Below are 72,089 nucleotides of genomic sequence, written 5' to 3' on the forward strand. Positions count from 1 at the left end.
AGAATGGAGGTGTCACTGTAGTTAGCAATGATAACATCGAGCTTATACCAACTCGTACTGTCAAGGGATGGAAAGTATGCATGGACTATCACAAGCTTAAAAAAGCAACTAGAAAGGACCATTTTCCCTTGATGTTTATCGATCAAATGTCAGATATATTAGCTGGGAAGGCCTTCTACTATTTCTTGGTCAGGGTATAACTAGATTGCCATAGCTCTCAGTGACTAAGAGAATACCACTTTCACATGTCCATAAGGATCTTTCGCATTTAGAAGAATGCCATTTGGGTTGTGTAATGCCCCAACAACATTTCAGCGTTGCATGATGGTGATATTCTTGGACATGGTGGAAAACTTTCTGGAAGTTTTCATGGATGATTTATCAGTGTTTGGCAGTACCTTCGAGAGCTGCTTGAAGAACATAGAATTGGTTCTTTGTCGGTGTGAAGAAACTAATCTTTTTTTAAATTGGGAAAAATGCCACTTCATAGTTTATGAATGCATTGTTTTTGGGACATAAAATATCATAGCAAGGGATTGGGGTAGACAAAGCCAAATTTGAGGTGATTAAAAAATTGCTGCCTCCCACCATTATAAAGGGTATCAGGAGTTTCTTAGGTCATGCGGGGATTTAGGGAAGATTTATTAAGGATTTCTTGAAGATATCCAATCGCTGTCTGCTTTGTTATAACATAATAGACCCTTCAATTTTGATGAACCTTGCTTGCGAGCATTTGAAAAATTGAAGAAGTAATTGCTGATAGCACCGATTGTAATACCACCAGAGTAGACACTACCATTTGAACTTATGTGTAATGCCGGCGAATTTGCTGTAGGTGCAGTGTTGGAGTAAAGGAAAAATAAATTATTTCATTCTATTACACAACCAGGACCCTTACAGACGTGCAATTCAATTACCACCACTGAATAAGAGTTATTGGTTGTGGTATTCGTGTTTGATAAATTCAGATATTATTTAGTTGGTACCAAGGTCACAATTTATATAGACCATTCTGCTATCAGGTATTGGGTGACCAAGAAAGATGCCAAGCCAAGGTTGATCCGGTGGATACTTTTGCTGTAGGAATTTATTCTAGAAATTAAAGATAGAAAAGGGACTAAGAATCAAATGGATGATCACTTGTCGAGATTAGAAGCTGGACTTGAAGGTGGCAATATTCAAATCATTAAGGAAGACTTCCTGGACGAGCAATTCTTAGTTTCCATGGCATTACTTTGGTATGCTGATATCGTGAACTTCTTAGTGGGTGGGTTGATGCCTCCTGATCTCAATAGCCAAAGAAGAAGGAAATTTCCTCACGATACCAGAAACTATTATTAGGATGAGTCTTTCTTATTCAAACATTGTGCTGATCAAATAATTAGGAGATGTGTCCCTGATAACAAAATTCAAAGCATTTTGCAACATTATCATTCAGCTCCTTTTGAAGGACATTTTGGAGGCATGAGAACTGTTGCCAAAGTTCTCCAATCCAAATTTTATTGGCCGAGCATGTTCAAGGATGTTCATGACTTTTACTACGCATGTGACCGTTGTCAAAGGAGGGGCAACCTCTCTAGGAGGCATGAAATGCCACTGCAAAATATCCTAGAGGTTGAGTTGTTTGATGTGTGGAGACTAGAATTTATGGGTCCATTTCCACCATCCTAGAGAAATTTATACGTACGTGTGGCAGTTGACTATGTATCAATGTGGGTTGAAGTTGTAGCTCTCCCTACTAATGATACCAAATCGGTGGTGAAGTTCTTGCACAAAAATATCTTCACAAGATTTGGTACACCTTGCACACTTACCAGTGATGAAGGCTCTAATTTTGATTACAAATTCATTGCTAATGTCTTGCATAGGTATGCAGTGAAACATAAGATTGCCACGTAATATCATCCCCAAACAAATGGACACGTTGAAGTCTCTAATAGAGAAATTAAGCAATTTTTATAGAAAGTGGTGAACCCACCTCGGATGGATTGGTCATCAAGAATGGATAAAGCTTGGTTGGATTATTGTACTCCATTCAAAACACCACTGGGGATGCCACCTTTTAAGCTGGTTTGTGGGAAGCCTTGCCATCTACCTGTTGAGCTGGAACATAAAGCATTTTAGGCTATTAAGAAGTTGAATATGGATTGGATCACTGTTAGACATAAACAATTATTAGAGTTGAATGAAATAGATGAATTCTGAGCTCAGGCATACGAGATCACTCAACTATATAAAGAAAAGGCCAAGCACTGGCAGGAAAAAAGGATTATGCCATGACAATTTGAACCCGAACAGCAGGGTTGTTATTCAAGTCTAGGCTCAAATTTTTCCGGGCAAATTAAAATCTCATTGGCCAGGACCTTTTGAAGTAGTCCACGTATATCCTCATGCAGTTATGGATGTTAAAGATGTTAATACTGGGCTCACATTTAAAATCAATGGGAAACGCTTGGAGCATTACTAGGGTGCTCTTATGACTCAAGATAAACAGTCCAATGATCTCTGAGATGTTTAACTTCAGCGTCTCGATGATTTTTTTTGTTTTTAGTTTTGCTGATTTTTAATTTCTCTTAGCTATTTAATTTGCTTGGTTTAATAAATTTTATTTTGTATTGCAGGTATTTACGTTTTTTTATGGTAATAGAGGGTTCAGGCCCTATATTGCTCTTTAGCCCATCGGCAGTTGTTTCCCAAATATTTGGCCTTGCAAATATTTTTCCCTTTTCCCTCCAATGTCAATCACACCACAATCATGCCATCATTCCCGCTCATCCACTTGCCTACGTCACCCTATTACTTTACCACCGTGTTATTTTTCTTTTACCCTAATCGTTTCATCTTTTTTTACAGTTAACCTAAGTTTTCTTTTTCTCCAAACTTATTTATATTTCTTTTACTCCAGCAAGTTTTCACTTTTTTCGTCTACCATTTGCTCTACCTTCTCCTAATGGCCAGACATTTTACTCTGCAACCATTTGCTCCGCCACTACGCACATTTTTCAACCAAGCAGCAGAATATCGGTACAAACACAATATCTCCAAGTGTTCTTTTTGCTTGGAAAAAGGCTTGTTTTTTCAAGACGACCCCTTTATGAGATATGATGAGTCTATTTGTTTTTGTGGTAAAACATGGATGGAAGATTTTTTGTTTGCATTCAGAGGATGTTTTAACAAAGGTGGTTTGTGAGTTCTATGCTCATCTTACTTCTCCCAACAATGCTTTTATTTATGTCCGAGCAGCATCAGTGCTCTTTGATGAATATTCTATCAATGCTTAGAATGGCGTATTTGATGTTCAAGATGAACACACTTAATCACTACGAATGGTCTGAAACATGTTCTTCAAGTCCTATGTGGGACAGGTACTAAGTGGACAGTGTTGAGACAGGAATATTACACCATAGAGAGGGCCTCTTTGAAACCCAAAAATAGGGTTTGGTAACACTTCCTTAAAACACGTCTAATTTTTTCCAGTCATAACTCCATGATGTCTAAGGAGCGAACGTTGCTGCTCCATTCCATCATAAAAGGAAAGAAGATAAATGTGGTAAAAATCATATTCAAAGAAGTTCACCGGTGCGTCTAGAAGAATGTGGGAACCTTAATTTTCCCTCTCTCATCACTGTGCTGTGATAGCATGTGGATGTCTTTGTCCAGGCCAAAAAAGATGTTACTCCAAACAAAAGGGTCATTACAAAGAAAATTGTTTCGAAGTTTTTAGGGGAGGATTTGCCACGACATCCATCTCCTGGTTCTGCTTCTACCTCCTCTACCCTAACTTGTACCGCAACAACCCCCTTCACCTTTAATAGTTTCTTTGAGCAGCAAGTGCTCACTTCATTCGAGAAGTTACAAAGGCGAGTCACTCTATTTGGGACCCAGCAACTGAGGATTGCTACAACTTGGTACGGGCACAGGAAAAAATGGCCATCTTTTAGGCCTATGTGGAAAGGAGAGACGCAACGATAAAGAGGTCCCTGCAAAAGAATTTCACCAGGCCTATGCCTGCGTTTCCTAGCTTCCCTAAGGAATTTCACTTAGATGTAGACAAAGAAGAAGGTGAAGTAGAAGCCGATGAGAAAAACCCACATCTACACACCCTGTCACTAAAAGACAAGAAGCACAGGAACTTGCGGAGGATGACAAGACTGAATTAGTTGGTATTGGATATGACAATGATGGAGACGAAGAAGTTAACCCACCTTTTGCACCACCTACGGATGGCACTACAATTGTCCCACCTCTATAAACTGAACAAATGAAAGAGATAGATCATAAGATCAACAAGATTATTGATGACCACACCAAATCTTATGATGCAGAGGATGATGTGCTAATCCTTTCATTGAAATGGAAGCCACGCTACAGGCATGTTGCTCGGAAATCCACTCGCTCCAATTAAAGTAAAAAAAATCACTCCAAGCATTCAATTTTTAATGCCATTTGATTCTCTTTTCCTTCCGTCATGCATTCATTATTTTTGTCATATCATTTTCTGTATATATTTATGTTTTTCCATTATTGTTTCTTCTCTGTTCATGCATTGAGGACAATGCATCCCTTAGGTTTGGGGGTGTGTTGTGTATATAGGATGCATTAGATATTTAGTTAAGTATGTTCATTTTATTATTTTTTTCAATTTTTTGTTCATTTTACCATAATATACATAAATGCTAAAGATTTCTAGACTGTAATGAGTATATTTTTGCTTATGATGTTCGATGAAGAGCTTAATTCTTCACTAAACCTAGAAAATTATGATAGTGAATTAGGTGAGTTTAGCTTATGATAATTGCTTGAAAATTGAACCCTAAAAGTAGAATGTCCTACTTCCAATTACAATTAGCCTATAGTAAGTTTCTTTAATAAACTTAGAGATTCTTGAAGCTAAGTTGAGTTGAATGACAATGCTTGATGTTGAATGACATGGAAAAACTAAAAAAAAAGTAAAGTAAAGAAATGCCATGAAACACTCCAATGCTTGAAAATGTCGAATAGGTCAGCAATACTTTGTTTGCTCCATTGTGATATTAATTAGAAAAGCAAGTTTAAGTAAGAGTGTGTTAAAAAAAGAGAAGAAAGTAGTTTAAGGGCACTCCACTATAGTAACAGGTTGAGTAGCTAATGAGGTAGTTGTTTGCTCCATCTATATTCTAAGTCAAAAGTCTTAGCTTCATGAGTGAGTTCCATTCAAATTGTGACATGATAGAACACTTGGCAATTTAGTGTATGCTCCACTAAGATTGTCAAGTAAAGAAACCATGTGACAAGATGAATCCCTTAGTAAAAATATATGTAATTGAGTTTATGCAAGGCCAGATTTAAAAAGGAAACTCAATTTAGATGAAAGATAAACTAAGTACATTAGGAGGTACTAGCTATAGTCGAAATTGCATGAGTAATTAGAATTTTTATTTTTAGGGCAATATTTTCTTCGCTACTTTTGCTAAACAAGCTTATGGAACTTGAGAAAATTTTTAGAAATAGACGATTGTTGAGAAATAAAGTACAATATATGCTCTACATGGTTAGACATTACTAAGGTAATTATGTTGTTGTGACAATTCATGAATTCATGCATATTTTTCTTGAGGACAAGCAATAACTCAAGTTTAGGGGTGTGATAACTCTTGAAAAGAGTTATATTTGAAACCTCTAGACTTGGTTAATTGAACTTGGTTAATTGTTTGTAGTTAAGTAGATGTATTTGTATTTTAGGATATTATATTAGTAGTTTTAGAACATTGCATCATAAAGCTTGGTTTGTGCCTAAATGTTATTATGTTACTTTTACTTGTGGGTGGAAAGGATTTGTTTGTGATTAAATGGCAGGTGTAGAATGAGGAAAAGAAATGAAGGAGTGAAGTTTTGTCAAGGGAAAAGGTTGGATGTATTGTCAACATCAATGCCATGGTAGTTCTAGGAAGACACAAGCCAGCACTCAATTTGTGCTACTCTCATCCAGCTGTACTTATACCAGAAAGATCTACCTGAAAAAGAGGGAGGAAAAATTGTGTTATGAGAGGGGGATCCACCCTATAAAAAGTGAGGAAGATTCGAAAAATAGGAGAGAAAAAACAAGCCTTTCTCAAAGAAAAGGTATTGAGGCAGAAATAAAGGATAGCAGTAGTAGCTGAAAAGCAAAGCAAAACGTGAGGAAGAGGATGAAGGCAATCAACTAGGTATTTGCGAAACATTGCAACGCCGCAATTGAAGACTAGATCAACGAAACTATACTTCTTAAAGTTCTTCCTTAATTTCTTTCACATTGCTTCTTTATGCGATTAAATGTTTAAGATGTTGAATGGTATTTCGAATTTGGATTTGATTAATCAACTCATAAGATAAATATCATTGGGCTGGGTTTACTAGATGATATTCTAATTTTACATTAATGTTGAAGCTTTGATCTGATCTGTTTCACTATTTCGTTCAATTTGTTCTTTTTGAATTGCATGCATGCAGAATCTAGACGTAGATGAATGTTTAGTATGCTTGTAAACTTAATCTAATTCTGAAAAGGTTAGGTTATTTCGACTGAAATTGAATTATACAAGTGGTTGTTCGACAAAATACCCATATTAGTTTCTAGACATAGAGTAGTGCGTGTACAGAACGAAGAGAAATCAGTGCCGGGAACCACATTTGAGGCCTATAGACATATATCGCTTTAGGTGGAGTAGCCTAAGGTCGTGCTCTCAAAAGAAGCAAACTATCTTAGATCCGTTCTGAGAAGTAAAATGGTTAAGAGTTTGCTGAGGCATTTTTGGTTTACAAGGGTAGATTCCTTGTAATCTTAACCTTCCCATTCAATTGATTTGACCCTCTCATTCTTGCCCTGATATCTTTGCAATAGTATATTTTTTAGGTTTTTTTCTTTACATTTTGCATACATCAACATCATTTTAATTATTATTACATTTTTTTCACTATTTTGCCACAACATAATTCATACACTTTATAACAGTAACGTAACCAAATTTTGCATGATCTTACTTATGATTATATTACCTGATTCGATGTGTATACTTGCATATTTTGCACACTATATTCACACGCGACAGCGATGTTGATTACATTGATGATTATGTTTAAAAAATGAGAAATACATGGGTGTGTGCTTGAAATGGTACAGTGAAGATGAAGTTAAATGATTTGGATATATAATGTGGCCCGTATGAACCTCATGAATACTTAGTATACAAATGACATGTCATTAGGGGATTATTATAGTTTCGGGTGTTGATCTTGGATGTCCTAACAATGGCTGAGGTCCTGCATTTGTTGCAGATTCTCCACAGCTCACGTGAGCAAACCCATTTCACAGCTCGTGGGAACATTTTTCCTGAGTATCTGATGTTAGTTCATTTGGTTCAGTGGGTGGTAAAGGCTTAAATGAATATATAAATATGAAATTTTATATTATCTTGACATGTGAAATGGAAAATGTTGGTATGAACACTTGAAATGGAAGAGTTATGCTTATTGGATTTGTGATGAATGAGATGTGTACTTAATATGTTTACTTATAAATGTTCCATGAAATGTTGGGATTATATGAATTATTTTTATCTCACTAACCTTATGAGATTTGTGGTGTATAGGAAAGAAATTTACTTATGAGAAAATTAATAAATCTATGCATGAATGGTTTGAATAAATACTTTTTCGGTAAGTTTAAGTCATACGAGCTTACTAAGCATTGATTTCTTACATTTGTTGCATTTAATTCTTTGTTGATCACTGGAAGTCAAGGTCGGTTGGAAATTCAAGATGGAGCACATACACTATCCATTCTTCAAATCGGTAGAAGTCTTGATCATTTTGAAGTTGGTTATAAATGGCATGTACTAGGAGCGTTTAAGTTCTTTGTTTATGATGTTGTGTATAACCTTAGTTAAGAAAGATTTGTGGTTTTGTATATATTTGGTATTTTGGTTCTTTTATGTCTTTATAAGTGCTTTTGTTCATTTGGTTTATTATTCATGGAAGTGGTTTGAGATATGGTAATATGTGTGTGAATGGAATGAATGAATTAGTATGTTTGACATGTTTATAAGGTAATAGCTTGTGATCATTAAAGGGGAATTTACTTTGGTGTTTTTGGCACTTAAGTTGAATGTTTTGGTATGTTTTTGGCATGTTTGAATGTGTTTTAAAGGTGTGAAATTGATTGAAATTGGTTTGGTATGGTACATAAGAAATGAGTAAAGATTTGGCTTGTTTTAGAAGTCATTTTAAGTACACACGGCCTGGGACACGGGTTGTCACACTGCTGTGTGCCACACACGGTCACTCCATATGGCCATATGGCCTATTTAATTTTCATGCAAGTTTGTCTCACACGGTTACAAGTTGTTACAGGCCTAGCGCAAGGCTGTGTGACCCTATTTTTGAATTGTACACGGTTTAAGAACACGAGCTTATGGAGTAGCCACATGGCCATGCTTAGAGCCACACGGGTTGGTCTCCTTCACACGGTCATGTGACTCTAGGCCGTGTGATCCCTGTTTACACTTTTTACTCAAAATTTCATAGAAGTTTCAAATTTGTCCAGAATTTATCTCGTTTGTTTTAAATGTTTCGTAGGCTCGATTTAAGGTCTATTTTCATATTTATGCTATGAATGTTAATTGATTATGAACATTTGATATTTAAATTTAAATTTGAATAGTAGAAGTCTGTTATCAATTTTTTTATTTGTCGTAATACTCTGTAACCCTAATTCGATAACAGAGACGGGTTAGGGGTGTTACAAGACTCGTTTTCACCATAGGTAATATATTGTGAGAGATCATCTTAGAATCTAACTTGGGATGATCCTTCGTCATACCTACAAGAAGATGAGTATAAGTAAAAAGAAAAAAGGCAATATTAAATATGAGATTAGAATCTAATCTCGGGTGATCATGTGACGCACCTCCAACAACACAAGTACGTGGAGTGTTATATTTTTTTATTGCTTAGAATCCCATCTTGTTTTTCAAAGATGTCATGATTTTCCATGAACATCTACTATCATGCATTGTGCACTTAGGGTCAAATTTCCTCGATCAGAATTTCATGAAATGGAAGTTGACCCCATGCTTTATGTTGAATCTCTTCACTGCACTATCAAAAGCATCTTTTAAGGAATACTCCATGCCAACTTGTAAATTGCTAACATTTAACGAAGACATTGCATGGCCCATCTTCTATGAGGGAGTTATGGAAATTCCAACCCACTTTTAGCATCGAGGTTGACATTATGCATGTGGGTTAGAGTTGCATATGCCCTGAAATGCAGATGGGTTCCTCTAGCATTGTCCAGACCTTCACTGTCAGAACCACTATCTTTGGTTCAGTAGGAACTGAATCTGGTCATGAAAATAATGCAATTTCTGAACCATCCGACTTGGACTCCCAAATTGGATTGTTATCATATTCAAATTCCTCTTTATTCTCAACTCCCTATTCGTTATCAACCCCAGTTGCATGTCTAGGGTCTGATGTCCCTTTGATGGTGCAGGTTGTAGGGAGTAAATCATCCATTCTTGTATACCTTATGTTAAAACCAAAATCACTTATGGATTGCACACCAGTGTAACTTGATGGCATACCCGTATAAGTGTTTCTGGTATAGAACATGAGTGTTTGAAAGTTAAAATCAAAACCACTCACAGAATGTCATGTCAGTTGTCAAAGTTTGGGTTACCAAAAAATACTGAATGACGGATGAACTATGTGCAAAAGTTGAAATCAAGGACTGAAACCAAGGAATGTCTTACCATTGATGATTCTGGAATATCGGAATGGGAGCTTTGTAACAATGTTGTGAACCCACTGTATAATCATGTAGTTTAACTTCCTGCTTCTTGTTTCATTCTGACATTAACTGGAACTTTTGTTAAACTCGGACCACCTTCATCGATGTCAACAAAGTGGACATATAAATCTAGTATAGCTAATCTACTAGAGCAATGCGAATTGAGCATCGCCTCAACCTCCATGTTCAAATATATCATATGTAACGAGGTTCAGTGATGTTAGATATCTATATTCCAAACTCGAAACTTTTCTCTGGCTTGAACTCGCCATTTTCCTCCTAATTCTTGATTGAAGATCCTACAATTTTATGCTCCAATTGAAAGTCAGTTCCATCAATTGGTTTCATGCAAAAATGACCTCAATATCAGTGAGACAAAATTCACCGTTATATTAAATAATGAATTTAACTCGTCGATTCATCTTCAACCAAATAACCTATTTTACATGTTTAAAATGAAAACATTATATAGAAAAAAAAGAGTACTAATTATCCAACAACAACAACAACGAAACTTACGTTATCTAATTTAGTGTGTTGGGACAATTTTTGAAAATCAAATCTTTAACATAAACAATCTTCTGGTGTCGTAAATCTCCTTATGAAAGCAATCTGCTCGAAATTTCAGCATGGAAGTTCTCTAATTGAATGGTGGCTCATTTTATAAAAAATACTACCCCCAGATATAATACATAACTTGTTACTTTTATCACTTGGGGAGGAAAGGTGTGGTTCTGTATGAATACATGTGTAGGAAGAGCAAGAAGATGAAGAGGGAAACTAAAGGAAGTGAAACATTGCCATGGCAATTTGCAAGATTGATTGCTGACAGAATTGCCATGGCAATTCTGGGAAAATGACGTAGCACTCTATCCACATCACTCTCAACTAGCTGGACGTGTACCCGAAAGACCAACCTGAAAAGATGAATGAAAAATGTGTGTTGACGTGGGATGGATCTACCCAATAAAAGAATGAGAGAGAAGAATAAAAAGAGATGAGAATTTTTGTAAGAAAAGGACTAGTGACAACAATCCTATCTCTGCACAGAGAAAAACTCTATTAGAGAATTTCAGAGAAAAAAAAGGGTAGTAGCTATAGAGAGCAGAATACAAACGTGAAGAAGGGGAAGAGACCTCTATCCTGGATTCACAAACGATTGGAAGATAAAAGAGAAGCTAGAGTGTGGTGAGAAATCCTACAGTTCTGCCTTTAGTTTCCTAATTTCTATGATTCAAACTTCTTTAAAATGTTGATGAATGATTTAGTTTCAGAGTTTACTTTTCCACCCATGAACTAAATCTTTTTTGCATTGGAGTTATTTGGATGTATGTGTATCATTTTTAATGTTCATGATTTGAATTTGCCTATATCACTGTTTCATTCGATTTATGCTTATACATGCAAGCTCTAGACATAATTTATTGTATGCTGTACTCATAGATGTATTTTTAATTCTGAAAAGGTTAAATATACTGGATTTAGAATCGCGTGATGCAAGCAAATATTCGACAGAATACTCATAGCACTCTAGACATAGATGTTGCGAACTATGCAGAATAGATTGTTCATTGCAATTATTAATCCAGAGTTCTGTAGACATAGAGTAACTCAGATTTCCAGCTTAAATCTAGCTATTGAAAGAGGCAAGTTAAAGTAGTTATTCTTAGAGCTGTTGATTAAACAATATTTTGCCATAACATTATTTTGATGTGAGCATTTCACTTGAATAATTCCAGCCTTGTTCATTCAACAAAAAATTACTTTTGCTTTTCTCTATTATTTGCCACTACATTTTATTTGCCATATCAATTTTATGTTTTTAGCATTAAAATTACATTCATTCATTATACCAAATTCTTATTCAGTTTAAAAGTATTTCCTGCTATTTAGTATAGTTAATAGGGTTATAATAACTTAATTAATTTCTTACCAAAATTCCAATCCTTGTGGAGACGATACTTACTTATCACTTTATTACTTGAATAATGTGTACACTTGCACAATTGCATTAGTATTTTACACACAATATGTATAAGGTCACAGGTTCAAGTTTCATGCTACCGGAATAGGATGCTTTATAAATCTCATACATAAGTTTGAGACCATAATCGTAGGGGAAAACTAAGGGGCTTTCTAGTATAATCAGCTTATTCTTATTCCCCATCTCTAGCAAAGTAGTATCCTTAACCTCCCTGTTCAAAACCTGTGACGGAGTTGGGGGCAAGTAGACTTTCATGGGGAGGAGTGACTATTCTGGTGGAGAAAAGCTTAAGGTCCTTTCAGCGCAAAAAAGATTCTTGTGGTTAAAGAATTCTTTAATAACTACAACTGTTGTCAACTCGACTCGAGTACCTTCTGTCCACTGCCATAGTCACTTGAAAGCCCTTTTGTTTTTCCTTATGATTATGGTCTCAGACTTATGTATCGGGTTTATAAAGCATCCTCTTCATTTATCATAAAACTTGAACTCGTGATTGCATAACCACTGTCAACTAGGCTTCCCAGTTATACTCCAACTCGTGACCCCATAACCACCGTCAACTAATACCTTTACTTATACTTCAATAAGTGACTATATAAACACCGTGAACTCAGAGCCTGAATATCAGTGTGATGGGCTTCTAAGGTAATGGTTCCATCTCGACACGAAAAATGAAATGTGTGGGTCTTCGAGCGTTGTTGCATCACCGTCAAGTTAAATATACCTTTAAGGTATCATCGTGTCTACCCCAAACACAAACGCAGTCGTGTCTTTCTCCCTAAATTTCCAGCCTTAAACTCTAAAAACCCTAAACCCTTAAAAAAAGGCAGAGGAGAGAGAAACTAAAAGCACGTCCAACAGACACATTTTCATTTGAGATGATAGGAAAACGCGTCCTGCTAGATGCGTTTTCAACTGATTTGGCAAATAAGTGTGTCCTACAGGGCGTGCATTTAGCCAACTCAGCAGAAAACATGTTCAGCAAGATATGTTTTCTCTTTCTCTCTTCAAAATTGACCTATTTCTCTAAATATCTGAAAAACTAACTCATTTCTTTTTTTTTTTTAAATTTAACATTCTCATCAATTTTAGTCAAAAGAATTTGGTAGACTCAATTCCCTAAAATTCTATCTAGAATTGATTTTTTCAATGGTTACTTATTTAACATCAATCGATCTATTGTGACTGAATTATATAAAAAAAAGAGAGAGTATTAATTATCCAATACTAATAATAACGAAACTTATGCGATCTAATTTAGCGTGTTGGGACAACTTTAGAAATTCAAGTATTTAATATAAACAATCTTATGATGTTACAAATCTCCTTATAAAAACAATTTGCTTGAAATTTTAGTTTGGAAGTTCTCCAATACAAGGGTGGTTCATTTTATAGCAAATATTGTAACAGCCCGAATTTGGGGCTAGTCGGAATAGTGATTTCGGGACCACAAATTGGACGAGGAAAAAAATTTATTTTCATTATATTTTCATGGTCTACGATTTCAAAAAATGATTTTGTGAAAATTTCGTTCTAAAATTTTGACGTTTGGGCACTCAATTTAGTCAAAAGGGCTAAATTGTAAAAAGTGCAAAAGTTGAGTTTTATATGTTAGAGGTGTCCAATTGTTATGAAATTATAAATTGGAGGTCTTTATATGGTAATTAGACCATTGGTTAAGTTGGTGGACAAAAATGAGTATGGTTAGGCATGTTTCCAAAGTTTTTCATTAAGGGAATTTTGGTTATTTAGTTATTAAAATGAATTAAAAACAAAATTAAAAGCCATTTTTTGTCCATCTTCAACCCCTAGGGCGAAAATTGCATGGAGAAACCATGGCTAAGGTTTTTCAAGCTTCCAATCTCAATCGTAAGTCTGTTCTATACATGTTCTTAACGATTTTTACGTTTTTGAAATCCTCGTAACAAGATTTACCTATTTTTACCATTGTTTTGAACTAGGGTTTGTGTTTAAAAATTTACCCATGAATGATATGCATGTATTTTGATGTTTTATGGAAGAATATGAATGTTTGGAGTGTGATAAACGATTTGTACTAAGTAATTTTCGATGAAAATGCCTAAAAGGATTAATTTGTAAAAGTTATAAAATATGTCACAAGTGTGTGAATAAGTGAGTATTGTGGACTGCAATAGTTATGAAAATGGTTCAGCTAGGCCTAAAATGCAAGGAAATTGAATAAAAATTATTTTACGAGGCTAGGGGCAAAATCATAATTTTTTGAAACTTTAGGGGCAAAAACATAATTTTGCCAAAGTATGATTTTTGGACTGGAATGAATAGTGTGAAGGTTATATAAGTTAAATGTATTGTTATAAATCAAGAAAAACGAGAAATTGAAATTGATCAATAAAAAGTAAGTGAGAAAAAGTGAAAAATTCCCGAATGAACCTTTGGAATAAAAAGGGATACGAATGAAGTGACAGAAATGATCACATGTGTGGCACGGATTGTGTGTAGGCCACTATGTAAAAGTGAAAGTGATGGTCACGTGTGTAGTACTATGTGCAGACTACTACGTGTACCGAAATGATAGGTCGCAAGTGTAGTACTATGTGCAGGCTACTACGTGTATCGGATGGTAATGGTCACATGTGTAGTACTATGTGCAGGCTACTATGTGAACCGAACATCATTGATTAGTAAGGTGGTTGCTATGTGCTGATTCCACCGGACATCATTGATTAATAAGGTGGTTACTATGTGCTGAATCCACCGAGTATCTGTTATTATTCTGAAATGTTCATCAGGAAATTGACCAAGTGTAATTGAATAATGAATATAGGTGTGGAATTGAATTGAATATCGACTTAGAAATGGAAAAGTGAATTTTGAATTGAATTGTGATTGAAAGTGAAAAAGTGAAATTATGAAAGAGTATATTTAGCAATAAAACAATTTAGATAGCAACAGTTGTGTGACTTTGAAAAATCACCAAAAATGGTGGAGATTGAATTAAAGGCTGAATAATATATGAAATTGAAGCTGAATGAGTCTACCTTCATATAAAAGAAACAAAGCAAGCAAAAGAGTTATATATTTTTATATATTTGAATTTTAGTTAGATAGAGTCAGAATGAGTTCTAATCCCTATTCGACTTTAGAAAATTGTCAAAATTGTACAAAAATAGTTATGAGATAAAATTTATATGTTTAGAATCCTTAATTAATATATTTTCAAGAGAAACAAATAGAAACAATATCCAAATTCTGTACAATGAGATAATTAATTTTTAATGAAGAGAGGTTAGAACTATTGAGCAGTGAGATAGGGGAAGTTTTAAAGAATAAACTGTACTATTTGGATAAAAAATTTCTTGAAATTTTATGGTAAGAAGATATGTGAATCTAGTTTCATTGAAAATTTACAGACCATAATTTTGAGTTCTGTAGCTCTGGGTAAAAATAATTTAGTGACTCTGACTCGAATAGACAGCTTTGAATATACATGTGAGTGAATAGTGAAATTATAGTTAATGTTGTTTAAGTGTGTTATACACATTAAGGATATGGAGTGGAGAGGAGGAGGAGGAGGAAAATTAGAAGAACATATGAATGATTTGTGTGTAATTGGCCATATGCTCGATTATAATCGATAAACGATTGAAAAGAAATGATGTTTATAATTGTGCATTATTAGTTATAGTTAAAGTTCATGTGAGAAAATAAAGTTTCATAGTATGTGTATGTGGTATACTTGGTATATGATTTGGTATGTAGCAATGTCAGAAATGGTTTATGAATTAACTCATGTTGATAAGTTTGATACATAAATAATTGTAGTGCTTATCCATGCTTATAATGCTTATACTATATGTTTATTTGGCTCGCATGTTTGGTGTGTATGCTTAGGCTTTGGCCAAGTTGTGGTTGGATTACGCCACATTAAATTTATAATATTATGCATTGAGATGGTAAATTTTTAGATGGAAATATGCTTGTGATCATAAAAGGGTGGTAAGGAAATGAAATACTAGGTTCATGCTTGAAGAGTAAAATGATGCAAAAAGGGGACGTTAAGTTAAACGATAAATATGTATTAGTATTGAACTTCATGAAATTGAATTGTACGTGAATTAAATGGAAATTGCAAATGATATGATGTGAATTAAATGAATTATTGTGGTATTGAAATGTATATTGGATTGAGAAAATGAATTGAATCGTGAACATGAGAATCGTGAATTAAATGAAATGGAAATGAAATATTGAATTGCATGAGTATGTATTGGGTCTCAGAAGCCTTATTTGTTACAAATATAGTATTTTGAAGTTATAACGTGAAGATTTATAAAAGCATGTTAAAAATTTGAAGAGTTTAAATTTAAACGAAATTTTATAACTTGGTTTAACATGTTTATAAGTGTATGTGTTCTAGTAATGCCTCGTACCCTAGTCCGGCATCGAATACGGGTAAGGGGTGTTACAATGTAACATCGCCAGATTCGGTCATAACATTTAGACCGGATTTGGGGTGTTACAAATACTACCCCCGGATATCAAACATAACTTCAATATGTTGGAAAATATTAGACGTGACAAGTTTGAGTGTTTTCTTTAAAACATGTGCCTTACTAGAAGCATTTTTAAAAACATTTTGGGCTTCTCATTCTGAAAATTATCTTGGGATTCCCAGGGTGTCTGAAAACTATCCCGGGTTTTAGAAATTTTTCATGGGTGTATTTGCCCCCTCCCATTTTCAACCCAAGCCCTAACCTGTGAAAAAATTCCAAAACTCGAGATAGTTTTCAAACACCTCAGCAATCTTAGGATAATTTTAAATTTCAACTAGTACATTGTTTGTTTTTTTCCTATTCTTTCCCTCTCGGTTGCTTATATAAATGGGGTTTTGCTCCCCCTACTCCATCAACTCTCTCAGCCTTCATCCCTAAACCATAAAAAAAATCTCCTAAATTTTTTTTTGGTTGAGTATTGAAATTTTTGGATGAAAATATTAATTTATGTTTGAGGGAGACAATGTGATAGTTTTAAGGTGTGTTTTAGTTCACGAAGATGCGGTGGTGCTTGGGGACCCCCATATTTCATCTGTAGTGTGGGGATCAAACCATCACCTTAGAAGCCCATCACATTGCAATTTGACCTCCAGTTCACGTGGTTATATGGTCATGGGATGAAGTATAAGTAGGGGTCCTAGTTGATGGTGGTTATGCAGTCATGTGTTGGAGTATAAATTTGGAGCCTAGCTGACAGTGGTATACATTCACGATTTCAAGTTTCATGCTACCAGAATAGGATGCTTTATAAACCCTATACTTAAGTTTGAGAACATAATCATAAAGGAAAACTAATTGGCTTTCTAGTATAATCAGGTTATTCTTTTTCTCCATTTCCAAAAAAGTAGTATCCTTAACCTCCCTGTTCGAAACCTGCGACGGAGTTGGGGGCAAGTGGACTTACATGAGGTGGAATGACTATTTCGGTGGGGAAACGGTACAGGTGCTTTTAGAGAAAAAGTGGTTGCTGTGATTAGAGAATTCTAATAACTACAACTGCTGTCAGCTCGACTCGAGTTTTATCTTCTCTCCACCACCACAGTCATTCCCCCTTGACAATTCTCTTTCATCCAACTCTGTCACAGGTTTTGGACAATTAGGTTTAGGATTCTACTTTTCACGAAAATGGCGAAAAAGAATAAGTTGATTATACTAGAAAGCCCATTAGTTTTTACCTATGATTATGGTTTCAAACTTAAGTATCGAGTTTATAAACCATCCTCTTTGGGTATCATAAAACTTGAACTCATGACCGCATAACCACTATCAACTGAGCTTCCTAGTTATACTCCAACCTGTGATTGCATAAGCACCATCAACTAGGAACCCCACTTATACTTCAACCCTTGATCGTATAAGCACCGTTAATTCTAAGCATGAGTTGCAATGCTATGGCCTTCTGTAACAGCCTATACTTGACTCGGTCACTGAGCCCAAATACTAGGATGCTAAACCATCGTCTCACATTGATTGTGTCATAATTATCAGAACTAAAATACATGTAATTTTGTTTTACTTTAATTACTCTAGCATTTATGAGAATATCAAGTCATGCAAACTTAGTTTAGCACTTAATCATGCTAACATACGACAAACAAGCATAAAATGGACATACATCGAGCATGGGGACCACTTAGCCAATTTTCCCAAAAATGTTACGTATGTGTTGATACTACCCCTAAGGTATCAATATTTTCTTTAAGTGGTATTGATACCACCGGAAAAGTTGATACCAAACTATCATTTTGTTTCTCACCAAATTTCAAAGTATTATGTTTCTCACCAAATTTCAAAGTGTCGAAAACTATTGATACCTTTCACAAGGTATCAATAAACTTACCCCGAGTATCGATTCTCATACCGAGGTATCGATACCAATTCTCTGTTCTGTCTTCCTACACTTTCAAAAAATACAGAGGTACCATTTTTAAAGCCCTAATATCGATACCTCTGCTCCAGGTTAAAAAAAATTCAACATATGTATGCATTGAAACCATTCAATTTAACCCCTAAACATCATGCTTCATTCATCTAGTCAAATAAGCATCAAAATTTCTAAAATAGTAGTCAAATACCATGTTCAAGTCCACATGCTGCTAAACAAAAACAACAAGCAAATAGCCCAAAAATGACTTAACAAAAATGAGATAAAGTCTACCACATTGCGTTAAAGTCCCATATAAAACTTAAACCAAGTACACCTACTATAGCAACTAAAACAATGGCTTGGATCGCTTCCTCGAAGGCCACACTGCTTACATTGGGAATGCAACTACTCTGCAAAGGTAAAATAGAGTGGGTGAGCTTAACAAGCTCAGTGAATGCTCAGAACAACCACTATGAAATCAAGCCACTATGCAATGAAGAAAAAAGTCATAACATATTTTTAGCATCGTTACATCGATGTCATATTTCACACGTTTAACCAATTTTCATGCAATCCTCTATTTATTATTTTCACTATTATTCAAGACCATAAAATATAATACATGTAAAACATATTTAAGGATAGTTTGGCTCTTGAGGCTATAAAACATGAAGTGGACTCTATCAACACTCATTGGATACACAGATCTCTAACACACCACACAGTCTCGTAAAGTCGAACATATCCCATAAATGAAACTTATAGCTATACTCTCCAACACGCCAAAAATACATATCCTGATGAATAAAGGTTAGCTCACATGCCTTTATCTCTCCAAAAACTATCACGGGTCTCAACGTGCCAAACATCACAACACATATATAGTGAGTACTCACAATCCTATGGCATGCCAACTATATCCAACAGAGTCATAAGATCACAAGGCCAAAATACGCACACAATCATTATATATTACTTACCGATTATCCACATATATTCACTGTATAATCACATCATTATCATATTATATGTAAGAACCCTAACCCGCATCGCCAGAATAGGGTTACGGAGCATTACCTTAAACACATATGTCAAATCATTCATTTCCAACATTTCATAATCATTGCAAAAATCCAATCTAACACACCCTAATTCGAGCCCCCGAGGCCTTAGAAACACTTTAGAAATGATTTAGGACTAAATCTGAAACATTTAAAACTTCATGGAAAATGATGGAAAAATTCACATTGTAGGGGTCACACGACCATGTGGCCAGGCCGTGTGGACATTCGAAGTAGGGACACACAGCCATGTCCCAGCCTGTGTGACTCTCTAACTTCGGTCACACGGCCAAGCCAGACGCTTGTGTGCTAGGTCGTGTAACCTTCGAAATGGTCACCTTAAAAACCTACAGGGGAGACACGGCCGTGTCGCAAGGCCGTTTGTCACACACGGCTAAGACACACGCTCGTGTCTTAGGCTGTGTGGACAAGAAATAGGCCATTTTTGAACCATACATGCGTACACATGCAAGCCATTTTCACCTATTTCAAGCATCAAAACATAACCAAAACATGCATTTTAAGACCAATTCAATAGGTCATTTATCCATACAACCAATATGCCAAAAGGCACCTCAAACATAAATCATCAAGTCAACCTAAACATGTGCACATTTACCAGTTATCAACTAATTTGTTTCCATGCCAAAACATATAACAATTGATACATATAAACCATACCATATTAGATTCATGCCATATCAAAATAACCTTACCCTTTTGACCATTCCTCACATGCATCATAACCACTGAAATAACACAAACCAACCATTTCCAAATGGTATCAAACAACCGACATTTATATACCATATTTACATCATGCACATCTAGTTCAATACCTTCCAAAGAAAACCATATTCCATCCATATATATTTAGCTTAATTCCATACCAAGTTATACCATAATTGACAACAAGTCAAATTTACACTAAAAAAAATGGGTCATAATTCAACAAATTATACTTGACTAAGTTCCATATCAAAGAGTGCCCTAAATTCTCATTTTGAAAACATGCCAACAGTTACCACCTTGGCCATAAAAACCATGCATCAATTTGATCATATAAACACCAACCATTAAGCATCAAAATGCCAAAAGCACATCAACCATCAAGGCATCAAAATAACATAAATTTCAAAAATTCAAAGCAACATAACATGCCAATATCATTAACTAAACATTAGATATAGTCTACCTATACATGGCATTATAACCATGACCAAAGCATCAAAATCTACCGATAAAATCAATGGATAGTGTGATGGATCTCTGACTAGTTTCCAACTCGATCAAGCTTCTGATAATCTTTAAAGTAAGAGAAAGATAACCACATAAGCATGAATGCTTAGTAAGCACGTATAAACTTTAAACATAGCATTCTATTTAAATAACAAACATTATAAGCTAAGTATAAACCTATATCAATGTCTCAATATTTATCGAACCATAATCATCAACTGACTATGGAATAAGTCTATCAACACCATATATACTTATCATTCCTAACATAGTAGGATTTCATAAGACTTAACCCCTTCCGTTTATTTACTTTCTATTGCATTTACTTACTTTAGCTTAAATAACAACATCAATTCATTAATTAGCATATTTGTTCACGAACTAGGTATATTCATCCATAACATACGTAAACTTGTCACATACAAGTACATCTTTCAACTCATCATTCCCTTTTATTTCATCATATTTCATTTCAACTATGAACTTACCATTTTCATTACCTTTCCATACTTGTACCCTTTGCATAATACAAGACATAAGCATAACATCAACCATGACTACGAGCTAGTGCATTTAACATAGCTCTTTTGGAATCTACTACATGATAAATCATTTCATAAGAAATCACATACTTTAATTTATACCACCTTTTCATGTACATAAGCATATTACCAATTGGAAACTTACCGTCTCAATGTATTTCATTAAAACTAAGCATGATATAATCCAATCATAAGCTTGGCACAAGCCTAAGCACACCAACAACACATGTAAGTTCATTTAAACATAATTCATGTGAATTTAACATGATTAACCTTTATACATGAGCATGATTCAGTTGGATTTATCATCCATCATAACATAACACTCTTTTCATGTAGCTCACAATTTCAATTTATTTCATACATACATGTCTTGGTTCATATTGAACACATACCTTTCCTTCAATTTTTCATGCCCATTGAACCGTTTAGAATATCATTGGATACAAGGGATAGCTCACACGAAGTATGCTAAACATATAACCATAGTGTGTCCTTTACTTTACATATATGGTCACACAATCTTGAAAAGAGTATGCTCATATGAGCTGTGAAATGGGTCTGCTCACATGAGCTGTTGGTCAGAATGTAGCTACACAATGCTGCTCCACAAGCTATTGAGTATCCGCAACAAATGCTGAAACTCAGCCATTGGTAGGACATTCAAGACCAACACCCAAAACATGTAAACCTCAATGACATGTCATTTGTATCTTACGAATTCCTAATATTCAAACGGGGCTTGATAGTCGTCTTACGTTGTTGGATTTCCATCGTTTCATGACATGATAAATTGCATAATATCATATATATATATATATATTGATTTAAGCACAATATAATCACATATTAACATTCAATTTAATCAACATCATGCAAAATTTAGTTCATATGAACTTACCTGGCTAAATTGCAGAAATGTCAAAGTATAGGGGCATTTTTGTAATTTTTTATTCTCTTCGATTTTCTACCCGGTCTTGATCTAAATTAATAATTTCATTTAATTTATTAATTTAGATATTAAAAATGTATTTTATACAATTTAGTCTTTTGACATTTTTACAAAATTTCCCTAATATTTTACTTTTATTCAATTTAGTCCTTGAGCCTAAAACATGCTAATTAACCATTTTTAATGCCAATTCACATCAGCTGAATATTCATAGCCTCCATTTCAGCCCATTTTTACAACAATTTCACATAAAATCCTTGTAGTTTTGTTATTTCAATAATTTAGTCCCTAATTGGAAAATTCATTAAAATTACTTAACAAAATACATTTAAACAACAAATAATATTTCAAATTCATCATTGAACAAATAAAATCACATATATTCATCAATGGAAACATTCTATATCTTTAACAGTTTCAAAATCGAAGGTACGGGCTAGCTGCACCTAGTTGCAACGATCTCAAAAACATAAAAATTGTTAGAAATAAACTCAAATTTAGCTTACATGCAAAATGGGACTTTGATCGAATGCTTAAGCTATCATCCATGGCTTCCATGTTTCTTCGATTTCAGCAAACACTAAGGAAAAGGATGATAGCTTAATTGTTTTGTTTTTATTTTAATTTAATTACGAAGTTACCATTTTGTCCATTTAAAAATCATCCAAATTTAATGCTTTTAGTTGCCCAAAATCGTGCACTAAATCCTTAAATGGTCTAATTATCATTTAAGTCCCTTTTCCTTTATTCAATAAACCATTTAATCACTCAAATCAAATAGTGATCAAATTTTACATCTGTTATGATTTAGTCCTTTTAATTAATTAACTATTGAAACGTTAAAATTTCTTAACAAAACTTTAATACCACCTTAATGACACTTTTTAAATATTTATAAAAATATTTATGGCTCGGTTTATAGAAACGAGGTCCCGATACCTCATTTTCTAAAACCACTTGACTTTAGGGTGTTACCACTTGAACTTAATTAATCCTTCAAATAGCATAAATTACCATATCAAAAACCTTTTTAGAATCACATTCAACTCATAAATATTAAATAATAATATTTTCAAACTTACTTGTCAGATTTGTGGACCTAAAACCACTATTTTTCGATACCACTAAAAAACGGGCTGTTACATTGTACACATTGTCACATGGCATGAATGTCATACCCCCATGTTTACTGTCACAACAGTCATCACAACATATTCATATTACATCACTCCCTAGTTCTCTTTATCACAATTCACAAGCACATTTATCACATATTTAGCATAGGTAAGAGACACTTACACTCAGAATTTAGAGAAGGAGTTTAGGCTACCTCTAAATTCCCAAATAACACAATGAATTGCTTACGTACAGCTATTCCAAAACACTCACCAAAAATCAACTCCCGTTGAAAACCGAAAGCTTAAGCAAGTTTTTCTTTGCCTTTATCTCTACTCGTTGAAGGTCCTATTGACTCCTACGCTTCAACAAGACAAACCACACAAATATACAATCCACAATTAGCTAATAACTCACCTTAAACAGTCACAAACATAAGCCATAAGCTACACACTCTCTTAACCGAAACCTTTAGCATGACAAACTTAAAATTCAAATAACTCGGTCTACACTTAATTTTTTCATACGAAACGAGTTTCATTCATCTACATATTCATCTATGACTAATTCCAAACCTTTAAACTACACAAAACTACACATTTCAAGGTATCAAAAATTTTCGACAAGTTTTGGCCATTTTAACAGAAATTCATTAAAACATGATAAACTCTTAACAAAAATTAAAAGTAACTTTAGAAACCTTCTAATTATGTTAAAATAAGTTGGAAAACACTTTAAAACTAATTTTTAACCTAGAAACCCGAAATTCACCCTTAACAACCAACTTTTTGGCTTTTATCTAAAACATGCATTTTAATGGCTAGAAATTCGATTTAAAAGTCTAGATAACATTTAAAACTAATAGGAAGATGATTAGTTACCTTGAGTGGAAGAAAATCAAACTTTGGCGAAATTTCAAAAAATCCACTCTTGAAGAAGATAATGAAATTAATGAAGTTTTTGGGTTTTTTCTTGGTTTTAATGGAGTTTCATAGCTTGAATGTTGGTGGAAATCAATAGGGATTAGGATTTATAATAAAAAAATCAATGGTGAGAGCAAGGGAAGGCATAACCAAAAGGAATGAGCTACTATCATGAAACAAAGGTATAGAATGGGGGTTTTTAAGTTCAATTTAAAATTTTGGGCAAATTGCTTCATAAAAATTCTTAGCATTGACTAGTTTACAAGTAAGTCCTATTTTCAAAATTAAAAATATTTAAAACTCATTTTCAGAAATTGACTTAATTCCCTAATAGCCACTGTCGTAAACAATATTGAATACCAACCTTATGAAATTTCGAGCACATATAGGCTAAAATTCCAAAAATACCCTCAAAACTTCTAAGCCCTATTTTGGTGTGTTACAGCTTCTAAGGTAATGGTTCCATCTCGACACGACAGATGAAATGCGTGGGCCTCTAAGCACTATAGCATCATTGTTAACTCAAATATACCTTTAAGCTATCACAATGTTTACCTCAAACACAAATGCAATTGTGTCTTTCTCTAAAATTTCAAACCTTAAACTCTAGAAAAACCCTTAACCCTTAAAAAAAGGTCGAGGAGAGAGAAACTTAAACAGTGTCCAATAGGACACGTTTTCATCTGACATGGTAGAAAAATGCATCTAGTAGGATGCGTTTTCAGCTGAGCTGGCAAATAAGTGTTTCCTACAGGGCGTGCTTTCAGCCACCTCAATAGAAAATGCGTTCAGTAGGACGCGTTTTCTCTTTTTCTCTTAAAAATTAAGTTATTTCTCTAAATATTTAAAAAATTGACTCATTTCCCTAATTTTTTTAAAATTTGACATTTTCATCAAATTTGGTGAGAAATATTTGGTAGAGACTCTTCCCTAAAAATCGATCTAGAATTGATTTTCTCAGTGCTCACTTGTCTCACATCAATTGATCTATTTTGACTGAATTAAAAATGGAAAAAGATAAAATCAATCTAATGTAAACCGATTTAGCCACATCCACCGCCCACTTTCATTTTGATCTAAAGCATTACATAATGATTTATCTATTTATTACTTAAATCAATAAAGTAAAATGTTTGAAATTGAAATTGATGCTAGTGACTGTCTACAAAATGCAACATTGAGTCGGCCTAAATTGTTGTCTCGAGAAATGAAAACTAATTTAGTAATTAAACAAAAACATGTACTAGATTGAAATTTTTTTTTTATAATATTTGTATTGCTGGGTAAAAAAATCACATGTCTCATTACATCATAAGTCATTCAAAATAGGAAGGAGAAAAAATCGGTTTTCCTTATTACACGGAAAAAATATCTGTAATATTTCTCTGCAAAATTTGGAAAAGAAAAAAAATCATCCAAACAGAAGACGTATTGAAACGCTTCCTATCCATATTGTGCCTATGAATTTTTTCTTACTGATTTGATGAACTTAAATGATGACAGAGGATGCCCCTCATAAACTCAGAGGTTGCCTCATTGTATCATTGCCATCTAAATATTGTTTAAACGCATCTCTTATGTCCTTAAAACCATCGCAATTCCTTTCGAAGAACACCATCAGCTTCTTTTTATGGGGATCGCATTTGCAGGTTGGAAAGTGTAGGATTTAGGGTTATCATCAACAATCACAACTTGTTTGAGGTCTCTCCCGATCTTCAACAAGTCCTTAATAAATCTTCCTCGACCTAATTGCTTGCATGAATCTCTGTATAAACGATGAGATATCAAGCCCTTGGGGTCTAGAATATCGAGCAGTAATGAGGCGTACGGCTCAAGCCCTGCGATGACAACTACCACCTCGTATTTCTTACTGATTGCTTCCAAGAATTTATCCACCCTGGGTATTTTCCATACGTAGAAGTTCATCCTTAAACCATAAATGCTTGGTTTAATCATGGAATCATATGTTTCCGGAGGTGGGTCTGGACTTGAATGCACTAGGGTCTCGTCCAAATCGAGAACGATAGTTCACGTTTTGTCTGAAGCTAACGGAGGAAGCAACCAGGTCCAATTGTTTTCTCTCAGTGCAAGAATGTTAGGTAGATCAACATCATCCTTGATTTCAAGTTGAGGTCTAGGGCTCAAATTGGTTTGGCATCTGCCAGCCTTTTTCCCTATGGAGGATAACAAAGCCTTTCCCTCAGTGTTTTGCACCCTCCAATTTGGAGAAAAACTCAGTGAGGCGACGGTGGCATTTTTTAATGGACTTTTTTATGGAAGAAATTACAGAAAAATATTTTCTTTTCAATATAGATGATCTCTTACGCTGATGGTCATTGTTGCGAGGAAGTAATTGGCGGTGGTGCTGGTAATCGTAATTACTATCACACATATGGACTCTTTTTGCATCTTCTTTTCCATCTTCAATGTCATTTCTTGGCTTCGGGTATCGATTTGATGGTGATCGCTAACAATTATTGTGCAGAGAATTACCAAGAGAAAAAACATACAAAAAACGAATAAATCCCAAAATAAATTAGTGATGTTGGAATGTAAGAGTCGAGATTGGAGGGGGAGGAGACAGTTTTTGAAGCAATGTTCTGTACAACAATGGTCCACTTAGGTCGGAAGTTGAAGCTGGATTTCCAAATCTTTCACCATATTTTCAAAATAAGCTTATTTTTGGGTTCCAAATATTTTCCAACAATCAATATTAAACTATTCTTAAACCTTTCAACGGTTTTGTTGGATAAGGTTGTCACCGTACTAAAAGTTAAATAATGCATGACAGCAAAGGATTAGTTTTCTATCCCTTGATATAAGAAGTAACTTAAGCCAAACATTAAGAGGCTTGAACCTGTAATTATTATTTAAGAAAATAATCTCGCACTTCCTAGTTTTCTGCAATGGGAAATTTCAGATTTCATAGAATATTGAAGGGCTCAACGTTGGCTTAACACCATGTAAGTTGTGCTAATTATGGTTGGGTGGCAACAAGCGTGAACAATCTACTCTCTGCGTCCCATTTTGGTTAACAATTTCAAAATGTTGTGATTTTATTAAGAATAACAATTAAAGCCATATTATCAAAATGATCCCCTTCTTTATTCGTAGTCATCCATCTTCAAACCTTCATTAACATTATCACAACAATCATTCAACTTACCAATTGGAGACATTGAATACCAACTAGTTTAGCCAATTATAGACCCTCTCTCTAAGGGTGAGCGTCCGGTTGAATCGAGTGAAAAATTTCGAGTTGACGAATTCTATTTTATCATCTTAACTCGATTCGAAAATTTTTTCAAATCCAGTCGAGTCAAATTGAGTGAAATTGTTCAAGTTAAAAATAAAAAATTAAACATATCAAATTAAAATCTTATTATAGTACAACAAATTCCATATTAGAGTACATAAATTTGAAACCATATATATTTGAAAACTTTTTCAAAGAAAAATAATAAAAAGTACTTTAGCATGATAAACTTGAATCATTAATTAACTTATTAATGTCCTCGAAACTATTATTCTAGAAAGTTTTCATTTTTAAATTTAATTATTTTTTGAAATTTTATATTTTTAAAAATATATAAATTTTGATTTTATAATTATTTTGAATTTTAGAAAATTACTTTAAAAGTTTGATTAAAATATGAAAAGTGAGTTATTATTGATTTATTGGCCTAATAATAAACTGGAATACAATTGGTATGGTGAAAATCACTTGAGGATTAAATTGGAAAATTTTAAAAGTAGAGATTAAATTTTAAAATATTAATAATGACACTAAGGTAAAATATGTGTTTAATTGATAATTTTGATTAATTATTAATAAAATAAAACTTAAAATGACCATAAAAATTAATGAATAAGTGAAAATAATGAATCACCATATTTTAGAATCATTAAATGGAAATGGATACGTATGTATGATCTAGAATCAATGATCACAAATTTATAATCTGCTGCAACATGGAAATGGAAATATGATAACGGCTATGCGAGTAAAGAATTTGACTATATGAATTGAACTAATATGATCCCTTTTAGGAAATGTCATCATATATGAAATTATGAATGTAACACCCTAAAATTTGTGATTTACTATACACTATTATACCAAGGTATTTAATAGAGTTTTGATTTGAGAAATTTATATTTTGATGAATTATATAAATTTTAAATGATTGAGAAGCCTTTAGAAGATAATTTTAGTTAATTGGACTATTATTGACCCAATCGAGTAAAAATACAATTTAGGGGTAAAATGGTAATTTTACCATTTAGGTGTATTTTAGGGTTTTTACAAAATATTATAAAAAATAAAATTTACTAAAATATTACACCTTTTTTATTTACCAAAATATTACAACTTTTTTTATTTACCAAAATATTACAACTTTTTTTTTATTTACCAAAATATATCAAAAAAAACCAAAAAACAAAAAAAAACCTGCAAAAAAAATTAGACCGATGTGACAATTTACTAGTCACGCCAATGGTATTGGCGGCACCAAAGGTGCCAAAACCATTGGCGGCACCAATGGTGCCAATGCCATTGGCGGCACCACTAAATATTATAAATCGACCTCTACTCGGTGAAGAGAAAAATCAAAGAAAAAAAGAAGAGTTGGTGGCGAGAAAATAAGAGAAAAGAGAGAAAAATAGGTATTTTTTAAAATAATTGATTATATTATTGTTATTATTTTGTATATTTTGTAATATTTTTTGTTGTAGTTTAGTTATTAAGATTAATAAAACTCAAAATAAAAGTATTAGTTATTATTATTATTATTATTATTATTGTTGTTGTTGTTGTTGTTGTTGTTGTTGTTGTTGTTGTTAGTATGAAGATGTTATTAATGTATTAAGATGTAACTTAGTAATATTATTGTTAGCGAGAAAACTAGTATTATTATTATGGTTACTTATTATTTTTATTTCTGAAAATAAACTAGTTAGTGAAAAATTAGTATTATTATTATAGTTAGTTTTTTTTAGTAAAATTAATAATTTTAGTGCGTATTATTTTGAGTATAAAATTATTAATATTATTCGTAGTATAAAATTAATAATTTTAGTGTGTATTATTTTGTGTATTATTTTGAGTATAAATTTTTTTAAGTAATTGATTCTGTTCGAGATTTTTATGAGATTTTTTTCTGATTAAATATTGAGATGGATGCTAAGTTTCTTGTATGCGTTTATTTCGATGGAGTCATATTGACAACAAGTGTTGGATGTGTATTTGAATGTTGGCAACAAATAGCAATGAGATTTAATAGAAATATATCGTTCGATGAAATGAAGGCAAGGATTAATGCAAAAATCCATAGACGTTGTGGGAGAAGGATATCAAAAATTTTCTACAAGTTTCCAGTTTCGACAAACCCGGTCAAATTCGTCAAAATGGAACTTGTAGACGACGAAGACGTGGAGACAATGGTCGATCTGTACTGTGGGAATAGGAGTGAGAAGAATGCACCGATTCACTTATTTGCTGAGTTAGTCGGTATGGAGCAAAACGCATCTGATGAAGAAGACGGGGCTGAAGAACCGCGGATGGTGGCTCCAATATCATACGTTGATAGTGAATCAACTATGGGTGGGATCGGTATCGACCTGAATTTTACACCCGATGTTGACATGGTTGGTGGTGAAGAAGAATGTGCCGGCGATCATTGGGATGAAGAGGTCGATAGTGACGCTGATCCCGATTTAGACGATGTACCTAATGATATTGACGCTGAAGATGTCAACAACGATGAAGGCATTAACGCTTGTTCGGTCGGGGAGCGGATGCGGCGTATTGTGGTACACAATAATCTTGGGCCACACATGAAGCTCATAGATCCTGACGCAGCGTATGTATCTGAGTTTCCGGAGTACCCTAAAATATATCATGCTCACGGGCTGGCCGTAACATCTGACGATGGTGAGTTATTCATAGGCCAGAGATTCAGTTGTAAAGAAGATTGCGTATATGCCATTAAACGGTACAGCATGAAGATATCGGTGGATTATAAAGTCTCCGTGTCTACTCCGACAACATATGTTGGGGAGTGTTGGAAGGCAGCGGAAGGCTGCAATTGGCGGGTACGAGCTGCATTCATTAGAAGTTCTCAGATGTGGGAGATACGAAAATTTGTTGGTCCTCATACATGCACATCAACACGTATGACAGAAGATTATGGAAAACTTGATTCGAAAACTATTTGTACGTGTATCATGCCAACGGTGAAGGATATGCCGACCATTAGAGTTTCGGTACTCATTGCGGAAATGCAAGCACGATTCCAGTATCGAGTCTCATATCGGAAGGCATGGGTAGCTAAACAGATGGCGATGGAGCAACTGTATGGGGATTACGATTCGTCGTATAACGAGATTCAAGGTTGGATAGCTGCTATGTGGGAGTTAAATGCAGGGGCGTGATTGAGTTGCAGACCAGTCCATCTTACGGCCCGAATGAGCAGTTAGAGCCGGCAAAAAAGATTTTCCATCGGATGTTTTGGATGTTCGATCCATGTGTGCGGGCATTTCACCACTGCAAGCCACTTGTGCAGGTGGATGGGACCTGGCTATATGGAAAATATACGAATATTGCTTATTGCGATTCTTGAAGACGATATGTAAACGTGCTCTCAATAGCATTTGCTATCGTAGATAAAGAGAACATGGAGTCTTGGGAATTCTTCCTGACAAATCTGCGGAGGTATGTTATTAGGAACGATAACATTTGCATCATCTCCGATAGAGGGAAGGGTTTAATTGCAGCTATTAGGCGTTCCGGTGTGCCGTGGAGATCCGTTTACTGCATTCGTTACATTGCGTCAAACTTCCATAAAGATTATAAGAATGCAGACTGGAAGAGACAAGTCATGGCAATGGGTAAATGATAACCTTATTTTTTCAATATAAGCTGTAATGTTTGATTTTATCCACTCGTCAGCACTTATTTTTCGTTAATACGTATGCAGCGTACGAGTTAGAGCCACATATTTTCCGGCAAAGAATGACCCGACTTGAGACTGACATGGAGGGGCAGACAAACACATCTTTTCGACAATGGTTGCGCACAATGGAGCCGTGGCAATGGGCTCAAAGTGCTGACGAGGGCTTTCGTTATGGCCACATGACCGCAAACTTAGTCAAGGGGATCAATGCAGTCTTGTTGAAAACACGTCATCTTCCGATTGCATCGGTATTTTCTGCTACTTTCTACAGGTTGGCCTCTTTGATGCCAAGAATGGGTCAGCAGCAAGTCGACCAGATTCAGGCGGGACATGTGTTTGTTGAACATGTGAGGGAGCAATGGTCGTAAACCGTCGGTTGGCGAGGTCAATGAATGTGGAAATATATTCACAACGACTGGAAACGTTTTGAGTTACTGAGAACATCGGTCGTCGACCTAGGTCCGACGGAGTTGATCTCCGGAACAGACGGTGCGAGTGCAGGAAGTTCGAAACACTTCATTACCCTTGTGCGCATGTCGTGGCAGCGTGTGCTAAAGTCAACCTTGCTGCTGAACAATATGTCGATGATGTGTACACGCTGGAGCGCACATTCCGTGTCTGGGAGAATGAGTTCCCCGTCCTGCCGGACCTATCTACGTGGGAGGTGCCGCCGATCACTATCGAGCTTCTCCCAGACAGAGGGCTACGGAGGAATCCAAAGGGTCGTCCGTAGTCAAGCAGAATCCGTAATGAGATGGACATTAGGGAGAAATCTGAACGGAAAGCGCTGTGGAATATGTAGGTTAAGTGGTCATAGCCGGAATAAATGCCCTAACCGAAACTTTCATGTTGGACAGTCGTCGGGATCGGGGGGAAATCGGGACCGGTAATTTTAATAATAATAATTTTTCTTATTCGGCTTATGCTTACGCTTAAATTGTATCCATATTGTTTCCAGATTAATTTATAATATACCATGTGAGCGTTGTCGAATTATTAAGATTATAATGAAAAAATAGAGGCATTCATAATTCGATTCAGCTTTAATATAATGAAAAAATTGAATAATTGATATCTATAGATCAAATTCAGAACATCCGAGATATCTAAAATACAAATAATACGAGTTATAGAAAAGTGCATTAAACCCCTACATTTGATGGTTCGATGGTGTTGTCCGGGGGGTATACCTACGCGGAGGTCGACGCTCACGGCCTGGGCGACGACCAACATCCTCATCGTCCGCAGGTGGGGGCGTGGAAAACATAGAGGGAATGTCCTGTCCCTCGTTCGCCGCCGATGAACTTGAACCATCATGAGTCCCATAATGCGCCGGATACGTGTCAGACGGGCCGGGCATGCCGTACTGCGGCCGGGGGGAGCTAAACAGTTCAAAATCATACGCATATTCGCCCTCTGCATAGCTCGGATAATATTCACCGCCCAACAAATCCGGATGATAGCCATGTGATTCCTTATTTGATTCTGATTGTCCGGGCTCTACCTGTTGTGTAGGACAAAATGCCGTCGGATCCGGATCCATCGAGCTGTCTGCTTCTGATCCCCCAACTTGATGAACGTACGGGGGATTATCATCAATTGCGCTCCAAGTAAATACGGCTTCCCGCGACTATGGTACCATTCTGTATACTGTCGAGATGGCTGCAGGTCGGTAGCCATAACCATCTGAGGAATTCGACTCAATCAATCGTACCATAGTGCGACGTATTTCCGGTGATATATTCCCCAGTCCAATTGAACCCTTCCTCTCTTTGTCAAGCCGTGATCTTCCCCCAACTGGCACGGCGGATCCGGGATAGGTTGGATGCAGCCGAACTGCCGAAGCACCCGATCGCCGTGATACCACTCGACGATGTTGAAATTTATAATTGGTGTGTTTGTGCACCATTTGTGGGAATCAACGAGTGCGGACGGGGGTACAACATTTGCAATTTTCAGCCTCCGATACGGCATCCATATAAACTGCATGAGTAATAACATTGTAACGAGTTAGACCGATAACATGTGAGTAACATATAGAAATACCATGTATGTCATGAATATTAGAATAGAAACTTGCCCCTTCCCGGGCATGCTGTTCAATCCTCATGCGGTATATGGGGACATCACTTGACTTCCCGATTCCTGGACGGGTCGTCCACCTACCAAAAATAGTATAGGATTTAGGGTTGGTAACATTACTCAGTATATTATGACTACAAATAATGACAATTTTTATTTTATCACCTGAGTGGCAGTGGATATAGATAGGGTTGGTGACTAACACGTGCCAAAAATGGCATCCGATAAAGGGCCCATGACTGCAGCAGTATGAGGCATCCGCCGATGTCCTTAACTTGCGGCGCTGTCGCCCGACAAAGCTCCTTGTACAACGTTGCTAGAACGGCCGAACCCCAACTATACGACCTAGCTGTGGACAAATCAGCAAGCAGAGGCAAGTACGACAAATGGACACTGTCGCCGTTTGCATCAGGCATGAGTAGTGCCCCTATCATATGCATGATGTACGCTCGAGCAGCGCACATCAACTCACCTTCACTGGCGGTCGCTGATAGTCGACAAATTTTGGATCTTAGCCATGTAAATTTTATGCCGGAGAAATATTTATCACCGTCCTCTGGTGACTCTCCTAGGAGTTGATAGCAAACTGCAGCCTGATCGGTTAATGAAGATAGTCCGGTAACGAGACTCTCGCCAACTGGGAGCCCAAACTGCACTGCAACATCCTCCAACGTCACCGTGTACTCCCCGCACGGAAAATGGAAAGTATGGGTCTCCGGACGCCACCGCTCCACTAGCGCGGATAATAAATCAAATCGCAAGTTGGACGACCGGATCAATGCTACTTATTCAAATCCGGCTAGCTCCAGGTACGATATAAATCGTGCATCCGGAGCTATCTTTAAAACACTGACGCGGCCCCTTAATACTCGGTAAGATTCCTGATAGTGTTGAATAACAGAAAAAATATTACGATTGCATAATTTATTTCTATATACTGTGTATATCCTTTTTAAATAAATAGAACTCCTGATTAACAATTAATAAATCATACCGCGTTATTAGCCGCATCAGATATATGTTCATTGTTTCCAATCAATCGAGCCATTGCGATGCCTGCAAGTTGAAAAAAAAGTTAGTAAAAAAATCTAACTTCGGCCATTTATTCGTTTTTTTTTGCGCATTTTATTCTTTTAAAAATATCATAATTCCTAATTTTAAATTTTTACATTGTTTCAGTGCATAATGTTTGAAATTTATTAATCGAGTGTGTTATTTAAATTAATTTGCTGTAAAAAATTAACCCTTACCCCCCCCTTTGCTCAGTATAATTTTCTCAATTTTATTACTTTAAATAATAAAATATTATTCTTCTATTTTATTGTTTTAAATTATTTTAGTACATTTTCTTTGAAATATTTTGTATTAATTGTTTCGAATTTTAAAAAAGTTAATGTCTGATCTTACTTACGCCATTTGTTCGTATTTTTTCTCCGCATTTTATTACTTTAAAAATATCATTAACTTAGTCTTTTATAATTTTACATTATTTGATTGCATAATATTTGAAATTTATTAATAAATAAGGAAGGATTAAAAGTAATTACCCACATATTGGTACTACCTTTTATTCCCTCCATAACCATTTTCCCTCTATTCTTTTGGTAAATAAAATAAAACTTTATAATATTTTCGTAAATTTTTTGTAATATTTTGGTAAATAACCCGAAATAAACCCTTTCCCCCCCTTTGGTCGTATTATTATTTTTCGATTTTTATTACTTTCAATAAAACTATATTCTTTTTGTATTTTATTATTTTATATTATTTCACTACAATTTTTTCCAATTATTTGTATAAATTATTTCTGAATTTTTAAAACTAATACAGTCTTACTTGACCATTTATTCGTATTTTTATCCATATTATTATTTAAAAAAATCGTAATTTTACATTATTTCAATTTATTATGTTTTACATTTATTACATGTACATTTTTCGCATTTTTTCCGCATTTTATTATTTTCGATAAATATACAATTCTCGTTTTTCTTTTCGTATTTTATGTTTTCTTAAACATACTTCTTTGTCATTTTCTTTTAATGCTATTTTCCTAAAATTTTAATTTCAAATTCATAAGTAAATTTCATAAAAAATTCCTAATCAACATACAATGTACTTTAACTTTTTTTTCCATTCTAAATATATTTCATAAAATATATATGCTAAATAAAATAATAAAATAACTATAATGTACATTACGTAAATTTTAAACACACAAATATTACAAAAAATTCAAATTTATAAATAAAATTACCTTTTTTCCTTTTTTTCTTTCTTCCTCTTCTTCTTTTTTTTTCTCTTCTCCTTTCCCTTTCTTTCCTTCTTTCTTTCTTTTTTCTTCTCTTCTCCTTTTCTTCTTCTTTCTTTCCTTTTTTCTCTTCTCCTTTCCTTTTCTTTCTTTCCTCTCCTTTCTTTCTTTCCCTCCTTCTGCCCCCACCACCGACCCCCCCATAAAACCCATTGGTGTCGCCAATGGTATTGGCACCATTGGTGCCGCCAATGGTTTTGGCACCTTTGGTGCCGCCAATACCATTGGCGTCACCAGTAAGTTGTCACATCGGTCTGATTTTTTTTGCAGGTTTTTTTTTTTGTTTTTTTATATATTTTGGTAAATAAAAAAGTTTATATATTTTAGTAAAAAATTGTAATATTTTGGTAAATAAAAAAAGTTGTAATATTTTGGTAAATTTTATTTTTTATAATATTTTGTAAAAACCCGTATTTTAGACATTTAGAACTCATAAGAAATTAAATATTAGAATGTTTATGAAATTTTGGTGATGAAATAACATGGAGCTTTTTAATTACATTTTAAATGGTAAAAAAACATTTTTGTCACATGGAAAATCTCTTAAAATATTTATCTTTGTTATAAACTAAAAGAGATGGAAAGAATAAAGAACAAAGAAAATATGAAAGCAATAGAGGATGTACTTTATTGATCAAAAGGGTGATTACAATGCTTTATTAGAGTCTTTATTTATAGACATAAGAAGTATAAAAGAAGTTGAGATCTAATTTTAATAACTATCGAATTTAAAGTATACCAAAATTTTATCTTGATCATGATGGACATCCACTTAATAAAATATTCATAACAATCTTTAATTTATATTGATTTCTAATTGACTTATTCTTATTAAATTGAATATGTTGATTTATATTATTGTTCAAATGTTCATAAAAGTGTGGGTTCAAACATGTTTGTAAAAGTTCAAACATGCCAATAGGGGACTTTTGTTACTAGTACTCTAGTACTTCTGTTATTAGTACTTTGGTACTTATGTTACTGGCACTACGGTGCAATACTACTTTGGTCTTTAGGCACTAGCGCATAGATGCTTATATTATTCGATGTGTTGGATGGCAAGTCCTTAGTACCACCTCTATATTTTCTAGGCATACTAAGGGATGATCTTGTATTGATTTTGATTCTACTAAACCAAAGTATGGATTATTGAAGATCCTAAAATCGATCTGATTTTGTCTTTGCATGTGTAAATTCTTTAGACTGCCTACTGCTATTATATATATATGCTCTTTATGAAACTAGACTATTCTCTATTTTCTGAATCGTTAAGAAGTTGCAATTAACACTGGTTCTATATGATTTAAAAAATCTTGTTACGAAGTCTTAATCACAATTTTAAAGGTAAGTATATTAATTAATTTCATATTATCTTACTAAGCTTTATTAATAAAATATTGTGTATAATATTTGCAGGAAATATAGGTTTGGGGAGAAGATGTCAACATATGGAACCATGAGATTAAATGCACCAAGGCTAAAGTTTATCTAAGATTAAATGCACTAAGGCTAAACTTTGTAATTTGGACACATTTAGAATTCCAACCTGAACACTTCCCAATGTTTCGATTATATATTAAGCTCTAAAGACTCCATTTTTGGTGCACCTTAAATCGTCAAAAAAAGGAATTTGAATCTCTATGCAAATATTAAAATAAAAATGCCAAATTGCACCAAGAAGAAATAAAAATATAAATAGAAAGCTACGAGTTTTGTGTGTTTTGACGGTTCTTATGTATTTTCGTATTTGGACTGTGTATCTTAAAATAGAAAGTTTTCAGTTATCCTTCTTGACCGTTCCCAATTGGAGTCGTTACCTTAGACAAAATAGGCCATCAAGTGGCATAAGAAAAGATTTCAAAAGATGAGATAAAAGAAAAGATGGGAAATAAGTGGGTTTAACAATTATTATTGTCAACGTGCTATGAATTATCACTTTGCTCATCTTAAACCTTTATAAATTGCCTTTAGTTTTCAGCATAAAAGATATCTTAAAGTAGAAGCCAAAATCAAAATCATTTTTTTATTTTTTGTTTTGTATTCTTCATTTTATTTTCCTCACTATCCTTGCAAAAATATTAAGTTATTTATAGTTAATATGTCTTTTTATCTTTGAGGTGAAAGGGTGAAACTCTTAACAAATACGAAGGTAAATTTTATACACTTCATTTGAGCTAAAATAAATTATACCCCACTTGTTATAATCATACTTGTAAAATGGGAGTCTTGATTTATTATAGACAATAGATGACACAATAAATGTTTGGATAATTACCCTTGAATTTTTGTAGACATTTGGATAATTACCCTTGAACTTTTGTAGACATTAATTTATAAATTTTAAAGTTGTAAAGGGATTATAATGCCATATGTTATATTTTTGGACTGAACTTAAACAATTAACTATTATATGGCACTATCCTTTGTTATGAATTCATATTTGCCACTTTTTTATGGACATATCTTTGCTTATGCACCCATTTGCTTAATTATTGGACTTAAATCGTTGGAGTATTTGACTGGAATCTCCATTTTGTGAGAATTCTAATTGAGTAAGAAAATTGAGTATTAAAATTTAAACTTAGTATGGCACCAAGAGTGGATCCTCTAACCTCAGCATTATTCGAGGAATAGTTAAAGATGGATTAACATAAAAGTTTCCATAAGCTCGTGTAAGACCCAAAATTGACTGTATATCATATCATATGCATATTTTTCTTGTATTTAAATGTATAATGACATAAATTGAACATATATTCAATCGTTGTTGCTTTAAAAATGAGTATGACATTCAGTAACTCAAACTCGACAATTGGGACAGGTAAGGGGTGTTACATATGTTGTCAAGTAAATTGGTTGCTAGGGAATATTGACTGAAAGATTAGGGGATTCTTAAATGCTTTTACTTTCCTTGTATTATGTTTTCTTTTTATGGTTTCTCTTTTGTTTTCCTTGTTGAAAACTATGTTTAATCATTACTAACATTGGTTATAGGTGGACGAGTGACCAATTCAAATATGACTATTGGTCAAGTTTGGCCAATGGAGATTCAAAAACCAATAGGAGCTAACTAGCTCATACATGAGTCAATGCCAACCCCACCTAGTCAGCCAACCAATACGCAAACTAGAAGACTTAGGGTGTGACAGATTTTATGCCAAATGATAGATAGGTTGTAGATAGAAAATGTTTGAATTGATTTCCATTCATTTGTATAATTGTGAAACATGATAGAAATTGTGTGAATTTGAAATATTTAAGGATGAGATAAGGCATTGTTTTCTTATCCCATAGCCTAAATGACTTACCTTTATACTATGCATCCTTGATTTCCCATGTTTGAGCCTATATTATCCTTTCTTGATAAACATATGTTTTTGAAACCTTGAACTTAAAATGAGTTTGTAACTCAGTCCTTTTATGTCCTTATTTTTATTTACAGTATGAAATGGACGTCGGGGCATGGATATTAAAGGTTAGGTTGAAATAATATAAAAAGTGAGCAAATGTTTCAATATGGTAAGTATAAATTCTTGCTAAAATGAGCTTAAATGAAAATTTTGTGAGTGAACAAATGTAATGTGAAAGTAAAAAGCATAGCGTGTGAAAGACGAGATTTAATAGAATGTGCTCGAAAGACAAAATATCTTCGAGCTTAAAAAGTCATTTTACTTTTATAATGCACTTAAACTTTCTAGCTTTTGTACGTACTAATATTGAACTGTATCCTCCATAATTTAGAGATAAAAGGATATGAGAGAAGGAAAGATAAGAATGTGAGAACAATGGTAAAATTAGGGAAGAAAAGGGCACAATGTCATGTGATTTATAGTTTCTAGTGCTTGAACTATTTTTAGCTATCATTTACTTTGAATTCAAACCATCCTAAGCCTCAGTATGTTACAAGCGTAAAAGCCTGTGGGACCTAAACATTTTTTTTACATCATCTTCTTGGGTTTTTTATAATTAGCTTCATGATTTTTTTTATTCTCATTTTCTATCTACTCTATATCTATATACTATAATTGCCTCTAAGTTTGTTAGCTCTTTAACGTAATGAACTAGGTAGATTTATTTTTGAAGTACTTATGTTAGATAAACATCAATCCTAAGTTGTATGTTAGATATGTCTATGCATATTCAATATTCAATTTCCATGTATCTTGTTGTCAATATATTTCAAGGGACATCTTTTGTGTCTTTGGTGTGTTTGCTTGAGGATAAGTAAAAACTTCAGTGTAGGGGGTTTTGATCTAACATATTTATATACTTCAAATTAAGCTCTCTAGTCACTAAAAGAGTTTATTTTTGAGTATTTTATATTGTTTTTATTACTTTTATGCAGTTATTAGCTTTTATGTTTAATCTTAGTTTTTATTGCATTTTTATGCTTTTTGGAATAAAATGAGAAGTTTATGCCATTAGGAACTTAAAATTTGAGCTGAGCTTGTTTCAGGAACTTGGTTGGATGCAAAAATAAGAAGAAGAGCCTAAGCTAGAACCAAGGTTATGAGACTAATGTCTTTCTATCAACAAAGGAGTGGACTTCACCAAATTGCAAAATCGAGGGAACTTTCTCCAATTTTGTGACACTAAGGACTTCATGTTGCGACACTAGCACTTATGGTCACTACATTGAGCTGTTGATGTTGCAACATCGACCACAACCCTTGTAGATGATGCAGTCATGTCCTCTTGGGACAACGTTGTGACACCAATGGCCATTGTCGCGACACTAATAGACCAGAAGAGTAAAATGCATAATCTGTTAAGGATGACACGACCTCGACCCCTGACGAGGCAAATTACTCTAGGGTAATTTGCATTCAAACAATCTTCAAATCAAATTTTTATTGAAGGCATACTTGTCTTTTGTAGGTTAATTTAGAAAAGACTACAAATATCACTTTATGAGTCATTTAATAATATTATTAATAATAATTAAAATGAAAGTATAATAAAAGAAAATATAGAGAAAGTGGGAATAGATGAAAACAAATGCATGCAAAATTAGAAAGAAAAGAAAGAAAGAATTGAATGGAGCAACGACACAAAGGGATCATTCAAATTTCAATTGGTTAGTCAATTTAGTCCTCTTTTCTTGTAATTTTTATATTTTAGAATCACCATATTGTAATTTTGAGTCTTGCTTAAGATTTTTGATGTTACTATAGTTGAATAGTTTAAATACTAGGGGTTAAATTGATAGATTTCTAAGTTAGAAGTGAAAATGAACTAAATAGTGAAGTTAATTCTTGATTTTGAGCAATAGGGACTAAATTGTAAAAAATTAGAATTTAAGGGTATAATTAAAAATAAGGAGCTAAATTTTAGCTTAAAGTAAAATTAGGATGAAAAATATAGAGTTAAAAGTGGAAATTAAAAGTTAGTCTCGATTTAGGGACTAAATTGAAATTTAAGCAAATAGAGTGTAAAGGTTAAAATTTTAATGTGAAATTTAATGGTGTAATATTAACGCATTTTAATTGTTTATTTCGTAGCTAACGTCTTGCCAGAATCCTCAAGTAAAAAGGGGAAGGATAAAATTGACGTCAAATAGTTTGGAAACCACGATTTTTTTTCTATAATCCGAACTAAGTTGTAAATTATTGTGTTTTGAATTATTGCATATGATAAGGATTTGAGGTGAGTACTTTGGTACTTTGAGATTGAATTGAACTCCTTTTTCATTGAAATGGATTTATTTGGTATATTATGTATGCGTTGAGTATATGAATATTTATTTGGTTTGGGTTATAAGTGGCATGTAGTATGAACTTTTAAGATATTTTGTTTATGATCATGTTTCTTATTACTTTGGTTTAAGTAAGGCTTAGGGTTGAGTATATCTATTTGGTATCTTTGAGTCATGTATGTCTATATAAGTTCTTTTGGTCATATGATTCATGCCTTATGAAAGTAGTTTATGTAACACCGCTAGCTCGTCTTCGTCACTGGATTAGGGTTATGAAGTGTTATCATACAAACAGTGTAATAGCCCGAATTTGGGCCTAGTCGAAACAGTGTTTCGGGACCACAAATGTAATATTTTGAAAATTTCTACAGTAAGATATTATCCTTGGTATAGTAAAATAAGGAAATAAAACAACAAAAAGGGAAATTTTGAGTTATGTCAACATTGAGAAGTATATTATGACATATTAATGCAAGGAAGGATTAAATCGCAAAAGTGAGAAAAGTATTGTTGCCCAAGAGTAAATACTCAAAATTTGAGAGGTTAAAGTGTAAATATGAAAAAGTTGAAGGACCAAAGGTGTAAATATTTTAAGGGTGGAATGATCTAGAAACTAAGGAAAATGGATGAATTAGGACCAAATTGAATAAGATAAGAATTATGAGGGACTAAATCATAATTTTACCAAATTAAGTGTGACTCAATGATGGAATTTTAAAAGATTATGAAGGGCAAAATGGTCAATTAGAAGAGAGAGAAATCTAGAAGGCAATGATGATGTTGGTGATATTTTAGATTAATTAATTAAATAAATATTAGTTTATTAATATTTTAATATAATTTTAAATGATATTTTATTAATTTATTATTATTCTATTTAGTATATATATGAAAGGAAAGATGAGTAATTATCATCTTCTTCCCCATGCAACCAACGTATGAAGAGGAAAGAAAGAAAGAAACTTTCTTTTCTTTACAATTTGGTCCTTTATAAAAATTCATCATTTTCACTTAGAAATCAAAAGAATTTCCATATCCATCAAGAGAGAAAGATAACAAGGAGACTATGGGGAGCTAGAATATCAAGTTAGATTCAAGAAATAGAAGCTGGAGGAGAGAGAAAATCAAGTTAAAGATTGAAATCAATTGGGCAAGGTAAGAACATCAAGATTTCAATATATTTTGAGTTTGATATTATTAAAAGGTATGAAATTGATGTTAATATAGAGTTTTATTATATAAGGTTTTATGTTCTTGGTATGTTAGTGAAGAGAAAATAAGAGAAAGTGATGAGAAATAGTGTAGAGAAAGAAAATAAGAGTGTTATAAACTTAGTAATCAATATTTTGCACTAAAACAGTGTGGACAGCAGCAGAGGTTAAATTTGAAAAATCACTAAAAATTGTGGGAATTGAATTAGAATATGAATAAAATATGAAATTAAATATTATTTAGTCTAGTTTCTCATAGAAGAAACGGTGTAAGCAATAGAATTGTAAATCATGAGATATAATAAATTTTGTGAGACAATGTCAGCATGATTTCGGGTTCCCTGTTCGACTTTGAAAAATCATAAAAATTGAATAAAAATAATTATGAGTTATAATTTATATGATTAGAATAATTAATGAGTATATTTTCAAATGAAATAAATGGAAACATAATCAAAATTCTGTAAAATTAGATAATTCATTTTAGTAAAGAGTGGTCGGAATTGTCGACAGCAAAATAGGGAAACTTTAAAGAATAAAATGTACTATTTGGATGAACCAAAATTCTGAAAATTTTATGGCAAGAAGATATGTGAGTCTAGTTTCAGGTAAAATTAATGGATCTTAATTTTAATTTCTGTAGCTCAAGATATAAATGATTTAGTGACTATGACTCTAATGGACAGCTATGAATAAATTTACAAGAAAATAGTGAAATTATAGATAATGTTACTTATAAGCAAGTTATGTAAATTAAGGATGTGGAATGGAGAGGAGAAGGAGGAAAATAAATTTATGAATATTATGCTAGCATGTATTTTCATTTCAAATGGTTAATTTGCATGATTTGGGCTCGAGGACTAAATTGAATAAAAGTAAAACTTTAGGGGCAATTTTGGAAAAATGTCAAAAATGACCAAATTGCATGAAATGAAATTTTTTATTATTTAAATTACTAAATTGAATGAAATATTAATTTATATAAATATTGGGTGGAAATCCGAGAAAAAAATAGAAATTTTTTCAAAATGTCCCTGAATTTTGGTATTTCTGCAATTTAGCCTGGTAAGTTCGTATGAACTATATTTTGCATAATTTTAATTGAATTGAATACTATTTGGTAATGAATATTATATATATGTGTGTTTGGAATGGAATTATTATTGGATGTTTTGAAATGATTATCGGAAGCTCGATTGGGTTGGAAGCTTGTTGGAGATATATCATATTATCCATTGGTTCTATCGGAAATTTTGGATGATTCGATTCTGGTTATTGTATAAGTTAAATTGGTTAATGTTAGCTCATAAATGTTTTGATTTTGATTGGTTATAAGTATGAATGTTTGATGGAATGAAATGTCTGAAAATTAATTTGTAAACTCAGGTAATGCTCTATAACCCTATTCTGGGGAAGGATACGGGTTAGGGGTGTTACAAACAGTAACATTTAAACCTAATACCTTTCAATAATTTGAATAATAAATCAATCAAATACATGGAAATTGTCCTTATATCGAGCCCTCGAGTCCCTAAAAATAACTTAGAAGCAAATCGGTACTAATTGGAAACAATTTGAAATTTTTAGGACAAAGATGCAAAATATGCAAAACAGGGGTCACACATGGCTGTGTGCCTCACATGACTGAGACACACTCCCATGTCTTAGGCCATGTAACCATCGAACTAGGGAGACACAGTCGTGTCTCAGCCCGTGTCCTCATATATGGAACTCTTTGAGTAAGGTCACACGACCGTGTAACACACCCGTGTGCCAGGCTGTGTAACTCTCTGAGTTGCCCCACATGCCCGTAGGCTAGGTCCTGTAACTCTCTAAGTTGCCCCACATGCTCGTGTGCTAGGCCGTATAACTCTCTGAGTTGCCCCACATGCCCATGTGCTAAGCCATGTGTTAGGCCGTGTAATTCACTGACTTGAACCCTTTGAAACTGATAGCACTAGAAAGAGCATAGGTTTTCCCCCTACTTATTGGTTAAATTGTTCCAATTTAGTTATCCTTAGCATACATTTTAGCTTTTTCAGTTTAGTAAATTGCATTTTATAACTTAGTGAATCCTAGCCTATTTTATCTTTAATTTTGCTATCTTATTGCATTAATGTCGCAGTATAAGTTAATTCCAAATTATGTCAGAATTGTCATTGCACCAGACAAATGTTCGCAATGTCACTGCATGGGTTAATTTCAGATTGCATTCAAAATTGTCGCCACACCTGACAGCTGTCCGGATAAGAACCAAAATAGCGTGAGCTGTCCAATCTGGTATAACCAACCTGTACGAACAAGGACAGAATAATTTTAAGGAAAGGACACATGTACTGTGGGGGAGGACATAAAAGGTTGACATGAGAAGAAAAATGAGCCTCATTGAGTTTTTTTTCTCATCATCATCATCTTCATCATCCGACCTTGGAGCTTGCGGCCATGGCAGCTTAAACCTCTCACGGGTGAGCCAACATGAAAACCAGATGCAGACTAGCTCCTAACGAGGAGACCTAAGTGCGCGACAAGAGGGAATAGAGAGATTCAGTCGAGTTGTCTAGGGATAGTATTCTCCATTCTATTCTTTCCTATTTCTTTCTAAATGCTGGTGATTACTCTCTGATTTCTGATTGTATAGAAGTACTGATGAATTCTTGGTGAAATGTTATCTTATTTAATCTTGCTTTTATTGTTTAATCTTGGGTTTGAATGTTTTTTAACATAAAAGTGTTATTGCAGTCATTGGTATTGGAAAGTGCAGTGACAGTTTGAGCCAACAAGCATTACAACGGAAGTTGAGTGAGGATTAGAGGAATTTAGTCCACTTGTTCTTAATAGTGTCATATTGCCATCATCGGAAGGTGAGGTTAATATGCATGGTTAAGTCTGAGATTAATTAGAGGAGTAACGCTGAGTAAGATATACATTGAATTTTATTGCATCGACAGTCACCTATACTTTTATACCTTGTGAGCAGTTAGTATTCTACTGAAGATTCATATTAGGGATCCCAGTTTATCATCATCATATTTTATTTTACTATTTTTAAAGTTATCGCATCGAAAACTATCATTACAATTTATCTTGTTATTATCAAGTTATTGCACCGACGTTAATAAACAAAAGACTACCATCACTGTGGGATCGATATTCGAAAGACTCACATCTATTTATTATACTTGCAATGACAATTTACGCTTGCATGTTATTGCTGTGACGTTAAACAACCAATCAAGTTTTTGGCGCCATTGCCGGGGATGGTGTTTGTTTGATGTTTATTTTTGTTTTTGTATGTTTTTGCTCTTTATTTTCCTTATATAATATTTAGTATTCACTAATTTTTTCTTTTTCTTTGTTGCTAATTCTTTAACTTCAATTTAGGTGTTTTATGACCCTAAGAAATTTGGACTTTCTTGTCGCTTTTGATCCAAAAATTGAAAGGACTGTTCATAATAGACTTCGAGAACAAAGAAATATGGCTCTACCAGGGCACAATGCAGGTACTATTCAGAATAGACTTCGAGAACAATGAAATATGACTCTACCAGGGAACAATGCAGCCATACCCCCGATGCAGCAAAATGTTAATAACCCATTGTTTTCGTAAGATGCTCGCATACAAGTCACTCAGGAAGTTGATGTTCCTACTTTTTTGTATGAGATCTGTAGTGACAACCATAGCTATGAAGACTTTCCACAATATGCAGAGAATGTCTGTGATATTAGTAATATTCGCAACAATTCTTATGGAAATTCTTACAATAACTCTGCACGGAACCAACCATTTTGGGGAACTCAGAATGCTAGAAAAAATGTCGCGACATTCAGATATAGGAATGCATCTATCCAGGGCAATTATAATCCCAGACAAGGAAATTATAATCAACAGCAGTAGAACTACAATCAACACACTCAGATACATCCATAACAAGGCCAGACACATCCATACCAAAATCTGATGTAGCCACAACACTCTTCAATAGCAAATCAACATCTTCAAGGACAACGAAAACAACCATACACTCAAGCTTCTACTTCTAACCCATTAGCAACTCTTGAGGTGTTAATGGAAGAGCATATTACTCACATGGAAGCTATCATCAAGGGAATTCATCTTCCATTTGAGCATTGAAGGCACAGTTAGGACAACTTGCTTCAAATCTGAATACTCGACTATCAGGTTCATTACCTAGTGACACAGAAAATCCTTGTTCGAGGGGGAAAGAACATTGTAAGGTTCTCATTCTTAGGAGTGCTAAAGAAACTAGCGAACCATTTATCGATTCTACTATAGCACCTCAAGATGCGAATGTAGTGATCATTGGTGAGAAGGTTGAATCTAAAGAATTTGTCAATGCATCAGACAAAGAAGTTCCACAAATTGTAACTCATATGCCTACTGTACGACCTTCAAAATTGTTGACGCAATCAAAGGTGTCGCTGCAAGCAGATATATCCCTACCTTTACCCTTCCAACAAAGATTTAGGAAGAATGGGCATGACAAGCAGTATCAATAGTTCCTGGACACACTGAAGCAACTAGGACAAATTCCAGTTATGGGAAATTTATGAAAGACCACTTGTCCAAGAAGAAAAAACTCACTAATATTGAAACTATTGCACTCATAGAAGGTTGTAGTGCTGTTTTGAGGAACAAGTTACCCCCTAAATTGAAAGATACTGGGAGCTTTACCATCCCATGTTCAATTGGCAATCATTATCTGGGTAAGGCTTTATGCAACTTGGGAGCTAGCATTAACCTAGTGCCACTATCTACTTTCAGAAAGTTGGGAATTGGTCACATGAAATCTAGTGCAGTGACATTACAACTCGCCGATCGATCCTTGTCTCAACCTAAAGGGCAAATAAAATATGTATTAGTTCGTGTGGATAAATTCATTTTTCTGTCTGATTTTATCATACTTTACTGCGAGGCAGACAAGGAGGTTCCCATAATCTTGGGACAACCATTTTTAGCCACCGACCAAGCTCTGATTGATTTTCATAAAGCTGAACTAACCATGCGACTTAATGATGAGCAAGTCACCTTCAGTGTTTTTTAATCTGATCAATGTAAGGACAAAGGAGAATACCACACTGTTGATGTGCTAGATGATCTAATTGAGGAAGAATTCAATGGCTAAAGCACCACAATCTTTGAAGAGTTTGCAGTGACATTTGATGCCGAATTCTTAGCCAATTGTGACAGCATGGATGATAGATTGAATCCTTAGACCTAACCAATAGAACAACCATAATTTTCAAACCATCAATTGAAGAAGCTCCTACTCTGGAATTGAAACCACTACCTCCTCATCTTAAATGTCTTTCTAGGTGATCACAATACTCTCCCAGTTATTGTCTTCACAACACTAGACACAACTCAAGAAGAGAAATTGGTCCATATTCTCAAGCAACATATACAAGCTATTGCTTGGAGTGTTGCCGATATTCAAGGTATTAGTCCTTCTTTTTGCATGCACAAGATCAAGTTGGAAGATGAAGACAAGAAATTGATTGAATAAAAAAGAAGATTAAACGAGAAGATAAAGGAAGTGGTCAAGAAGAAAATCATAAAATGGCTTGATGTTGGAATTATTTACCCGATTTTTTATAGCAATTGGGTAAGTCCAGTGCAATGCATGCCTAAAAAGAGTGGCATCACTGTGGTTCGTAACGAGAAGGAAAAATTAATTTCTACACGTATTCCAACAGTATGTCGAGTTTGTATGGATTATCACAAATTGAATGCAGCCACAAAGAAGGATTACTTCCCACTTCCTTTCGTCGACCAAATGTTGGATCGATTTGTTGGAAAAGCCTATTATTATTTTTTTGATGGCTATTCTGGGTACAATCAAATTGTTATTGCACCGAAGGATCAAGAGAAAACAACCTTTACCTGCCCTTTTGGTACTTTTGCTTTTCGCCGTATGCCTTTTGGTTTTTCCAACTCAATAACCACATTTCAAAGGTGCATGATGGTAATATTCTCAGATATGATCGAAGAATCTTTAGAGGTGTTTATGGATTATTTCTCAGTCTATGGGAATGATTTTGATCATTGCGCTAACAATTTGGATAAAGTACTGAAGCAATGTGAAGACACACATCTTGTCTTGAATTGGGAAAAATTTCATTTCATGGGCACTAAAAGCATTGTGTTAGGACACCGCATCTCTAGTCAAGGCATTTAAGTATATAAAGCTAAGGTAGAAATCATTGAGAAATTACCTCCACCAACAAACGTGAAAGGTATTCACAGTTTTTTGGGACATGTAGGGTTTTACCGATGGTTTATTAGAGATTTTTGAAAATTTCAAAGCCCTTATGCTCATTGCTAGAATAGAATTGTACCTCAACCCATTGTCGTTGCACCCAATTGGTCTCAACCTTTTAAAGTTATGTGCGATGCAAGCGACTTTGCTATGGGTGTAGTGCTAGGACAACGACAGGGAAAAATATTTCACACCATCTATTATGCTAGGAAAACTTTGACAGAAGCTCAACTCAATTATACCACCATAGAGAAAGAATTACTGGTTGTAGTCTTTGCTTTCGGCAAGTTTCATTCCTATCTTATTGGCGAAAAGGTTACTTTATTCACTTACCATTCAGCGTTGATATATCTCTTTGTGAAAAAGGATACCAAACCAAGACTAATACACTAGTTATTACTGTTGCAAGAATTTGACATCTAGGTAAAAGACCGTAAGGGTTCAGAAAATCAAGTTGCAGACCATCTATCTCAATTGGAAGTTGGCAGCAAAGACGGAAACATACTTCAAATTGTCGACGCATTCCCAGATGAGAAGTTATTTGTTGTAGATAGAACCCCTTGGTATGTAGATTTTGTTAATTATGTTGTGTGTGGAAAAGTCGCATTGAGTGTCACAGGCCATAAAAAAGAAAGATTTCTTCATAACGTAATGAAGTATCATTGGAACGATCCATATTTATTCAAGGTATGCAATGACAACATTATTCAACGTTGTGTTCCGGAAGAGGAGATGCTTTCAATCTTGAAGTACTGTCATGACTCTCCTTATGAAGGTCATTTCGGTGGCATGAGAAATGCTGCTAAAGTTCTGCAATCAGGATTCTACTTGTTGACATTATTCAAGTCACCCACAATTTTGTGAATCAATGTGATAGGTGTGAGCGCACAGTTTTATATCCCGGTGCAATGAAATGTTACAGCAGCCAATTATGGAGGTTGAATCATTTGATGTTTGGGGTATGGATTTTGTGGGACCATTCCCGAGTTCATTTGGAATTATGTATATATTAGTAGTTTTTAACTACATTTCGAAGTGGGTGGAAGCTGTTGCAATCCCAAAGGATGATGGAAAGATAGTGCTAAAATTTTTTCACAAGCATATACTTACCCAATTTGGCACACCAAAGACATTGATTAGTGATCAGGGTACACACTTTCATTGCAACCAAGTGGTGACTGCACTAATGAGATATGGAGTTCAGCATAGAATGGCTACTACTTATCATCTGAAAACTAATGGACAAGTCGAAGTATCGAATCGACAAATTAAGAACATTCTTGATAAAGTTGTAAACCCTTCAAGGAAAGATTTGTCTTTTTGATTGGATAACGCTTTATGGGCATTGTGGACAACATACAAAACTCCTTTAGGGATGTCACCGTATCAATTAGTTTTTGGGAAAGTACGTCACTTGCCAGTCGAATTGGAACACAAAGCAATGTTGGCAACTAAGTAAGTGAACATGGATTTTGAATCGGCTGAATTAGAGGAGATTAGGAGAAATGATTATGGAAATGCTGCAATTTACAAGGAAAAGACCAAATGATGATGTGACAAGATTATTTTACAGCGACAATTTATCGCGGGATTATTCAATTCTCGACTCAAATTGCACCCAGGTAAATTGCATTCACGTTGGTCTGGACCTTTTGAAGTTGTCATCGTATTTCCTTATGGTGCAGTCATAATTCGAGGTTTATGTGATGGACACCAGTTCAAAGTAACAGAGGTTGAAACACTATTTTGGCAATAATGATTAAAAGCATGCACTGACCATTAAATTGGCAGAAAAGTTTTAAATTTTAATCAGTACTCCGTGATTTTATTTTATTTATGTTTTTTTAAAGTTTGTTTTCCTTATTTTTTACAGAATAATTAGGTACTATTGTCTATGCATTGAAGTATTACTGTCAGCACATTCCATACGTTTGAACTACCATTTATAGCTCCTCAGAATTCAGAGAAAGTCAGATTCCACCGTTAGATCAAAACTCACTTAGTCATTTGATCTTTATAAGCAAACACAATTTCTATTGGACACAACTCTTCCTGCTAGCCCTATATCTCTCCATAAAACAACACACCTCTCCCTCTTCCTCTTTCACTCACTATCAATTCTCCCTCACTGTACCGACTGTAACGTATTCCAGCAACCATTTTTATTTATTTTATCTTCTAAAAATCCTATCTTTTTTCCTTTAAATTGTTTTCCCTTAACAAAAGATGGCTAAAACATAGGAGGCTTGGTCAAGAAAGCCTCCAAATCTACTAGGGAACATGTATCCTCTACTACCACAATCCGTGAATCGGAATCCCCCAGGCCAGTGTAGAAAAAAGAGCCAGTAGTCTTTTTGAATAAAACGTCAAAGGAACGATTTCACAACAACATATTGAAGTGCAACTTTCATCCCGAGCAGGGCATTTCTCTTTTGCCACAACAAGATTTGGGTAAACAAGTCTCTAAAACCATCTCGAAGTTAAAGTGGGAAACCTTTTGCAACCATCCTGGAAGCTACTTACCTTCACTGGTACGTGAGTTCTAAGCCAATCTCTACGATCATGGGTTAGAGTTTATTTTCATTCGAGAAGGATTAATACCATGGGACGCTGCAAACATCAACGAGCTGTACAACACCAAGATCAATGTCGATGAACACTCCGAGTTCATGGATGACATCATAGATGAAAAACAAGACCTATTGGTGAGAGACTTGTGTGTCGAGGGAACAGTTTGGATGGGTTCCGGTCAAAAGAACTATATGATGCACCATCTTTTCTTAACATTGCAAGGTAAAGTTTGGTTTCACTTTGTCAATTGCAAAGTAAAGCCCTCCAGCACCATAGTCACCTTAGATAGAATGTGTCTAATACATTCTATTGTCAAGGGCCAAAAAATATATGTGGATGCAATAACTTACCAAGAAATGGCTAACTGAGCCATAAGATAGACTGGGATCTTAGTTTTCCCATCACTGGTGATGTTATTGTGCCGGTAAAAAGGAATCATGCCCCGTGCTAGTGAGGAAATCTTAGAAAGTAAGGGCCCAATCAGTGAAGCCTTTGTAGAAAAAATGACTCGAGGCAAGGACACGTCGATACTAAAGGAGGTGGAAACCAGCAAGACAAGAAATGGTAGAGCCAAAGCTGACAACAAAAGAACTAACCTAAATGCAGAGACATCTTTATAGCACAAACTGAAGGATGTAAAAAAAATGGTAAATTCCATCAATAACAGGCAGATTAGGCTTTTCGCTACAGTAGAAGATATAGAGAAATCTCAAAATTTTTTTATGCTTATACTAGAGCCTAGAATAGTTCTATTGTAGCCACATTAGGCCAACTGAGCCCATCCCCACTATCAAAATTCCTTGTGTTTCCACCAATCATTCGAAATTATTATCCCTCTTCCTCGAATGACGACTCAGAAGACCGAGATAAATCGGTGGTATCCCCACCCATTGTAAAGGTCTCTAATAATGAGAAAGAAGAGGAATCTAGGGACATTGAAAAATGCCTAAGAAAGATTGATAGCTTGTTTGAAGATGGTATTTTTGTTGATCAAGAAGACACTATTGTTGAGAAAGAAGTTGATGTTGCAGAAGCATAAGTTGTTGTAGAAGAGGAAGTTGTTGCTGAAGAAGATAAAGTTGCTAAAAATGAGAAAGAAAATAAAGAAAAAGATTTTGTTGAGAAGATTGTCACCGCACTCGAGTTTGTGGGTGCAAATATTTATAATTTGGAGCGACCTAGAGCAAGACCAGCAGAAGTTGCTGAGGTCACCAGTGAGGAGCATTGTAATTCATGGGCAATAGTGGTCTATGCCAGACCACTCTAAGTGGCCTTTCCTACACAAACAATAGCTGGTGATGTCGAGGCTAAGCCAAGGACTGAGGAGCAATTCGATGACCACGCAAAGCCCAAAGAAAATAAAAGGAAGCGCTTCAAGGATAAAAACTGAAAGACTGAGGAGAAAGAAACATCACGTAGCCACATCGACGGCTGTAGATAACTGAGTTAGTTTGTTTTAAGCTTTAGTCATAGTATTCATGCATTGCATGTAGCTGTAGGTTTTATTTTGATAAGTATACATTGTCATTGCATTTTCATTGTCATTACATTTTAGTGTTAGTGCATTAGGGACAATGCAAACTTTAAGTTTGGGGGAATACACATGGGGCATGGAAATGCACCCACATTTCAAAATTTTTGTTTTCGAAAATGAAGCATGCAAGGTTTAATTATAGTTAATGAAAATTGTTTAAAATTTTTTAGTTACATTTGATGCTTAATTCTTGAATCATGTAAATTAGCAATGAATGAGTTGGATTGATTTGACAGAAGGTTGTAGCTTCAATTCTTTGATGAATGGATTAGGTTGCATTAGTAATGGATGACCGTTATCATTCTTTAAATCTTGAATGAATCTGCTTTGTACAGCTACTTATATATGTATATATAGTATTAAAGTAGAGACACTTCAAAGTGGGTGTAGTATAGAATGTTAAAAAGGGAACACAACAATACAAGCGTTAGAAAATTCAATCTGGCCAAAGGTTGTTGCTGCATGAGTGTGTGTTGGCGCAATTACGTACTCCCTGGGGGTTTGTTGCACCCCATCGTTACTTCTCAAGAACAAGGGTACAGTAATGCAATGATATCCCTTATTCCAAAAAAAAAGTATATATATACGTAGTAGTATACAATAAATGTTGTAATGGTAGATAGAACTTAGGGTTTGAAGGATGATGCTAGCATTGATGAAGTTGCAACCTTATTCATTTATGCTTATGAATTGTCGACGCAATATTCTTTCATCTGAATGTGATTCATCCATTAGGAATTTAGAGGGTTCAAGTTGTTAGAATGATCATTTGCCTTAGTAAATTTTTTTGTAGCCTCACTAGTTTCTGCTTTACTTGAGGACAAGTAAAAACTCAAGTTTGGGAGTGTGATACCACTAGAAAGGACATATATTTTCCCCTACTTATTGGTTAAATTGTTCCCATTTAGTTATCCTTAGCATACATTTTAGCATTTTCAATTTAGTAAATTGAATTTTATAACTCAGTGACTCCTAGCCTATTTTATCCTTAATTTTGCTATCTTATTGCATTAATGTCGCAGCATGAGTTAATTCCAGATTGCGTTAGAATTGTCGCCGCACCTAATAGATGTCCGTAATGTCGCTGCATGGGTTAATTCCAGATTGTGTTTAGAATTGTCTCTACACTTGACAGTTGTTTGAATAAGAACCAAAATTGGGTGAGCTGTCCAGTCTGGTATAACCAACTTGTACGAACAACGACAGAATAATTTTAGGGAAAGGACACTTGTATTGTAAGGGAGGACATAAAAGGTGGATATGAGCAGAAAAATGAGCCTCATTGAGTTTTTTTCTCTCCATCATCATCTTCATCATCTGACGTTGGAGCTTGCATCCATGGTAGCTTAAACCTCTCATGGGTGAGCCAATGTGAAAACCAGATGCAGACTATCTCCTGACGACGAGACCTAAGTGCGCAACAAGAGGGAATAAAGAGATTCAGTCTAGTTGTCTAGGGATAGTATTCTCCATTCGATTCTTTCCGATTTCTTTCTAAATGCTGGTGATTACTCTCTAATTTCTGATTGTATAGAAGTACTAATGAATTCTTGGTGAAATTTTATCTTATTTAATCTTGCTTTTATTGTTTAATCTTGGGGTTTGAATGTTTTTTAACACAGAAGTTTTATTGCAGTCACTGGCACTGAAAAGTACAGTAACAATTTGAGCCAACAAGCAGTACAACGGAAGTTGAGTGAGGATTGGAAGAATTTAGTCCACTTGTTCTTAATAGTGTCATACTGCCATCATCAGAAGGTAAGGTTAATATGGATGGTTAAGTATGAGATTAAATAGAGGAGTAATGCTGAGTATGATATACATTGGATTTTATTGCATCGACAATCACCTATACTTTTATACCTTGTGAGCAGTTAGTATTCTGCTGAAGATTCATGTTGGGGATCCCAGTTTATCATTATTATATTATATTTTATTGTTTTTAAAGTTATTGCATCGAAAACTATCCTCAAAATTTATCTCGTTATTATCAAGTTATTGCACCGACAGTTATAGACAAAAGACTACCATCCCTATAAGATCAATATCTGATAGACTCATATCTGTTTATTATACTTGCATCGACAGTATACGCTTGCACATTATTGCTGTGACATTAAACAGTCGACTAGAAACCTTCAGATGGCACAAAGCCGTGTCGCCAGGCCATGTGTCTCACACGGCTGAGTCACATGTGTGTGTCTCAAGCCGTGTGAACCCAAAATTTACCTATAATCTAGCCATTCCACAAGAAATTCACACCTAACTAATCTAACCATTTAAACATGCATCCAGTGAACATAAACATCATTCACCACTAGAAAAACATGCCATTTTAAAGTCCTAAAATCAACCAACCAATGTGCCATTCAAAAACACCACAATTATATCAAAACATCAACAACTAAAACATATCAACATTGATTCATTTCATACATAGTAACCTAGTTCAAACATATACCAAATCATATGACAAGTATTCACTTTCATTCCATTCTAATCACACAAAAAAGAAACCTATTTACAAGCATGTTAAAATACCAATTGAGATTGTTTAGTAAAGTATCAAATTGTACCAAACCAACATATTTAGCCACATATACATGCCACTACCCTTAGAGAAACAAAAATTACCAACTTCGATGGATAATGGGAGCTAGTTGATTGATCCTACCAAAATTTTAGCAACAGTTCTCTAAAAAACAATCAACAAGAACCGGTAAGTTTACATAACTCTTTAAGAACATAGTATTACATTCAATCGAACACAATTAGATATAATTCATATACTATTAGATTTCATGGTTACTAGAGTATAAACAACACAAGTAAATGCGTTCAGGGGTACTGAAGTACACACAGGGGCATGTATGTGCAATCAGGGGTGCTGAAGTACAAACAGGGGTACGTCTATGCAAATAGGGTATCAAAGTACAAAAAAGGGCACGTCTGAGCAATCATTCAATAATTAACTTTCGAAATTTAACTAAGGAAATATAATGTAAAAGTACAAGTAGAAATCCATTTACATATTCAAACACTATGAACTTACCTAATATTCAATTCTGAACAACACGCAGGGGCTAGTCAGCTAGTTTCCCTTTCCCTCGATTATTGTCTTTTTTATCCAAATTTTGATCTATATAATAATTAAATACAATAAATTAATTTCATGTATATTTCACATTTCACTCAATCCATACGACCCTTAACTTTTCATTAATTACACATTTTCCCTAAACATTTATAACTTTTGCAATCTACTCCTCTAACTCGATATTCATCAAATATTACCATTTTCTAAGAACCAAATTACAATCGAATATTCTAGGCTCTTTAACAGTCACTATTATACATCACATTCACTACCAAACCTTAAAATTTGACATTTAAACAATTTAATCCTTAAAAAAAATCTAACAAAAATCATTTCACAAAACAACTAAATATCCCAATCAAAGCTTCAAACACATAATTATCATAAAAAAATTCAAGATTCATCAATGACAACTTCTAAAATTTTTAATAGATTCAAAAACGAAGGTACGAGCTTGCTGGTCCTAGTTGCAATGATCTCGAAAACATAAAAAGTACAAGAAATGGGATTAAAACAAGCTTACATGCAAAAGAAATTGTGCTAGCCGAACCCAAGGCTCCTCAACAATGGTGTTTTCTCTTAATTTCGAGGAAACAATGTACTAAGGAAGATGATACTATTATTTTTATCATTTTTCTTAAGTTACATTTATTAATTTACCTTTTTGTCCCATAATAAAAACTTCATTTAAGCTAATTACTACCCATTACAGTCCATTACATATATAGTGATGATCTAATTACCATATAAGTCCTTCCTCATATAAGTTAAACTATTATATCACAAAAATGTAACGATTAACACATTTTGCATCTTTTTCAATTTAGTCCTTTTTCTTTAATTAGCTAACTAAACATTAAAATTTCTTAACCAAACTTTAATACGACCTTAATGACTCTGTAAATCTTCTATAAATAATATTTACGAGTAGACATGATATAAATTTGCGGTCTTAAAATCACTATTCCGTCACCACTGAAAAACAGTTCGTTACAACTCTTTCCCTCTTAGAAAATTTCGTCTTCAAAATTGTTGCATGAAAATAGATTCAGATATTGTAATTTCATTAATTCCACAGTTTCCTAGGTAGCCTCTTCAACATCATGCTAATGCCACAAAATTTTCACTAGCGATACTCATTTATTCCTAAGTTCTTTGACTTCCTAAGCTTAAATTTTCACTGGTTCTTCAGAATACGTCAAATTTGGCTATAATTCAACTTCACTATGAGGAATCATGTATGATGGATCAGATCTATACCATCTTAGAATTGAAATGTGAAATGAATTATGAATTTTCTCGAGTTCGAGAGGGAAAGCTAATCTATAAGCTATAGGGCCGACTCTTTCAATAATCTCGTACGGTCCAATAAATCTCGGACTCAGATTTCCTTTCCTGCCAAAACGTAGCACTTTTTTCCGTGGAAAAACTTTTAAGAATACTTGATCGCCAACAACAAACTCAATATCTTTTCTTTTCAAATGTGCGTATGATTTATGATGATCAGGTGCAACTTTCAAACTATTTCAAATAATTTGAACCTTATCTTCAGTTTCTCGAATCAAATCAATCCCCACCATTTTGCCTTCGCTCAACTTGGACCAATACAATGGCATTTTACATTTTCTTCCGTATAATGCTTCAAACAGTGTCATTTTTATACTGGATTGATAACTGTTATTATAAGCAAATTCAACTAACAGTAGATATTTTTCCTAGCTATCTTTAAACTTGAGTATACAACATCGTAGCTTGTCTTCTAAAATATGTATTACTAGTTCCGATTGCTCTTTCGTCTGAGAATGAAATGCGGTAATGAAGCTGAGTTTAATGCCCAAGGTCTTGTGAAGATTACTCCAAAACCTTGAAGTAAATCACGGATCACGATCAGAAATAATAGATATTGGAAATCCATGCAATCTCATAATATTTGAAAATACAAATCCACTAACCTCTCAAGTGAGTAATCTATTCTAACTAGACTAAAATGGGCTGAGTTAGTCAATCTGTCAACTATCACCCAGATTGAGTCTTTCATTTTTGGAGATACAGGCAAACCAGCTATTAAATCCATCGTGATTCACTCCCACTTCCAATCAGGAATCATGACAGGCTGTAGTAAACCCGATGGTACCTGATGTTCTGCTTTACCTGTTGAAAAATTAAACATTTAGCTACAAACTCACAAATTTCACGTTTCATACCCGGCCACCTGTACATTTGTTTCAAATCACAATACATCTTGTTCCATGATAAATGGAATACGTACTATTGTGAGCTTCAAATAGAATATCTTGTTCCAAACCTAAATCATTCAGAACACAAATCCTATCACGATAACGTAACGTACCATCATCAACAATATTGTATTCAGTAGTCAAATTATCTTGAACCAATTTTCATTTCAATATCAAATTCAGATCGTCGTTTTATAAGTCCTAATATCGTTGTAAAAACATGGGTTTAGTCTTCAATTCTGCCAATATGGAACCATCGGTATTCAAAGCCAAATGAGCATTCAACACTCGAAGCACAACCAATAATAACTTTTTGCTGGCTGCATCTGTAACCATATTAGCCTTTCCCGGATAGAAATCAATAACTAAATCATAATCTTTTAGTAGTTCTAACCAACGTCACTACATTAGATTCAGCTTTTTTTGGGTCATTAAGTATTTTAAGCTTTTGTGATCAGTATACACGTGACATTTCTCGACGTATAAATAATTCCTCAAAAACTTCAAAGTAAAAACAATCGTGACTAGCTCAAGATCGTGAGTAGGATAACTCTTTTCGTGCAGCTTTAATTGTCGAGAAGCATAAGCTACCACTTTACCTGACTGTATTAACACACAACCTAAACCATTGAGAGACGCATCACTGTAAACCACATATGCCGTTCCAGATTTAAGCTGAGTTAATATTGGAGCTTTTGCTAACATGCTTTCAGTTGATAAAACTTTGTTGACACTTATCAGACCAAGTAAATTCAATGTTTTTCTACAATAACATGGTCATAGGTGAAGGAATGATTGAGAAAATTTTAACGAATTGCGGATAGTATCCAACTAATCCAAAGAAACTTTGAACTTTAGAAACATTCTTCAGAATTTTGCATTCAACAATCATAGATTTCTTATTCAGATCAACCTTGATTCCATCAGCAGATATGAAATGTCCTAGAAAATCTACTTCTTTATCCATAATTCGCACTTACTGAATTTTACATATAGTCATTTTTTGAACAAGGTTTGCATCACTACTCTTAAATGTTCCACATGATCTAACTCGTTTAGTGAATATATCATAATGTCATCAATGAAAACCACAACAAACCGATCTAAATATGGCTGAAACACATGATTCAGCAAATCAATAAATGTCGCAGGGCTATTAGTCAAACCAAATGGCATCACCAAAAATTCATAGTGACCATATCTAGTTCTGAATGCAGTTTTTGGTAAATCTTGCTCTTTAATTCGTAGCCGATAATATCCGGATCTCAAGTAAATATTTGTAAATATTGTAGCTCCTTTTAACTGATTGAACAAATCATTAATACGAGGTAACATGTATTTATTCTTAATGGTGGCTTTATTCAACTGTCGATAATCTATACATAGTCTCATTGACCCATCTTTCTTCTTCACGAATAAAACTTGAGCACCCCAAGCTAACATGCTCGGTCGAATAAATTTGCGATCTAACAACTCTTGCAACTACATTTTTAACTCTTTCAGTTTTGTAGGAGCCATCCTGTAAGGTGTTATTGGAATTGAAGTTGCTCCAGGAAAAAGTTTGATCATAAACTCTACCTGGGGTAGTTCCTCAGGAAAAACATCAGTATACTCTTTGACTATCGTTACTTGCTTAATTTTTGAATCAGCTACCTTCGAATCAAGAATGCAAGTTAAATAAGTTTCCCATTCTAATCAATTTTTGAGCTAGTAGTGCTAAAATTACATTTGATATACAATTGACCCCATTTGCCCTAACATAAACAAATTCTCCATTTGGACGTTTCAAACTAACTTGCTTCCTTCGATAACTCACTATTGCATCATGCTTAGAGAACCAATTCATTCCCAGAATGATATCAAAATCATCAAAAGGTAACGACATCAAATTAATGGAAAATTCATAACCCCTAACTTTCAGTGGGCATGTTTTACATATCTAGTTAACAAAAACACATTGACCCAGTGGATATGTAACTTTGATAGTATATTCAGTGAACTCAACAGGTAATTTCTTTTTATCTACTAATGCAGTGCATATATACAAGTGAGTTGGTCCAGGATAAATCAATGCATATACATTAACATTAAAGAGAGAAAAAGTACTTGTAATAACGTTTGGGGCAGTAGCTTTCTCATAAGCTCTGATTGCATAGGCTCTAGTTGGTGTTCGCGCTTCAGACTGCTCAATCGTCTCGCTATTCTTCCCTCAACTAGGAGTAGTGTTCCTAGCATTTCCAGATCGTCTACCTCTCTGTGAAGTTGCTTAAGGCTTGATTGATTGATTGCCAAAATCATTTTTATTTTTTGGACAATCACGAAGGAAATGGTAAATATATCTACATCGAAAACAAGCTCCCGGCTTTGATCGACACTCACCAAAATGTCTTTTGTTGCATTCATCACAAACAGTAAAGGTTCTCTCAACATTTCTTATACTTCCAACACTAGTCGCTAGAGAATTAACAGACTGGAAATTACTTTGCCTTGATTTCTCTCTACTAGTGAACTCTGAAGGGGCAGCTGATCGACTTGTGTCATTTCTAAATTTCTCCGATGGAGACGTTTGACCAGGCTTGAACAACCCTATTTTACTAAAATCCCCGAAATTTCAAATCTGAATGTCATTTACTTTTGTAAATTTCTTCAACTTTCTGAAAGTTCTACAAATTCCGGTAACTTTAGTGCTGCCACAGACATACATATATCATCATTCAACCCGTCTTCAAATCTAATACACATTTCCTCCTCATTTGCTATTATATTATGGGCATACTTGCTTAACTGTACAAATTCCCGTTCATACTCAACTATAGTCTGATTTCCTTGTTTTAACTTAATAAATTATTTCTTTTTCTTGTCAATAAATACTCGACTAACATACTTCTTCTTGAATTTAGTATGAAAGAAATTTGAATTAATATGATCACTCGATGTCATCGTGTTCAAAGTGTCCCACCATTAATATGCTTCATCCTTTAGTAACGACACATCACACCTCAAACAATCTTCTGGAGTGCACATCAATTTGACGTAGACTCTCTTTGTATTCATTAGCCAATACATGAATTTTGTAGGATCATCATCCACCTTGCCTCTGAATTCTTCCGCTCATATTTCTTAATTTTATCTATTGATACTTGGGTAACCATTAACAGTACAGAATTTTGAGGACCCAAGGGTGCCGATGGAGGAATATTAGGGGGAAGGTGACGGAGTTGCAAGATTCCCTAGTTTGAATTCGTTGAACCACTAGCTTATCATTCCAAGGAATACATTTTTCATTTCATCACCAAAGGACTGTGGAAGTGACGCATTATTACTTTCTTTAGGATTCGAAGCTTGAACATTACTTTTACCTTCGTTAACTATAGACCGGTTCAATTTAGCTCACATCATGAATCTATAAGAAAAAAACAATATTAGAATGGATCAAAAGCATCACACTATCACAAGGTATATATGACATGTATATACTAACTCTACTCCGCTATGTTAGCCCTAGAATCGATTAAACTATAACTCTGATACCACTAAATGTAATACCCCTAACCTATCTCCATTATTGGATTAGGGTTACGGAGTGTTACCGTACAAATAGTAACATTTAAACCTAATACAATTCAATAATTTGAACATATCATAAATCATTCATATACATGCATATTGTCCCTAAATTGAGCCCTCGAGGTCCTAAAAATAATTTAGAAGCAAATCGATACAAATTTGAGACAATTTAAAAAGTTTAGGAAAAAGATGCAAAATATGCAAAACAGGGGTCACACGATTGTGTGCCTCACACGGCTGAGACACACGCTGTAACACCTCTAACCTGTATTCATCACCGAAATAGGGTTACAGAGCATTACCGAAAACTTTTAACTTAAAACATTCGATTAGAACCATTTATAAAACATATTACATTCCACTCAAACACATGCATAACACCTTTTTTTGAGGCCTTGAGGCCTTAGAAACACTGTAGAAACGATTCGATACTAAATCAAAAATAGTTAGAACTTCATGGAAAAAGATAGAAAAATTCACACTACAGGGGTCACACGACCGTTGACTCACACGGGAAAGACACACGCCTGTGTCTCAAGTCGTGTGGGTATTCGAAGTAGGGACACACGGTCGTGTCTCAGCCCGTGTCTGTGCCCGTGTGCCAGGCCGCGTAACTCTCGAAATGAAACCTTTAAAAACCTACAGGGGACACAAGGCCGTGTCGCGTGGCTATTTGTCACACACGGCTGAGACACATACCTGTGTCTTAGGTCGTGTGGACAAGAAATAGGCCAAATTCAAGTCATTTCTTTCAGCCAATTCAAGAACACCCTTACAAGTCATTTGCACCTATATTCAAGCATTCAAAATGTACCTAATATATACATATTCAAGCTAGATCATCATAGTATTTAATCATACAATCAATATACCCAAAAGGCATCTAAACCATAACTATCAAACATGATTATATATTTGCTAAGTTTAACCACAAATAAACTAACCTTTATAAGTAATTTTATGCCAACATTTACCACAATGTTCACATGCCAATATCATACTCAAAACAACATTTAATAGCATGGATTTTATATACCATTCCAACTCCCAACCTTTAAACACCATCATGCCAAAGTATCAACCATTATACGACCACATATACATGCTAACATAACAACTAATTTGTCATCCAAAATACCAAAATTACAAGCCAAACATAATGGCTATATCATCAAGCACAAAACACCTATACATGTGCATATTTAACCATTTTTAGATTAACTTGTTTCTATATCAAACATATCAAAATGACCTTACCACTGGGACTACTTCTCACATGCATCAAAACCATTTAAATGTCACTATTCTAACCCATTCCAAATGGTTCCAATAACCAACATATATACATGCAAAATTATGTCCAAATGGTCATAATTCAAATAAACAGACTTGACTAAACTTCATATAAAAATATGCCCTAAATGATCACTTTGCAAACATGCCAACTCTTACCGCTTTGTCCATAAAACCATGCATCAATTTGATCTTATATACACCAACCTGTAAACATCAAAGTGCCAAAACACACCAATTATCAATGCATCAAATATAATAAGTTTCACAAATTCAAAGCAACATTACATGTCGTTATCATTAACTAAAACATTAGACATACGACCACCTATACATGCCATTATAACCACGACCAAAGCATCAAAATCTACCGATAAGATCAATGGATAGTGTGGTGAATCTTTGACTAGCTTCCAACCCTATCAAGCTTCCGATAAGATAAAGTAAAAGAAAGATAACTACGTAAGCAACGAATGCTTAGTAAGCTCTTATAAATAATAAGCATAGTATTACATTTCAATAATGGAATTTATAGGTTAAAAGTAAACCTATACTAATGTCTCAAGATTTATCAAACCATATTCATCAACTCACAAATGAGTAAGTTCATTCATGTTGCATATTTATTGACCATTCATAACATGATAGGATTTCATGAGACATAATATATAATCACCAACTTTTTATAAGATTATATATCTTTCTATTTAGTTACTTTCCTTTCCGCTCCCAAATGCTTATCATAATCCTAAACAACATTATTAATTCTCAATTCAAGATATTTATCAATGACCTAGATAGATTCATTCAAATGCATAAGCAATTTACTAACATATGAATACATCATTTATCTCATTAAACCATTTTATAACATCATAATTCATCCCAATTATGTACTTATCGTATCACTCCCTTTTCTTACCCGTTTCATATGCATAGTATAAGCATAATCATAAACATCAATCATAACCACAAGCTTGGCATAAGCCTAAGCACATCAACAACACATGTTAGTTCATTTAAACATGATTCATATGAATTTAACATGGATAGCCATTATACTTGAGCATGATTCAATTGGATTTATTATCCATCTCATAACATATCATGTTTTCCATGTATCACCATTTCAATGAGTTTCATGCATACATATCTTAATTCATATTGAACACTTACCATTTCATTTTCATAACACATAAGACATAAACATAACATTAACCATAGTCACAAGTTAGTGATTAAACACATAACTTAGCAAAAATCACCACATGGTAAACTAACTTTCGTGAATATAGCATATAAGCATTCATACTTTTCATGAATATAGCATATAAGCATTCATACTTTTCATGAATATAGCATATAAGCATTCATACTTTTCATGAATATAGCATATAAGCATTCATACTTTTCATGAACATGGCTATACATACTTTAATAGTCAACAACTCATACCTTTCCATACTTTCATGACATTGCCAATTGGAACACTTACCATTCCTTCCCTTTGTATGCCCATTGAACCACTTAGAATAATATCGGATACGCAGAAGTCTCACACACTGTGTGCTAACATATGGTCAAAACAATTTATTTCTTTTTACTTTAAATAGATGCTCTTTCTCGAGCCATAAATGGGCCTGCTCACACAAGCTATCGGTCGGAACGTAGCTACACGGTGCTGTTCACAAAAGCTGTCAAGTACCTGCAACACATGACGAAACTCAGCCACCGAAAGGATGTTCAGGACCAGCACCTGAATCATGGTAACCCCAATGACATGTTATTTTTATCCTATATATTCCTAAGATTCAAACGGGGCTCGATAGTCATCGTACGTTGTTGAATTTTCATCGTTTCTTTACTCGATAAATTGTATAATTAACATACATAAATTGATTCATTTTCAATAAAATCGTATTATAAAATTCAATTTAATCAGCATTATACATAGTACAGTTCATACGAACTTACCTGGCAAAATTGCAAAAATGTTAAAGTACAGGAGCATTTTGGTAATTTTCCATTCTCCTCGATTTTTCAAACGATCTTTATCTAAATTAATAGTTTCATTCAATCTATTAATTTAGATAGTAAAGCAATGTATTTTATGCAATTTAATCATTTTTAAATATTTTTTACAAAAAGTCTGGCGTCAAATCCCAAGGCTCAACCCTGGAAAGATTTCCCCTACAATTTCCCCTAAAACATGCAATTTAACAATTTTTACCCAAAATTGAGCCTAGCCGAATACTTATGGCATCAAAATAGCCCATTTATTCAACAATTTTACAACAAATCATTGATTTTTATTATTTTAACAATTTAGCCCCTAATCGATGAATTCATCAAAATTCACTTAATAAAATACTTTTAAATACCAACTAATATTTCAAATTCATTATTTAACATAAAAAATCACTATTATCATTAATGGAAGCATTCAAACTCTTTAACAGTTTCAAAATCGAAGGTACGAGTTAGCTGGACCTAGTTGCAACGATCTCGAAAACATAAAAATTATTAAAAACGGGACTAAAATGAACTTACATGCAACTTCCAAAGCATGGCCGAAGCTTGAATGTATAACCATGGTTTCTTTCTTCTTTCAATTCGTGAAGAAGACATGAAAATGATGATATAACATTTCGGTTTTATTTAATTTAATTTAATTACCAAATTACCATTTCGTTCCTTTAATAATCATCAAAATTTCATGTTTTTAGTTGCCCAAAACCGTCAAATACATTCTTAAATGGTCTAGTTACCATTTAAGTCCCTTTTCCTTTATTTAATAAACCAATAAATCACTCAAATCAAATAGTGATAAAATTTTACATCTTTTATGATTTAGTCCTTTTAATTAATTAACTATCAAAACGTTAAAATTTTTCAACAAAACCTTAATACCACCTTAATGACACTCATTAAATATTTATAAAAATATTTACAGCTCAGTTTATAGAAATGAGGTCCCGATACCTCATTTTCTAAAACCACTTAACCTTAAGGTCTTACAACTTGAACTTAATTAATCGTTTATATAACCCAAATTATCAAATAAAAAACCTTTTTAAAACCATGTTTGACTTGTAAATATTAAATAATAATATTTATAAACTTACTCATTGGATTTGGTGGCCCCAAAACCACTATTTTTTACACCACTAAAAATCGGGATGTTACGCACGCCCATATCTCAGGTCGTGTAACCATCGAAATAGGGACACATGACCGTGTCCTCACCCGTGTAACTCTCTAAGTAAGGTCACACGCCCGTGTGCTGTGTCGTGTAACTCTCTGAGTTGCCCCACATGCCCCTGTGCAAGGTCGTGTGTTAGGCCATGTAACTCACTGACTTGAACCCATTGAAACCTTCAGATGGCACACGGTCGTTTCGCTAGGTCGTGTGTCTCACACGGCTGAGTCATATGCCCGTGACTCAAGCTGTGTGAACCCAAAATTTACCAATAATCTAGCCATTCCAAAAGTAATTCACACCTAACAAATCTAACCATTTAAACATGCATCCAATGAACATAAATATCATTAACCACTACAAAAACATGCCATTTTAATGTCCTAAAATCAACCAACCAATGTTCCGTTCAAAAACACCACAATTATATCAAAACATCAACAACTAAAACATATCAACATTGATTCTTTTCATGCATAGTAACCTAGTTCAAACATATACCAAACATATGACAAATATTCACTTTCATACCATTCTAATTACACCAAAAAGGAACCTATTTACAAGCATGTTAAAATACCAATTGGAATTCTTTAGTAAAGTATCAAATTGTACCAACCAACATATTTAGCGACATATTTACCAACTTTGATGGATAGTGTGACCCGGTTGATTGATCCTTCCAAAATATCAGCAACAGTTCTCTACAAAATAGTCTACAAGGACCGGTAAGTTTACATAACTTAGTAAGATCATAGTATTACATTCAATCGAACACAATTAAATATAATTCATGTACTATTAGATTTCAGGGTTACTAGAGTATAAACAACACACATAAATGCGTTCAAGGGTACTGAAGTACAAACAGGGGCACGTATGTGCAATCAGGGGTACTGAAGTACAAATTGGGGCACATATGTGCAAATAGGGGTATTAAAGTACAAACAAGGGCACGTATGTACAATCAGGGTATCGAAGTACAAACAAGGGCACGTATGTGCAATCATTCAATAATTAACTAAGGAGATATAAAGTAAAAGTACAAGTAGAAATTCATTTCCACAATGAAACACTATGAACTTACCTAATATTCAATTCTGAACAATACATAGGGGCTAGTCTGTTATTTTCCCTTTTCATCGATTATTGTCTTTTTTATCCAAATTTTGATCTATATAATAATTAAATACAATACATTAATTTCATAGATATTTCACATTCCATTCAATGCATATGACCCTTAACTTTTCATTAATTACACATTTTCCTAAACATTTATAACTTTTTAATTTCTTCCTCTAACCTAATATTCATCAAATTTGACCATTTTTAAGAACCAAATTACAACCGAATATTCTAGGCTCTTTAATAGTCCCTATTATACATCAAATTCACTACCAAACCTTGAAATTTTGACATTTAAACGATTTAATCCTTAAACTAAAATCTAACAAAAATCACTTCACAAAACAACTAAATATCTCAATCAAAGCTTCAAATACATAATTATCATAAAAAAACATTCAAGATTCATCAATGGCGACTTCTAAAAATTTTAACAGATTCAAAAACGAATGTACGGGCTAGCTAGACCTAGTTGCAACGATCTCAAAAAATAAAAATTATAAGAAATAGAATTAAAACAACCTTACATGTAAAGAAATTGTGCTAGCCGTACCCAAAGCTCCTCAACAATGGTGTTTTCTCTTAATTTCGGTGAAACAATGTACTATGGAAGATGATAGAATTTTTTTATCATTTTTCTTAAGTTACATTTATTAATTTACCTTTTTGTCCCATAATAAAAATTTCATTTAAGCTAATTACTACCCATTGCTGTAACACCCCTAACCCGTATCCGTTGCCGAAATAGGATTACGGAGCATTATCAAAAATTTAAAACTCAAAACATTTGATTCCAAACATTTCATAAATCATGGTAATATCAATCAATTTCATACATAATGTCCCTTATTCGAGCCCTCGTGGCCTTAGAAACACTTTAGAAACGATTCGGGACTAAATCGGGAACATATGGAATTCTATGGAAAACGAATTTTCCACACTGCAGGGATCACACGACAGTGGGACTCACACAGCTGAAACACACGCTCGTGTGGACATTCGAAGTGGGGACACACAGCCAAGCCACACGCCCGTGTGCCAAGCCGTGTGCTAGGCTGTGTAACTGCCTAACTTGTAACCCTTTGAAACCTACAGTGGACACATGGCGATGTGTGACACACGGTTGAGACACACGCCCGTGTCTTAGGCCGTGCAGAAAAGAAATAGGCCATTTTCAAGCCAATTCTCTCACCCAAACAAAGCTCACACATTCAAGCCATTTACATCTATATTCAAGCATTCAAAATGTACCTAAAACATGCATTATAAAGGTAGGTCAATATGGCATTTGTTCATACAACCAATATGCCCAAAAGGCACCTCAATCACAATAACCAAACGTGTTTAATCAATTGCATAATCTAGCCATTAACCAACCATACATTTCTAATCTAATTTCCTTGACAAATTTACCACCATGATCACATGCCAAAATCACATTCAAATATACCAAAATGGTCACTAAAAACATACATCATCTTGACCATTCCAACATCAACCATAAAAGCACCAAATGCCAAATTTTCAACAATCATAAAACCACATATATACTAGCCAACATGACAACTAATTCATCAACCAAAATACCACATTTACAATCAAAACACAATGGCTATTTCATTAAGCACAAAACACCTATACATGCCATTATAACCATGAATTAAAAACATCAAAATCTACTGATATAGCTGATGGATAGTGTGATAGGTCTTCGACGATCTTCCAACTCAAACGAGCTTCCGATTAACTATAAAACATAGAAAAATAATACAAAGTAAGCATATAATTCTTAGTAAGTTCGTAATTTACAAACAATGCTTACCATTTCAATGCATGAGTCTATAAATAAATATGGATCAATCCAACATAAGCTTAGCACAAGCCTAAGCATCACCAACAACACAAATTAGTGCTTAATCACTTAACTTCAATATCATCACATGAAAAGATAAATTTCATAAGTATAAATCATATGAACTCATACTATCCATAATTATGAATATACATACTTCATACATTTACATAATAACAAAGTGAATTACATCGAAAACTCTTACCGAAGCTCACACGAAGTGTGCTAACGATGGTTGTCACCATCTCTTTTCATATTTGATGATCGAAACCATCCCTTTTCATTAATCGATGGTCATCACCATCCCTTTTCATAGTCGATAATCGAAACTATCCCTTTTCATATATGATGGTCATCACCATCCCTTTTCATAGTTGATGGTCGTCACCATCCCTTTTCATAGTCGATGGTCGAAACTATCCCTTTTCATAGTTGATAGTCGAAACTATCCCTTTTCATAGTGGATAGTCGTCGATACATCGTTGGATTTTTTCGTCGAGACATAATATGAGAATATAACATGATAGCATTTAAAATAACAATTTTAAAAGCTATTTAAACATACAAACTTAACTCGACAAAAAAATGTAGGAGCGGAGTCGATTAATTTGAAACTTTATTTTTTCCCCGATTTAAAGCCGTACGAGGTCTATCTTGATCTAAATGAATAAATTCAATCCATTTAATAATCATTCCATTCAATTAAATCCAAATTCATATTTTTACAAAATTACGCTTTTGCCTCTAATGTTTTGAATTCTTTACAATTTTGTAATTAAGCTTGTAAAATGAAATTCATGCAAATTCATCCCTACCCAAGTCTAGCCAAATTTCATATAGGCTCATAGCAGCTCATACATTCCAAATAGGTTCTAAATATCATGCATCAATTGTCTCATAAAATAAACACCAAAACATTTCAAATAACAGACCTAAACGACATGTTTAAAATCCACAAATTTCCAAAGCACAATAGGCATGAAAACAAAAAAAAATCACAACAAACCCAACATAACATCTACAACATTGCCTTTTATTCCCAAAACACAAATAATTAAAAGAAAACCTACTAATAGCAACTACAGTATCTTCTTGGATCACCCCTCGAGACCACACCGCTCACACCGACACTGCTTATCTGCTATGGTTAAAAAGTAGCGGGTGAGCTTAACAAGCTCAGTGAATGCTCAAAACAACCACTATGCAAACAAGTCATTATGCATCGACTAACTAGACATGTCACATATTCATAAAATATTTAACTCTAATATCATATTTCACACGTTTAATCATCCTCCATTTATACTATTACACATTTATCACATTAACCACATGATTAATTAAGCATATATCATAGCACATTTAATCACATTCAGTCACATTTTATGATAGTTTGGAGCTTGAGGTTATGAAACATAATCTGGACACTATCACTACAAATTGGATACATGGATCTCCAACACACCAAAATGACTTATAGAGTTGAACATGTCCCATAAGCGAAGCGTATAGCTAACACTCTCCATCACACCAAACACACATGTCCTGGTGAATGAATCTTAGCTCACATTCCCTTATCTCTCCGAAAACTATCTTTAGGCTTCAACACCGCAAACTCACATCACAAAGGTGAGTACTCACAATCCTATGGCATGCTAACTATATCCAACGGTCTCATAAAATCACAAGGCCAAAATATCCACATTATTATCACATATTATTATCGATTTTTCACACATATTCACTGCATATTCACATCGTTAGCATATTATAATAACTATCACATGGTATGAAAACATACTCGCATATTTACTATCATATGGAATGAATAACATACCCACATATTCTCTTTCACAACAGTCATCACAAGCTTATGATACATGTCATAGCATCTTATATTTGTTAATATTTTCACAATTGCACAATCACACATATATCACATTTAATCATAGGTGTGAGAACACTTACACATGGAATTTAGAGTAGGGGTTTAGGCTAACTCTAAATTCTCAATTACACTATGAATCATCTACAAGCAGCGATTCCAAAACACTCACCAGAAATATGCTTTCGCAAAAAAGCCAGAAGCTTAGACAAGCTTTCCTTTGCCTTTGTTTCTACTCGTTGAAAGCCCTATTGACTCTGACACTTCGACAAGACAAACCACAAAAACATACAAACAACAATCAATCATTAACTCACCTTAAACAGTCAAAAACAATGGCCTAAGCTACGTTTTTTTAATCGAAACATTCGACATAGAATACTTTAAATTCATATATCTCGGCCTACACTAAATTTTTTCACATGAAATAAATTCCATTCATCTACATGTTCATCTATGACTAATTTTCAACCTTTAAACTACACAAAACTACTCAATTCATTGTATCGACATTTTTTGACAAGTTTTGGCCATTATGAAGAAAATTCATTAAACTCGAAAAATTCTTAACGAAACTTCAATCTAGGTTTAGAAACTTTCTAATCATGTTAAAAAAAGTTGAAAAACACTTTGAAACCACATTTTAATCCACAATCTCGAAATCCACCATTAACAACCAACTTTTCGACTTTTATTTAAAGCATGCGTCTTAATGGCTAAAAAAATAGTTTAAGAGACTAGATATCATTTAAAACTATTAGAAAGATGAATGGTTACCTTCGATGGAAGAAATATGAGCGTTGATGTAAATCCAAGAAAACCCACTGTTGAAGAAGATGATGAGATTAGTGAGGTTTTTGGGTGCTTTTCTTGGTTTCAATGGGGTTTTTTGGTTCAAAGAATGTTGAAAATCAAGAGGGATTGGGATTTGGATGAAAAAATCGATTGGGAGAGTTGGGAGAATAGAATGGAGGACAAGAACAACTATGGGGAGTAAACTAACGTGAAATCATTTTGGAGAATGGAGGTTTTTAGGTTGATTTTAAAATTTTGGGTAAATTGCTTCATAAAAACTCTCAGTTTTGACTCTTTTACAAATCAGTTCTATTTTCAGATTAAAGGTATTTAAAACTCTTTTTCAAAAATTGACTTAATTTCCTAATAGC

At 34.1% G+C, this 72,089-nt stretch overlaps 1 protein-coding gene across 1 annotated transcript; it reads right to left on the reverse strand.

Moving 5' to 3' along the window:
* Positions 1–32,687: 32,687 nt before the first annotated feature.
* Positions 32,688–40,101, reverse strand: LOC105772007 (serine/threonine-protein phosphatase 7 long form homolog). The gene is made up of 5 exons (XM_012593366.1): positions 40,011–40,101; positions 34,060–34,121; positions 33,231–33,715; positions 33,064–33,145; positions 32,688–32,966 (listed from the first exon to the last, which is right to left on the reverse strand). Exons 1-5 carry the CDS (start codon positions 40,099–40,101, stop codon positions 32,688–32,690), a joined length of 999 nt encoding a protein of 332 aa, XP_012448820.1.
* Positions 40,102–72,089: the final 31,988 nt, after the last annotated feature.

Source organism: Gossypium raimondii, chromosome 6 (assembly GCF_025698545.1).
Source record: "Gossypium raimondii isolate GPD5lz chromosome 6, ASM2569854v1, whole genome shotgun sequence".
Taxonomy (NCBI): domain Eukaryota; kingdom Viridiplantae; phylum Streptophyta; class Magnoliopsida; order Malvales; family Malvaceae; genus Gossypium; species Gossypium raimondii.

Coding starts and splice junctions, on each gene's coding strand:
- LOC105772007 (XM_012593366.1), bottom strand. CDS start 40,101: ATGGCCATTGGTGTCACAACGTTGTCCCAAGAGGACATGACTGCATCA. Junction 33,716..34,059: donor CTGATGCGGCTAATAACGCG/GTATGATTTATT, acceptor GTTGCAGTGCAG/TTTGGGCTCCCAGTTGGCGA. Junction 33,146..33,230: donor CTATATCCACTGCCACTCAG/GTGATAAAATAA, acceptor TATTTTTGGTAG/GTGGACGACCCGTCCAGGAA.